Genomic DNA, 70772 nt, shown 5'->3' on the forward strand with positions numbered 1-70772 from the left:
TTCTCGCAGCCCAATCGGAAAAGGCCCCTCGGGGACGCTTGTCCCCGCCCACCCGGGACGTACCCGCCTTCCTCCCACTTTCTGTGGGGCTGACAAGCCAGCATGCGGGCGGCTCGCGCGGGGGGACCAACCCTTGCTTCCGCTGTGGAAGCCGTTGCGCCAGGCGAACCAATAGGCGGGGACGTTACTGAGGGGTGGCGCACAGGTGCGGGCGGGCGGCAACGGCCTCCCGCCCGTCACCCGAAGCTGTGGCGCTTACCAAGAGCTGGGGCGCTGTTGGTAACGCCTGAGGGGCGGCGGAGCTTGAAGCGCGCTCTTCCCCGGCAGGCAGCCCGTGCTGCTTCTGGGGAGCCCGCTGCTGTCCCGCAGCGGCAGACGGGGAACGGCGGCAGAGCGAGTGCCGTTCCGGAGGCAGCGAAACCCCCGCCTTCCCTCCCTAAGCCCCAGCAGCGAGGAGCGCCGGGGGCAGCTGCCCAAAGAGAGCCCCTTTCACCGCGCTCCCTCGAGCGGCGCTGGTTCGCCTCACCCCCACCCCTCCCCCCCGCCTGAGGCAGCGGGCTCTGGATAGGGGTAACGGCAAAGGCCCTTTCCCGCCTGAGGGGAGGTTGTTGCCGGTGCTAGCGAGCCGCGAGAGGCTTTTCCCGGGCGGCGGCGGGTGGGAAGGCCGAGCTGCTTCCCCGACGGGCAGACCAAGTCAGGCAGCGCCGGCTGAGCCGCTTCGCCTCGGTCGGGAGCATCGGAGGGTGACGGGTCCCCGCCGCGCCGCACGCCCTCGCCCCAGCCGGAAGGGGCGGTGCGGCGGCGGCGGGCCCGGGCGGCAGCTGAGTGTTGCTGCGGAGCCGGGGGGCCCCGCTGCGGAGCGGAGATGGCGGACGAGGCGCTTTTCCTCCTGCTGCACAATGAGATGGTGGCGGGGCTGTACCGTGCCGCTGAGCAGGGTGAAGGGGTGAGTGGGGCCGGGGACGCCCTTAGGGCCCCTCCGGCAACGGCCCGGGTAAAGCAGCGGCGGCGGCGCCTTGTGTCTTGCAGGAGAACGGCCGCTGCACCACCAAGCTGGAGAGCATGGGCTTCCGCGTCGGGCAGGGGCTGATCGAGAGGTGAGTCCAGCTGGCCCCTCGCAGCGCCCTCCTTCCTGCTGCCGGCACCGGTAGGAGTTGCTCGGCCTCGGGGGTTTGTCGCTGCGTCTGCCCGGCCGGGGCTGACATTCCCTCCTTCCCGGCCTGCTGGGCTGGGTGTGTTCGCCCGCTCGTTGGTGGGCAGCAGCTCGTTGTTTTGAGTGGGTAGGCAGTTGTGCTGAGGATGATGTGTTCCCTATTACACGTTCTGGCATCCTGTCTTTTGGCATCTCGTTTTTATGGGGACCTACAGTACAGTTTTGGAGCGTGGATTTTCCCAACGCTTTCTGTAGAGAAAACCGAGTGAGACCATAGTGTTCCATTTAATACTTATAATCCTTTTTAATTATACTTGTTGTAGACTAGCTTATGCATGTTTCCTACTCCTGGTATGATTTTTCATTTCTTTCTAATATCTTTCTTAAGTGTAATTTAATGATTGTTTTATCTGGGATTTTATTTTCCTAAAGCACTTTCAGTTCCTGGGACTTGGGCTCTGTGTTTCCCCAGGGGATGTACAGTGGCTTTGTGCACAACCAACCTCAGCACCCTCTTTATTGGGTCACGTAAAGACTTTTGAGTTTCTGGATTCATGTTTTTGTTGAACAGAGTGGTGCTTTAGAGCCAGATAAAGACCCTCAATGAGGATAAAGAGAATTATGAAATGAGCAAGAGAAAGAGATCCCTTTTTGGGAAACAGGTCCCTTTGGGAACAAGTTTTACGTGTTTGTTCCCACCTGTTAGTGGTTTTTTGCATGTTAGAGGGACTCCTTCCAAGCAATAGTGTAGGTGTGAGGGTTTTGTTCATCTTCTTTTTAGAGATTTAGTTGAAGACAAAACTGATGAAGTGCTTTGCATTTTTCCGTACTTCAGCTGTCTGTAATAGTCTTAAAAGTAAAACCATTCTGCTGTAGGTGTTAGGTAATGTTATACTTGATGAAAGCTGACTGATTCTAGAATGAGATTGCACAATGATGGGATAGCTAATTTCTGTAACAGAAAGTTATAGGAAAGCAACATCGTGTGGTACCATATTTTGTATTTTCTTTTTCTCTGTAAATGGTCAGGTTGCTGTGTATACCTTCACTACTGATGTGTTTCTTACTTATCTCTTAGGTTTACGAAAGATACTGCCAGGTTCAAGGATGAATTAGATATTATGAAGTTCATTTGCAAAGACTTTTGGACAACTGTATTCAAAAAACAAATAGATAACCTAAGAACTAATCATCAGGTACTAATGCAGTAGAATAAGATTTAACTTGTAAAATCAGCACCTCTGTTTTGAGTTACTAGTGCATTTTTTTTTGTTTGTCTTGGTCTGGAATTAATTATCTCATTAGAAATCCAAAATAGTCCATATTTATGTGTCTTGTTTAAAAAGCAGGGGTTTAAGTTTCATGTTAGCATGTGGCTTCAGACACATTTGACAGTTGCTTGTGATACTCTTTTTTCTATCCTGTTTGAAGAAACTAAATGCTTATGAATTTCCTGTATGCTGTTGTGGAGTTGCAAAGTGACCAGACAGTAATGGTTATAGTTCATTAAAACTTAAACAGGAACTTTGCTGAGGATATTTATGTGTGAACCAGCTGGAAAACTTCCCAAAATATCTTTGAGGTTCCTTCCAATCCAAACCATTCTCCAAATAAAATAGGTTTTATTTTTCCATAACCTGTTAATCAAAAAATTACTTTAATGAATAAGAATTCCATTAGGAATTTATTATTATTATTATTCTAATAAATTCAAACAAAGATGCAATATTGAGCTTAGTTCGGAGTTGTATATGCAGCCTTAATTTCATTTTAAGGATTATGAAGTTTCAAAGTAGCACAGTAATTATCAGGGGAATGAAAATCACTGTGTTCATACCTAATTTGTTGAAACACATATTGTGGGACAAAATTGTAATGCAGGAAACACTAGACTTTTAATTTGATCATCTGCTGGGTGTTGTTGCCTGCACCTCTATGAAAGAAGATGATTCTCACTGAATTGGAGAATAAGAATGCCAGTTAAGATTTGAATGTAGAAATAAGCACGTGTTTGATGTGTTAACAAAGACTAATGGGGAGCTGTTGTTTCAGAGTACTGGAAGAACTCTTCCATGAATAATGTAAATATGCTTTTTTTAGGATTTACTGATCTAGGTGTTGTAAATTCACAATTAATTATCCTTTCTCTCTCTATATATATATATATCAGTGCAAGCAAACAATGCAGTTTAAACTTAAATCACATATGCCTTAATCTAAATTTTCCTATTTCAACCTGAGAAAGATTTACTGTATGTACAAATCAAATAATCTTTCACATAAGTTGTTGATTACATGTTATTGGATACTCTACTAATTATTATTTTTTTTTTAAAAACAGGGTATTTATGTCCTTCAAGACAACAAATTTCGCCTTTTGACACAGATGTCTGCAGGAAAGCAGTATTTAGAACACGCACCAAAGGTACATTACAGTTTTACCCCTGGGATCTACCAGTTGGTTTTGAGTTACCTTGATCTGCCTAATAATAACTTTGAAGTTAGTTTTCAGAACCTGTTTGTTTGGTTTTTTGTTTGGCACCTTGTTTCAGATCAGTGAATTTTGACTTATTGTTGAAGAAGTGTCACAAAAGTTGTTTGAATTACTTGTCATGTTTGAGTTATGGTAGGTGGTGGGTCACTGACTGCCACTATCACACAAATTCTTTCTCATTGGAAAGCATGTGCTCTCAGGAGGCTTTTTGTTTTTTGAAAAAAAAAAAAAAACAAACCTCCACAACATATTTAGAAGATGCTATTTATTACCTAGAACAAGATTCTGAGATTCTATGAACATTAAGAAAGACGTTCCACCAATTAAAAATAGTTTTGATTGTAGATGCTGAGTTAGAGTAGTAGTTTAGGTAAGTAGAATCAGTAAAAATAAAGCACTTTGGTTCAGGTGGATTTAAGAAATGGGGCATGCAGTTCCACTTGGTTTTCTTAGTTCTTCTTAGTCATCAACAGTTGCAGGCTACTATCCTTGGGAGGGTTTTTTTTAGTGTATGGTGAGAGATTTCTTCTGGATTGCAGCATATATTCTGAATACCTGCAGGCATCTTTAGCCCTTGTATTCTAAGATGCAGCCTGTGCAAGAATGCTGCCTTGAACCGTTTCATTGACTTCAATACTGGTTGCTTGTTTCAGCCAAGTGTTGGAACAGTTTTACAGGTAACAAGTTCCTACAGGATTAATGGAAATAGACAGAAACAAGTGACTCAAGATGGTACTTCTAATGAGAAATCTCAGTTGCGAGCTCCGCTGTACCAAATATTGGAGCTTCTATTTATTAGAGACATGATGAAATCTCCAAAGATCTCACCAGCAAGAGTGGTAACAGAACCTCCATAGTTTTATATTGCCCAAGTGTCGAGTCTTGCTCCTAGGTACTTAGTTTCAGTCTCTAGCAACAAGTTTCACCTTGGCATTTTAATTAAAGTGTGGATTTCTATTTAGTATTTAGCATTTACCTGTGGACTAATCAGAGGAGGCCTATCGAATTTGGGAATAAAGAGTATTGTAACAGCTGAAGTTTCATCAATGCCTGCATGTAAGTAGTTCTCAGAGTGTTCAATTACAAGCTAGCTTGGTAACTTGCCTTACTGAGTTCATCACTGTGTATGCATTTATCAAGGTGGGATTAGTTTGAAGCTGCTAGGCCATAGGACTTAGCATGAACTTCAGGATATGGCTTGCTGGTAAATGCTTTAGTGTTTAGAAAATACTGACAGAGGGCAAAAATCCATGACGTTGTCTGTACATTTGGAAGCATCAGATGAATAAGGATGTATGTCCAGAAGGATATTTGAGGAAGTAAAGATAAAAACAACTAGATACATACTCTTTTTTTTTTTTCCCAGAAGTCATTAAGAAAGTTAGGGAGTGAAGTCCATTGTAACTACTCAAGCTGCTTGAGATTGACTAAAAAAATTCCAAAGACTTTGCACAAACTTTAAATTAAGCTGATAAAACTGTTGTGGTGGATCAACTTTAGAAAAAGGGGAAAAAAAAAAGCCATGCAGTTGGAATTAAATGCTAAATTTAAATAATATCTAGCATGTTTACAATTAAACTGTAAGATCAAAATGTTCCTTACTATTGCTTTTTAAAAAATGACTTTGAGAAAATAATTGCTTGGAGAAACAGCCAATGGTGGTACTTTGATCTGACTTTGCTTTTCTTTGCAGGTAAATTTCAGGTGATGATACAGAAGATGTAGAGCACATTCGAAATCTGGGTATCTACTGTAAAAATCCCTTGTGTATGGGTTCAGTATCTTGGTTCAGCTTTGTATGTTACTTGTAAATTACAGCAGTGTGCAGCACAATTTCACCTTATGTAATAAATGCTCATCAAAATAATTCAACACTATCCTTGTATTTTGGTAGGAAATTTATTCTATGCCAGGTTACTAACATCCACATGGTAAAGACTGCCTATTGGAAAGTTTTCAACCAAAGATTCAGGTTACCAGAACAGCCCATCTAGAAGCCAGAGGCCCTTTTTGAGAGCAGAGTATAAGCCTGAGCAAGGCTAAATTATAGTAAGTAGCTAATGTGTCTTCTGTCACCCAACATGAACACCAAAATTCTGCCTTTCCTCTGTGAGGCACCAGTTGCTTTTGTATTACTCTGAGGAAGCCATTATCTCATGAACTAAGTGTCTTCATTAAAGGTGTTAAAATTGGAGGTTTAGTCTCTTGGTAGGAATGATTTGGGTAAGTAGAAAAAAGGAACTTGTTTCTATGTAGTTAAATAGTTTCTCCTACCTCCCTATCAGTTGGGGGTTTTTGGGTCAGAATAATTTTACAGCTAAGGTAATCTACTGGCCAAAGAAGAAATTTAACCTGTTCATAAATACAATATTAATGCAATTTTTTAACTGCTAGTAAGAACTCTCATCTATGAGTACATGTGTTGGGTTTACATGGAGGGTTTGGTAGTGGGGGAGGGTGGGCTACAGTGATGGCTTCTCTGAGATGCTGCTAGAAGCATCCCCATGTCCAATAGAGCCAATGCCATCCAGCTCCAAGATGGACCTGCTGCTGACCAAAGCTGAGCCCATCAGCAGTGGTGGTAGTGCCTCTGGGTTAAGAAGGGATAAAGAATCTGTGCAACTCCAAGAACAATGATTTCCAGAGAGTGGAATGAGAATGTGTGAAAGGAACAACCCTGCAGACGCCAAGGTCAGTGAAGAAGGAGGAGCAGGAGATGCTCCATGCATCAGAGCAGAGATTCCCTTGCAGTCCCTGGAGAAGCCCATGGTGAGGCAGGCTGTCTCTCTGCAGCCCATGGAGGTTAATACTGGAGCAAATATGCACCTGCTGCCTGTGGAGGATGCCATGCTGGAGCAGAAGGAGACTGTGACCCTGTGGGAAGTCCACATTGGAGCGGTCTCCTGGCAGAACCTGTGGAGAGAGGAGCCCTGGCTGGAGCAAGTTTGTGAGCAGGACTTAATTGACCCCATGGGGGATCCGCACCGGAGCAGCCTGGTCCTGAAGGTCTGTACCTGTGGAAGGGACCCACGCTGGAGCAGTTGGTGAACTGCATCATATGGGAATTACCTACATTAGAGGAGTTGGAGGACTGTCTCCAGGTGACAGGAGATAGGACAAGGGGAAATGGCAAGAAGCTGCCCCAGAGCAGGTTTAGATTGGATATTAGGAAAAAAAAAATTTACTGGAAGAATTGTCAGGGCCTGGAACAGGCTGCCCAGGGAGGGGGTTGAGTCACCTTCCCTGGATGTGTTCAAAAAAAGGGTTGATGAGGTACTTAAGGATATGGGTTAGCATAGGATGGGGATGGTTGGACTTGATGATCTTCAAAGGTCTCTTCCAACCTTGTGATTCTGTGGGAGGGACCCCATGTTGGAGTTGGGGAAGTGCGTGAAGAGTCCTCCCTCTGAGGATGAAGGAGCAGCAGAGATGTGAGATGACCTTACCACAACCCCCATTTCCTGTCCCCCTGTGCTGCTGGAAGGGAGGAGGTGGAGAAAATTGGGGGTGAAGTTGAGCCTGGGAATAAGGGGGGAGGAGTGGGAGGAGGTGTTTTTAAGATTTGTTTTTATTTCTCATTATTTGACTCAGATTTAATTGGTAATAAACTAATTTCCCAAGTTGAGTCTGTTTTGCCATGACAGTAATTGCCAAATGAGCTCTCCTTATCTTGACCCACAAACCTTTTGTTACATTTTCTCTCCTGTCCAGCTGAAGAGGGGAATGATGAAGTGGATTTGGTGGGCATCTAGTCAGAGTCGACCCACCAGGGCATGTGCTGGAAGATGATTAGGCTTGTAAGAAGCTACAAAGACCTCACCAAGCCTCCTGAGAACATAGGGGTTTGCTAGATACTGCTTGCCACAAGATTTACATAGCAATGTGTCTTGCTATAGGTAAGCATGAAATCATCTTGTTAAAACAATGAATTTAAGGAGGTTCAAGCCTTAGACTTCTAAATGAGCACAGTAGAAACATAATGGTGTTTATTCAGAAGTTGTTATAACTACCTTCTGTGTTGGGAGAAGTGTGGAGTCTGGTTGCATGCATGGCAGAACAGTGGGAGAACAGTTCTTCCCTAGAAGTTAGTAATGGATCAAGCCTTTTCGAGGTACTGGTTACAAGCTGATGAGCTATGGATTATAAATGAGATAACCAGCGGTTTATTACACTTAAGAGGTGACCAAATTCTCATCTTTTAAGGCAGTATGCATTAGCTGTAGCTGAATAACTTGATGGGTCAAGAAGCATCTAGAGCAGAACTCGAACTAGGAGCACGCTAGCAAAGATGAAGGTAACTGCAGTAGTGTGGTGCTTGCAGGGATCAGCTGTTTGACTGATGGAAAACACCAGGCTCTCTCACTGGTAGTTTATAGGAAGGCGGCGGTTGTTGTCCACCTTTCTCTCTCAGATATGTTTGAACTGTAGGACAAGGGAATTAACTAACTTCTATTCTTGTTGAGTGCATTTCATCAGTCCTTCACTTATCAACTCATCCTGCTTTTAAAAACACTACTGAAGAGACTAGGAACAACTCACACTGTATGTCTAATAGATGGCCATTTCAGTACTACATTTTAGGCATCTGCAGTGTGGTAACCATTCAGTATCAACATAGAGAATCATTTTGTTACTTGTTCTTGTTCACTTAGATTTTTTTTTTTTAATTTGACAGATGCATAAGTGCTAGTTGTTTCAAAACACCCTAAAGGTTTATCAGTAACTGTGCTTAATTTTTTGTAATAGTTGAGGAAATTACACTGTAGAATTGAAAGAAAGCAGCTGTCAGTTAATGCTGTGTATTGGTTTGCTGCATTCATGGTTTCTTTAACGTGTATTTTTAATTTTTGAATATAATTAGAACCAGAGGAAGTATTACCAGACTTTTGGTGAAGCACTCCACAGTAAATATATGAATAAGCAAGCTAATGTATTTGCCAAGATAATTAAAAAAAAAAAGAAATCATTCAATTTAATAAATGTTTTTTATTAAAAGCATTCAATTTGGCTGTGTAATTTTCACTGGTTTCTGCAAGTTTACAAAAAAAAACCTGGATTGCTGATCAGGAAGTAGTAATATGTTTTACAAAAATAATTGGTAATCTAGTAACTTACTGGCTGTTGTTGAACTGCTTAGTAGTGCCTAAACTTATGAACCAAGTTGAAATAAACAGAGTCCTAGTTGTGTAAGTTTCTATAGTAAGGCTGCTGTTAAATACTATGAAGGATGAGAAATGCCACAAATGTTTAGGAACACTCTTTAAAATGCCCCAGTTTTTTATTTAAAAAAAAAACAAAACTAACAAACCAACACCTTCAACTGGTGTTTCTTAAAGAACAATCATTTGTAAGGTAACCTCAGACTTCACCAAATAGCAGCGTCCACAGGATTATTCAGATGGTAGAAATTCTTAACTGAGGATGTAGTCTACAGAGACAGTAGCTTGAGAGAAGATGCCAGACACTTCATGGACCATTTTATGATGATGGTGATGATGATACTGGGAACACTGATAATCTTGTGGTAAAGCTCAGCTTAAGTTACTCATAGCTGTCCAAAATGCTTCATCCTGAGGGTGTTCTGAAGGGGCTGTATAGTACTTCAGGTCTGCACAGCGCAGTGTCTGGTGCCAGCTCCTTAATGCTCTTTGTACTGTGGCAATGCAAAATACTCAATACTCTTAAAACAGCCTAAGAAGGCTCATCAGCCAAGTCACGCTGATCAAAGTACCTAGTGGAGAGAATTGGAATACGGTAAGAAACCTCTAATGCAACAAAGTCTTTACTTTGACCCCCTGGCTTTCTAGCTCTTCTTTTAGCTTTTCTATGTTTATAGCTTTGTAGTTCAGGGGGCTCATCTAAGAAAACCAGTAAGTTTACTTTATGCTTAGGTTTATCTGAAGTTCTTTTAGCTAAGTGTATTTGTTGCATAGGCCCTGGGTATGTCAATTGACTTGCACTTCAAAAAAGCTAGGTTAGGACAAGAGTAATCACACCTTTATTCTGGACATACTTTACTACAGTTTTATGTGTGTAAGTTACATTACCTGCTAACTAAGCAGATTATCAAATTCAGAGCTGATATCTGTTCCTCATTCTTGTTCTCCTGAAATAAATATTAGAACAATTCTCTTGTTACCTGTGTCCAACAGAAAAAATCACATGTAACGTTATGTGCTTGTACTCTTCCCTTCATTCTCAAGCAGACTTAGGACACGAAAGATTACTTAGCAAGACTTCAAGAGTTGAAAACTCGTCCTAATAATTTGGTAAGTTCAGCAAGTCCCTTGTTAAATTAAATCTTACCTCTAGTACTCTGACTTCTGAGCATCGTCTTGCCAGCTGTCGAATAAGGGAGTGAGCTTCAGGTAGCAAAGGTTTCTCAAGGCATGCCAACAGTGCATAAAGCCACCTACCCTGCGTGGATTCAAGTAATAAACTTAATTATGAGCTTTTCCTTGAAGTTCCCTGGAGTTCCTGTTACACAGAGCAGGCCTGGAGTCTCAAAACAAAATTGCATTTAAGTGCTATTGCTGGAACTGAAAAGTTTGAAAGCCAGATTGGATACTGCACAGTATAATTTGGTGCCTCTACAGAAGCTGCTTGTGAGCAGTACTCCTGGATTTCCTGATTTTTAATTTTATTTTTTTAAATACTGGCCAAGATATAAACCAATACAGTTTACACAAAGTGTGAGTGAAGGATTACTTTATGAATATCTAACGATTAATGCTTAGCTACTGATTTTTTAACTTTACAAGCAGTGCGGGGAAAAAACTCCATTCCTGAACAGCGAGAGTATCAAGTCAGAGCTGTGTGGAATTAACGCTGTTAGATCTGTTTTAAGATCTGCACTGCTGTGAAAACGTGTCCTTTGCATTTTACTTCACTGAATTCTACTGCATTCGTACGAACCTAATTTCTGCCTCCATGTAACTTCTTAATATCTAGTTGTTTTCATGATGGAATAAAAGAAAAGCCAACATGCACATTATCTGCAGCATGTTGGGTAAAAAGAACACAGTTTTAAGAAAAGGACAGAACGTGAGGCCTTTAAGTGACTAAAAAAATAGTGAAACTGTTTAGTATCATGGAAGTAATTTGTCATTACTGTCTTGCTTTGTGGTACTGAACAAGATGTGATGCATCTTTTGTAGATACGATGCCATTATGTGGCTAGTCAATCTACTTGCAGCCAAACTCCATGCTAACATACCCTGTCTATCAGAATGTTTAAAGTTTCATTTGTTACCACACTAATGCAGCTAAGCTTTCTGGTCTGTGCTGAGCATTAAATGTATTTTTGCAGCAGACTGTCACGTATCTCCAATCTAAAATGGAGGTGTCAGTAAATACAGCGTGCAGCACCCTGACAGCTCAGACAGGTCAGAACTAAAGCTGCTGCAGTCAGAACCTCTTGTCCCTCCAGCACTGACAGTTACCTAACTTTGTTGATTTAGTGGGGAGCGAGTTTTGGCAGTACCTCCTACATCTGTACCTGTTTTGTCATCAGACTTCCAAAAATTTCTGTGAATACTCATTTTAGTATCTAATGAAGAAAGTTTTGAAAGTAGCTGATTATGATACACGCATCCAGAGAACTCTAGAAACAAAAAGAATTTAATAGAAAGCTATGAACAATAAACCTTGTTTAATATGTTCATATGCAGATAGTTAAAATAAATTATAATTACCAGTTCTGGAGTAAATTTTTTCTCTCCAAACCAGCTTATCAGGTATTCTAGGACACTGGTTACAGTTGCCTTCAAAAGAAGAACAGAAAGAAACAATACAATACCTGCAGTGGTTTGTTCTGCAGTCTTTCTACCCAAAGGACTGTATTATATAAAAACCCCAAAAGTGGTGTCTCTTTAAATATAGAAATCATGTATTTCTACTTCACTGTGATACTATATTTATTCCAGGTTGAAGTTACGTATATAAGGGTAAAGTAAGTGCTAAAGCACTAATTCCTAGGAAGACCTTCATATAAAATGGAGTAATTTTCTCTGTGAATGAAAAATTATTGATAAATAGCTGCAGATGAGGAAAGAAGTGTTAAACTGGCTGGTTGTTTCTATATAAGTGTGACTAGTGGGAAACACAGTAGTGAAAGGAAGGTAAGTGTGACTCTTCTAGCCTTGCGATGCACGAAGAGTACACGAGTTGAAGGACTGCACTTAAAACATGAAATGAGGAACCTTAAAACATTGTCAAGTGCCTAGGGCATTCAGCAAAAACTGAAGCATTAAAATGTTCCCTAGAGAAACTAGAAGGACAAAATACTCCCAAAACCACTCATAATAAATTTTCCCTAGTAAAGTTATCTGTAGGTGAAGGTCATGTTTTCCTTGGAAGTGTACAATAACACTTGTAACAAACAGTTGCCAGCTCTAGCTTTGAAAAATAGGTAAGACTTCTGCAACAGAGAGAAAGTAAGAAATAATAATTAATGCAATGTCACTATGTGATTCTAAGAAGTAGGCTTACCTGATTCATTCTGCTTACAATACTTAGCAAAGGGGGAAAACCCACCTGAAAAAAATCAAGTTGGAAAATGCGAAGGAATTACCATAGAGCTTTCTGTTCTAATTTGGAACATACTAACATTTTAATGCAATGCTCAGACTTTTGTAGGGATTTCAAAGTCTGTTCTGAGCTTTGGAATCTATTGAAAAAAAATAAATTAAAAATTCTCCAAACAAGTTCAAGATAAGGTCCAGTCAAATTTGGTATCGAAGACCGTTGCTTTTACTGTTTCTCATTAAAGTTCTGGCTTTTTTTTTTAAATGATGTGGTGATGGGCATGTTTGTAGCATAGCAGGTATGAGGAGAGGAATGACATATCCCCATTCAACAAAACACTAAAGCAGATTAGATAGAAGTCCTAGACTCACCTTTATGTAATCAATTCCTAGATTTTCATTATCGGATAGCATATCTATTTCTGAGTGTATTCTTTCCCCCAGGCAAAACTTCTTCCAGCCTTCTTCATCCTCTGATTTTGGCTGAAGTAAATAAAAACAAATTAAAACTCTGAAATACCACTATCCTGAAGACACTGAAGAAAAAACTTGATGATACTCACAAATTGTTGTGTTAAACTGTAAAGCAAGATTAACCACTGACTTAATCACAGGAAAAAACATCACTTTTATGACTTCTACTCACCATGGTAACATTGCTGTCCAAATGTTGAGACCGCCAGTGATTTCTGTGCTTGTTCAGGCTCTGAGTAATTAAAACAAAAGCAGTTTAATTTTGAAGTTATTTCATCCCAGCCATAATTGCTCTTCATTGTTCTTAAAAAAGTATATTTTATGATGCTTTATAAATCACCAGAGGTATAACTGGGAATATTTCCCATGCCTCTTACTATAAATGTAAGTGAAGTTACTCATGCTGGAGTTTTGGAAGTATTTTTGAAGCCTGCTACATAAAGCTGTAAGTTGGAGTAGTAAGCTTTCATAGTCTTACAGAATTTTCTTGGTATAACAAGTTTTAGAAAAGAAATAATCACTGTAGTCCAAAAGCAGATGTAAAGCCAATACCCTGCTTCCAGCAGCGGTGTGTATCTGTAGCAGATGTCTACAGAGCTGTTAGAAGGCAAGTGTACCTAGTGTATCTCTTCTACCTGACAGGGATGCCATAGAAGACAAACTGGCCTGCTTGACAGTTTCCTGCAAATTTCTAACAGAAGAAATTTTTTTCCACAATCTAATTGTTAGTGTAGCAGTAAAAGTGACCAGTAAAAATGCTGTAGGTACAGGAAGCTGATGAGCAAATGTCTTCTGATACTCTTTTTTTTTTTCTCTCTCAAGTAATTTTTAGGATATTCTCTTCACAGTGTTAATTCTGTCACAGATGAAAGGACAACTAGATACAGCATACAATGTGATACATTGTAGAAACAGGGCTAGCTCAGTTAATGTTTGCAATGTAGCTGCAGTAGTACTGATCTCCACCTTCATCCATTTACTTCCCTGAAAAAAACAGGGTCAGTGAGCTCAGGCAAAGGTCAGTGCTAGAGCTGCCTCACCGCTGTTGGTTGTACTTCAGCTACTTCAGGTATTCCTACGATGGCAAATCAATGTGTTGTAAACATGCCTTCTGCAGTACTGGAGTCATAAGTGGCCTCTATCCACATCTTCATTCTGGTTTGCTCTGTTTGAACAGGGGTTCAAAGAATGTATCCCAAATGGGCAGTGTGTTCTGTGTACGTGAATCTCCTGGTGGGTTTGAATCCACTTGTTTTTCAGTTAAGGCTGAGTTCTGCAGAACATTCCTGCTAGCACTAGGTTTCAATATAACCACATAACATCATTGGGATTTTGTCCTTGCTCTCTATCATATAAATACTGATGGATATTTTTGTTGAAGTTGAAGAATTATATTCATTTTCAAAACATGACTCTTGAGTTTTATCAGAGGTTTAAAAGCCACACAGTACGTACTCAATTCTTTTTCAAGACTCCCATAAAGTTATAACATTTCTATAGTAGATAGGAGGGTGTCCCCAGTAAAGCAGAGGTGTGCTCTACACAGTGTCAGTCCCCTCCCACACCCTGTTTTCTACCTGACGAACAGCTGAGAAACTGGCCACTTGCTGCTGCTGCCACTTGAGTGTTGGAGAGTATCCTTCAGGAGCAGGCTGACAACCAGAAATCTAAGAAAACACTGGCAATAATTATAATGTAAAGAAAGTTTTATAAGAAAAATCCCTAAGAACAAAAGGATCAGTAAATGCTTATTATCAGGTAAACAACATCCTTTAAATCTTAATTTAAGAAAGGTAACTTCATGGTCACATCCAAGACTGATTTAACAGCTGGTTTAGATAAAACTTCTTATGCTTGACTCCTCTCATGTTGTCAAGAATTATTTAAGGCCAACTTTTTAGCAGTTGTCCTGCCTTAATTTCACTGTTTATAAAAAGCAGGATGCTGTTTCCTTATCTTGGACAGATTTATGAAGCCTAGGCATTCTACTTGCCAAAATAATAAGTTGAGGAAGATGGACTACCACAAAAATATCTTTTAGGAAATTAACTCTGATATCTAAGTAAATATAATCTCTTTAATGATTATCATGAAGGAGTTACTTAAAACACAACAAGCAAGTCTCTTGACCTATGTTTAAGAATGCACTACAAAGAGATGAAACAAAGAGAAGGGTCACAGAAGTTTCATGGTCATATATCATTATTAGAAAGTTTTCTTGAGGAATTTAGTAGTGAAATTTCAGAGTTTTCCCTAGAGAAAGGCACACTTGAACTATTCAAAAGTAGATCTGAGCTGGCAGGGCAATGTAACAACAGAAAAGTCAGCTTGAGGAGTAAGGAAAAATTCCAATAAAATACTCCACCAAAAAAACCCAGAAAGAAGGGGTGCTGGAATGTAATCTAACTTTGGTTAAACTTAAGTGCACTTACTGCCCTTACCCTACATAAGTATTTAAACCTAAGTATAGGAATGGAGATATCTTGGGATGTTTATTATTAAATATTTGTAAAATGCAATGCAACATTTGATTTCCTCAGACAGTGAAAGACTCTGCTGTGTATCAAACAGTATGAATATTATCAATTTAAATCCGTTTTAAAGACTGCTGCCAGCAGAGTGTTTCTTCAGACCCAGACATTTGATTCTGTAGATGCTTTTAAAATCCAGCAGTGCTATCTAGTTATTCCAGCCACTCCCCAAAATCAGTACAAATACTGTATTAACATCTTCCCCCCTACTTTCCACCCCCCTCCTCTCAAAAAAAGATGTGTAAAAGCTCTCAAACTTACTGAAACGTTCACTGTCTGCTTCTTTCTCAGCTTTCTGGGGTCTATTTGTGCCACGACCACATCTGGGCATCGAGCTGCTTCAATCCTGCAAGATACAAACAAGCGGCTAGGCTTTCTCCTTCCCGTCAGAGGGGGCGACCCGCCGGGTGCCTCCGAAATTCTGGGCCTGCGGAAATCTTCAGGAACGTCAAACACCGACTGTGCCGGGAATTCTCAGGGAAAGTTTGACTGGGGAGTTACAGCCCGAGCACCGCGGCCTCCCCTGGGAGCCTGCTCACGCCCTAACTCGCCTGAAGCGCGGCTACGCTCCCCGCAGCCGGAGCTGGGGAGGCCACCGCTGCTCCTACGGAGAGCCAGGCACCGGACCTCCCTCTTTCTGCGGAAAACGGAGCCGCGCCGGCCCCGAGCTGCGGATCGCTACGGAGTGACCGGCCTGCCGAGGCACGGGCAGCAGCGGAGCGGGACGTGAGGCGGGCGGCACGCAGCCCCCGGGCAGAAAGCCGATGGGTTTAGACCCGAAGCCGGACGGGATCTTCTGGCTGCGGCTGGCAGGTTAACGGTCGCTCTCGGCACGACCTCAAGCACCCCAGCGCCAAGCTCGGCCCGGCCAGCACCCGCGGGAGGTGACAGCGGCGGGCCCGGCCAGCCGGCCGCCCCGGCCCGCGGGAGCTCGGCCCTTCCTCCCCGCCACTCACTGGACGCGCTTCAGATACTCCTGGGGCGTCCTGGGAGGCACCGTGGGGTCGAAGTCCTCGGCCAAGTCGCAGTCATCCACAGGCAGCAGTCGCGGCATCAAGTCCTCCACGCCGGACTCCATGGTCCCGCCTGACCTGGGCACCGGCGCGGGCTGCTCTCGCGAGAGCGGCCGCGGCGAACGGGAAGGCGTCGGCCTTCGCGGGAGGCAGGGGCGGGCCCGTGGGTGCCTCTCTGAGGCACCTTCCGCCTGACCGGCAGCGGCCAGCGCGTCCCGCGGCGCTCGGGATTAGAGGCACAAGGAACGCGACCCAGGAGCGGTGCCGACACCTCAGGGCATCCCGTCTCCTCACGGCCCCTGCGCCCAGTGCGTGCCCGTTTGGGGCCGTAGCACCAGGAGACGGGCTGTCCCGAGGGGCGGCCAGCTCAGGGGGCTGTAGCTGCCCTGGGGAGAGGGATAAAAAGTGGCTGTGCCGATTTGCTGCCTGTGGAACTGGGCCTGTTTCTGTGGCGGGTCAGTCTAAACCTGCAATAATGTTTTCATTAGGCCCCCTACTGAAGTTTTTACAGGTGGTTGTTTAAAACTGGCCCGTTAGCGTTTTCTGTTCTACGTGTGGACAGTTACTTGTACCTTGCCAGAAAGGCTTTGACATCCATGATGGAAATCAGTTCCTTACCGGTTAATTGCTATAAACTTAAAACAGGGTGGTTTCTGGTTAAGGTTGTGTTTTGTAGGTAGGAGTACCCGCTTGCCAAGTCTAAAGCAAGGGGGCATTGGCATGAAGGGACGATGGTTCTCAGTTAAGATAAAAAGCGGAAGGATGATGCTCTAATCATTTACATCGTCTATTATGAAATTCCTATTATGCCAAATTCCTATTAGGTATGTTATTTTTCCTACTGGTTCTGCTGGATGCAAAGTCAGTGCTACCCACAGCCCCGCTAGTAGATCAGAATAATCCTAATTACTGCAGAAGTTCACAAAAAAGCTTGGGGTTTTTTTGTGAATAAATAAATAGACCTCATCGGTCTATTTATTTCTTTTCCTGCAAGGCTGTGTTTTAGCAGTTCTGAACAAACATCTCCCCTAACTCCTCCTCTCCCCTGCCTTTTGTTTGTTTTAAGGTGTTTCCAAAACCACCTACGTGTAACAAGGAGTTTTAATTCTCAAACCCGGATCTAAGGTCCTAGTTGAGCGTCCAACAGTTGCAGTCACTGCTAGAAACAAAACCTGGTTCGCCCAAATGACAGTGGTATCTCTGGAAAGGCTGGCCAATGGTCAAGACAAAAACTTAGGTGAGTCCAGCTGTAAAAAGTTGTCTTCTAATCCTTTGATAATATGATTTTTCCCATTTGTTCTGAAGTCAAGAACTACGAACAGAAAGAGGATCCACATACGTAAATACACTTCAATTATATTTTCTATCTTTACTTTCTCTGTAACTTTCCATTGGTACTTTTAAAATGAAGTAACATTTTTAATTATTACAGGAAGGCTTCCACAGATAAAAAAAATCTTCCTAACGAGTTATACCAACAACCTTGGTGCAGTAGTTAGCAAATACAACTCAGTGGAGGAAGAAAGAAAAGAAACTGGAAATGAATATTCCTTCTCCTCAAGTGCCTAGGCATTATGGAAGAGTACTTTTCCAAAGAATGGGTGAGTTGCCAACAGATGATGTGCACTGCTGACTAAAAAGAATAATAAGCCTAGCACATAAAGTAAAAATTCTGCATGACAAAAAATGAAATGCTTTCACCACATGTTCTAAAAAAGTATTTTGTTATTATGAGTACCCACCATGTTAGGATCCTATTTTCTATTTTGCTTTTTGCTTTTCTCTGGGGTTTGAACCATTGTAACAGCTGCAAGGTATTTCTTGATGTTTAGAACATTAGGCTGAGTCATTTTGTAATGAAATTTAATTATGCTAATGACTGATTAAAAATACTGTATGCCTTTTATTTGCAGTGAACTTTCAGATTAGTTCTTCCTTCTTCCCTTTTAAGTGTCTTTCGGTGCCAGTTGCTGCTTTTTCTCTGGTCTATGGAGTCCATCTCACTGTTTTGACTTTGGCACTTGCCCCTTTTCAGTGTAACTTTCTGAAAATGGCTCACAGCACTCTTGAAATTCTAACACTGAATTGCTTGCTGTGCATCTGTTTGAAGTTTGCCCTGTTGTGGGGTTTTTATTTTATTCTATTTTTATTCAACTGAGGAGGTTACATGTCCTTGTCAAAGTCCTGCTTAATACTCCCTCAACTGGCAGTGAGGTTTGTGGACGTGGCAGTTTAAAATCCCTCCCTGAAGTTCTGCTGTTGTTTACCTGCGATGTCTTTAGGCTGGAGGGGAGTGACAAAGAGCAGACATGGCAATGGCATAGAAAACTCTATCATAATTACATCTGATGTATAAGAAAATAAGATGGTTTAGCCATTTATGTTTGGTTGGTAGCCACAGTGTATTTTCAGAGTTGCAGGCTGTGGTAGTCAGCAGCATGGTTTCTAGTCCCATGTCTGGATTGGGAGGGACCGAAGTGAGTGTTCTAGGATTTTATTTTCTTGTGGGGAGGTTTATTTTGTTTGTTTGTTGTGTGGCAGGCTAGTTTCAAACGATTCCAAAGTGGCCTGAAACCTAAGTGTCTGGTAACTTGGGGTTGGGGTGTGTGTGTGTGGCAGATAACCATGCCAACAACAAACCTCAAAACTATCCAGTTATGGCTGTGTGAAAGTTACTGTGGGATAGTGAATAGGTTTATAAATACGAGTGTTGTCGCAGGCTAAAATAAACCAGGAATGTCATGTCAATACTTTGTTTCCCCAGGCAGCCTGCAGAATCACCCATGTAAACAATCCGCCGGCTCAAAAAGCTGCCATAAATACATGTGTATGGAAGAAGGGCAACATGCAGGGTGAATTCAAGGACTCCCGGGAGGAACCCGGCTGGCTCCATCCCCAGGATTTCCCAGCAAAAACCCCCCGGAGACAAGGGGTGAAGCTGCTGCCGGGGCAGGACGCGCACGGGCGGTGTGAGGGCGGCTCCGGTAACGGCAGAACTCCCTCCGGTGGCCGGGATGCCTCCTTCCCCGAACGCTTCTAGGAGCGGCGAGATTGAGGCATCAACCGAAGGGGGAAAACACACGCACACGGGCGACGAGGAGACCTCAGAGGCGGTGAAGCGAAGGTGAGTGGTGCGGGATGACTGGCGCCGGGCCTCGCCGCCCCGGGACGCAGAGCGACCGTGGCGATGGCTCCCCCTGCGCCGGGAGGGGCGGCGAGGGAGCTGCGGAGCTCAGCCCGCCCACGGCCCGCCGCTCTCTGCCCCTTGACGTGGCGAGGACTCTCCCATCAGCCATGTTGCCTGCGTCGGCAGCGCTGGGGCGGCTGCGTGCGCGCGGGGGAGAGCGAGAGGCGGCGGCGGCGGCCGGGACGCGGGGTGAGCGGGCAGGGCAGGGGCTGGGAGGGGTCGCGGAGGGCCGCAGGGGACCGGATGCGTGAGCTGGGGTGCCGTGGGGAGGACAGTCCTTCGTCGGCGCCGTGGCAGCAGCCCCGTTCCCCGCGCGGCTGGGGTACCGGGACAACCCCAGCCCTCGGGCCGTGTGGCCCCCGCTCGGCTGCCGCGCCGGGGGGAGCGTGGTGGGGAAACTCCCTGACTGCTCTCACAGCTTCGGCCGCCCTCCGTGGCGATGTGGGGGGGGGAAGCGCTGGGCGGCCTGAAGCTGCTCTCCAGGGCTCCGGACGGCTGTAAGGGGCCGGGGATAGCGCTGGCGGCTGGTCAGTGCTGCCCGCCGTCTCCTGATCCCCAGACTAGGGCTGCCTGAACCCCTTCTTATGAGAGGGGGAGCGCCCGCCCTTGCCGCCGCGGCGGCGGAGCTCGGCTGGGGCCGTGCGAGGAGCCGCCGAGAGCCCGGGGCTGCTGGCACTCGGGTAGGGCCGGCGGAGCACGGCCTTTGCACGGGTGTAAAGTGCGGCTCCCTCGGGCAGCGGCTGCAGCTCTGGCGGGGAGCTCTTCTGTACCCGCCTCGCTGTGCCGCTGCCAGGGGCTCTAGCCCCCTGCTAGGGGTGCCTAGCGATAGAGGTAAAGCTACGTGAAAACAGTGTTCAGGCAGGCCCTGCTGCGTTTGGACGTGTTGTCTTTTACTTCAGGTGGGCTTCTTTGGAGCCTGCTTTGGCAGGGGGGTTGGACCAGATGATCTCTTGAGGTCCCTTCCAACCCCTACAGTTCTATGATTCTACGTGTGCTGATTGTGTAGAAAAGCAAAGCCTCTGGGAGAGCAGGGTTGAAGGATGGCTCTGTTTGAGTGGTGGAAGTGGGATCTCTGTATTGTCAGTTTGACAACTTGCACTTGTTTTGGTGAAGTACTAAGTTACTCTTGTAGGTTTCAGTTCCTTGTTGGAGCTGAAATAGTAATCTATCTGAAATGCTGGCTTTGGTACAAAGAATAATTAAAGGTTTGTGATTAATATCTTTTATTTTACCAGATTGTTAATACATAATAAGATGGAAGTTTGTTATAAGTGTACAGTGAAATGTACTCATTTAGTGGTATTAAAATACGTAGTTACGTGAGGGACTCTGATCTCTCTATGCTGGAGATCTTAAAGCACTATAGAGAGAAGCATTTTGATTTTGTTTGTGCTTCCAAGGCTTAGGGGTTAGTATTTTGGTGATCTTCTCTATTGGGTCACATTTCCATGGGGTATGTAAATGTGTAAAGGTGCTGGAGGAAGTTTTAGAATAATCTGTTTTGAAAAAAACTATAGTTACTGTTTGCAGTTGCATCTAGAACCATTTTAAAATAGCATAATTTCATGATAATGTATTTCAAAACTGCTTATTCAGCTATAGGATAGCTTTCTGAATGGTATCTCAAACGTTTGATGTGTGCAAATCCTAACTGTACTCTTGCATCTAGACAGAGCAATTACACAAATACTATAGTTTACTTGAGAATCAGGTACAGTCAGCCTATGACTCTTCATGCAGTTCAGTTGTGGCTTCTTTGTGTGACACAGTAAGATTGCCACGGTGCAAGGATGTGAAGTACATTCAGCCTCAGCGTCAGGAGGAAGGAAGGAAGCAAGCCAGGAGAGAGTGCTGGTCCTTTCTGGGTGTCCTATCCTGCAGCAAAACTAAAGTAGTGACATCCCACCATGGGTGCTGTTGCTATTCAGCTGTCCTGAAAATCACTCCTCTGTGGTTTTCTGAGGTGGACAATATGTATTTTGTGGCGTTCATGTGTATGAAGTTTGGTATGCAATTTGTGGGTCAGGAGGGCTTGCTGTTCTTGTCTAATGTAATACCTCTCTGCACCTATCTCAGCAAATGTGCCTGGACAGCTAGAACAGTGCTATTGAAACTGAATGTAACTTGTTAGACTGTGAATTTCACATTTGGTATAGGATGAAATATGTGGGTGGAAGAAAAGGTGGAGCAAAACTTGATTTTTTAGCAGTTTCTGCCTTCTGAATAGGAAATACCTTACTAGAAAATAACTGTTTAACTCAATCCAACAACTCTTTGATATATACACCCATTATTTGTTGCTGAACACTGGTGTTTGTACATTGGCTTCTCTGGAGCAGTAACTGAGTGTCAGATCAGGTGTAGCTAGAGTAAAATGTGGAGGAAAGACTTTAAAGTCCAGTACTGAAAGTGGGAGTTCATGTTGCAGTGTGTGGAGATGGAGTTGGTGGACTTTACAGCAGGTGCTCATGGAATGGCAGAAGTGACTTTTAAGTTGCAATTTTTCTGTCTTTTCAGGAGATAATTTTCAAAAGAGACATTCTGTTTGTGGTTGTAACTGAGATTGTTGTGTCAATGCCCCATTTTTCGAGGACAGTATTTTTTCCCCTTTTCCATACAAAACTGATGGATTTAGATGTATTGGGAGAGAAATTACTTAAGTTCTAGGTCCCTTTCACATACCAGGCTGTTATTTTCCCTCTTAGTTGAATTACCTTCTGTGTCAGATCCCTCTGCTAATTAGGACTTCCAGATACTCTGCCTCCTTGTGTTTGCTAAGGTTTGTCCCCTGCCTGGTGGCCCCATTTAGCTTGATGGCCTTGTAGCAACTTGAATAAAAGTGATGGTGGAAGTGCTCTTTTGTAACCATAGGGCTCCCAGTGTTGCAACTGCCATGACACGTAGCTTCAGTCCTAATATCAGTAAGATAACATGCCCATTAAAATATTGGCAGGCTAAATTACCACAGTGGATTTTTTTTTACACTGTGGAGATAAGTGGAGAGCAGTTTGCAAGTACAAATGATTATTGAGTAATGAGCAGAATGAATATTTAAATGCATTAGTGAGAGGCCTTAAAAAGGGGGTGTATTTCTGTGTGTCTGTGTGTAAGGCAGCCTGGGTTTTATGGCGTGTTAGTGTGCTGCATGTTGTCTATACTGGCTAACCCTAGAATTATTGCATTTCTTGCCTGAGTTTGTTGTTTGTTCCTTGGGTCAGGAAGTGATCAGAGGAAGACTAGTGTAATACAATGTATTTCACTTGCACCATCTCAAATACTTGTTATTTTGAAGATTAGGCTTGTGTCCTAGGAGTGTTTAATTTTCTTTCTGTTTCACCTTGTAATTCTGTGTGTGCTTGGGGATTTTAGAAGCATTATTTGGTGTTTATTGATTGTAACTCAGTTACAGTATTTAAATGTGTGGCAGTTGCTAAGTACATTCAATATTTTATGGTTAAAACTGTTTGCACTTCAACATTCTGTTAATGGTTCTCTCTTAATCGTAGTGAAAAACAGAGAAGCTGACCATGACAACCTTCCTGGAATTTATCCAGCAGAATGAGGACAGAGATGGAGTTAGATTCAGCTGGAATGTTTGGCCTTCAAGTCGTCTTGAAGCCACAAGAATGGTCGTCCCGGTAGCTGCCCTCTTCACACCACTGAAAGAACGACCAGACTTGCCTCCCATTCAGTATGAGCCAGTTTTGTGCAGCAGGACCACGTGTCGAGCTGTTCTGAATCCTTTATGGTAAACCTAATACATGCATTATGCTCATGTTTTTCCTTACAGGCCATCATTAGAATAGTGCCAGTTAAGCTCTGCAAAGAAAATCTGGTGTGTGGAAGTTCAGGTATTCATATGAAGAGTGTACAGCTCAGACTTCTAGATCAGAGAAGTTTCTGCACACAGGTGTGCATATCTAACATACATACTTGAAAGACAGCTTTCATTTAACTAGCCTTTTCACCACACTTGATTGATGATCAGGTACTTTATTCTCCTGGAACCACAGATCTTGTGAGTTAGCATACTCCTGCATTTTGCTTTTAGAAAATAACTAGTGTGAAAAATTCACTATGCTGTATCTTTTTAACTATGGAGCCCTAATACATTTTAATTTTCAAGTAAAATATTGATTACTGACCTTAGTTTGTAGACCAAAAATGAAACTGAAAGATGTGACAGATTGGCAGATAGATAAATACATCAGAATTAGGCATGAGAGAGGGTGAAAGCTATTTAAACTAAAGGGTGATGTTGGTGCAAGCACAGATGATTGTGGAATAGTCATGGATATGTGTAGGCTGGAAGCAGAGGGAGTGCTTCATGTGTCATCTTGTATGGGGTGGAAAAGAAACGTAACAGTGTCTAAGGTGGAGCCAGGTAGGCATGGGAGAAGGGCTGAGTGATAGTGGGAGGTCAGACATGATTGAAAAGATCCTGTAGAACTTGCTACAGGGCTAGATATCCTGCAGCCCCTGACACTGGTATAGATTGTTTGATCTCAATAGAACCGTGTTGTGTTTACAGCTTGCTGGGATTTATCCAAAGATTTGATATTTTTAAAAGACTTGTGTCCTTGTAGGCAGGGCAACATGTGATTGCAAGAAATGTAAATTAAAAACATGTGAAGTTTACTTTCCCTTAAGTTGTGAGTAGACTTTGTAAGACATCTTTATGGCATGAAGGTACAAGCTGCGTTTTTTATTTTAACTATCTGAATAATAATGAAAACACAGATAAAAGGAGCCAGGTTTGTAAGTTGAAAAAGTATGATTTTCACTAGAGGGAGAGAGTTGTTAAGTTGGAACCAGGTTTTTTTAGGGCAGATGTATAGATTCGGTGTAGTTTCAGACACTGACACCTAAAAGGCATAGGCTGAGAAAGGAGAAGAACACAAAGGTAGAGAGAGTCAAAACACGCAGAAAGTCTCTAATATAAAGTTGTTGAGCCTGTATTCTTAAATGTATGTGGTTCTTTTCCTTGAAGACCATTCTTCCTCTCTAAAGACAATAATTAGCCTGATACATTTGCATTAAACTGCACTTATTTTGCATTTATAACATGGGTATTTAGGAGACAGCATAGTAGGAGGAAGCTTTTTTCAAAGTCAGAGTATATGAAAAAATAAACTTATTTTAGGTTCAATGGAGGAAAAAGAAATGTTTATGCTATATAAGCTTTTCTTCTTGTATTTTTGTAGCCAAGTGGATTATCGAGCAAAACTCTGGGCTTGCAACTTTTGCTATCAGAGAAATCAGGTAAGAAAATGAAACATTCAGGAGACACAAAATATTTTTTTATAAGGTAAAAGTCAATATCTTAGTTTTTCAGGTTTTAGTTGCAAACTGAAATTGATGGGGATGATACACCAGGGATCAGCTATATCTTCAGAGATTGCACTGAGATTTTTTTTCATGACAGCAATAGTCAACGTCTGTTGAAGGGGAAACTAGTCTGTACTTATATTTTTGTTTTCTGTAGAAGCTGTAATCTTTTGTTTATATTTAATTTCTGTGGGTTTATTTGCAGTTTCCTCCTACCTATGCTGGTATATCTGAAATGAATCAGCCAGCTGAACTTTTACCTCAGTTCTCCAGCATTGAATACGTAGTACAGGTAATATCATTAAGTAAAATCTCTAACATCTGTAACCTTGCAGTATACAAAAAGAATTAATTTCAATTTCATCTCTTCCCTCTGCTTTAATGATCATTAGTCTATATGTGCTTGTTAGTAGAGTGAACATATTTCCATCAATTGGAAAACATAACTCTTTGTAAAAACAGAAGGATGGCTAGTAAGACTGGTTAAAAGAAAAAGAAGAAAAAAAAAGGTGGTTTTGAAAGGCAGTAATTCTATTAAGTGTGTTTTTTTGCCAGGAATTAATTTGTGTTTGTGCTGGGAGTTCGCTTACTGCTGTTGCTTGCTCAAACAATTTCAGTTCAAATTTGGCCACCTGTTGATTCATTTCTCATTAATGAGTTTGTAATTAAATAATTACAAGTTAATTTTAGGTCTAGATCGTTTAGAGAATACAGCTAATACATATGCAGTTCAGGTGTTCAAACTTTAACAATTTTTTTTAGGATAGAAGTTACTTGAAATAAAAAATGGACCTACAACCCAAGATTGTAGATGTCTGAAATTGCAACTCTGTATCTCTGAATTCCCTTGTTGAGGATTAAGATGTGTAAGACTTCAGTGAGGCATTAAGATCCTCCAGATTGGAGCTTGAGCAGAATCTCTACTTTTTGCCAACTCTTGTAACAAAGTAGAGAGTATATTTGCTCATAGTACAGCAGAATTACTTTAGGAGTAATCAAAAAAACTGATGATATCTAGAGTAAAATTATGAGGTGAAATGCCACAGGATGTTAACACATTTGGATTATTTTATAATTATGAACAGCTTTGTTACATTTGTTTGGAACAATAAACTTCATTATGTATGAAAAGATTTATAACTGGCACATGCTTCAAAACTATCAAGCAATTCTGAAAGGATTTATTTTTTCTTTTTTCATAAGCATTTTATTTTTGTGCAGAGTTCTTTAGGGCAGAGGTTTCATTCCCCTTTAGCTCCAGGTACTGATTACTACTTGGGAGGGATGTAAGTTAGATGGAGCATTGCCATTATTCCTGTGATTGAACTGAAAACTTTTTACAAACTGTACTTTGCTTGGTTTTGGTCCTGTAAATGTTGCCAAGATTTGTTTTTCATGCCATTGTGTTTGTGTTTCTCAAAGCGTGGTCCTCAGATGCCTCTGATATTTCTGTATGTCGTGGACACATGCATGGAAGATGAAGATTTGCAGGCTCTGAAGGAATCCATGCAGATGTCTCTTAGTCTCCTGCCACCAACTGCCTTAGTAGGTCTCATTACCTTTGGCCGAATGGTGCAAGTTCACGAGCTGGGCTGTGAAGGAATTTCCAAAAGTTATGTCTTCAGAGGTACAAAGGACCTATCTGCAAAACAGCTGCAGGTAATGCACAAAAGCAGACAAAAAAAACCCCCAACCAAACCATCAAGATGATGGTGGTGAAGAAATTCACATAGTCTGTAAACAAACTCCATAATAAAATCTTGTGCATTTGACTGCAGGAAATGCTAGGGCTTACAAAAGTAGCTGTTTCACAAGTCGGTCGGGGTCCTCAAGTGCAGCAGCCACCACCTTCTAACAGGTAATGTGCTTAAAACTTCTAGACCTCATACCTTGACTACATTGATTTACTGTAAAAAATAGGGTTTGTGGCAATGAAAACAATAACTGAGAGTCGAACCTTTTGACCAGGCATGGTTTTACTGGGAGACTAATGGTTATAGCCTGTTTCTTTCCTATAGTTTGTGCTGAGAAGAAAAGACTTCATGGGTCTTTTCACTGGATGATGCTTTGGAAATGTTCTGAGATAATGCTCTCTAGGTGTATTATAGATAAATAAATAATGATGGCTGGGGTTGGTATGCTGGAAAGTGTTAACAGCTGCTTTAGTGCTGCTTTCTTATGTGGATATCCAGTTTTGCCTTCGCTATGTTCTCCTCCTCCTTCCTCTATTCCCCTCCCCTTCTGTCTCTCATTTGGAAATTGTGGGTTGGTGTTTGATTCTTCTGCGTATTCCACTGTGACACAGGAGAAATTGATGATAAAAAGAGACACTTTTGCAGTCTCTGCCTTCCCATAAGTAGCAGCATTTGTAGAGAGTCTGTAGCAGAGAGCACAAAAAATATTTATATGTTAAAAATTCTTTCTGTGTTAGTCTGATCTTTGATTTTCATTGAAGTAGTGAAATGAGTTTTGTTTTGAGATTCATAGGTCATCATCTGTTGAGTTCTTTTGACTAGATAGAGTTCTGTCTGGTTAGTGGTATAAATTAGTAAATTCTTGTTTTACAAGCACTTTGCTGAACTTACTAAGCTGAGTGTGCTGTGTGTCTAGTAATACCAAACTGTTACATTTGGTGTCCTGGTTCTGGCCAGGCCTGAGTTAACCTCCCCAAGCTGCCAGCCCAGGTGAGCAGAGTTAGCCCTCTGGTAGTTACTTAGGCTGTTTGCACACCACCTGACATCACTCCCCCATAAGAGGGGCTGGTCAGGGAGGGGTGCTCCTGGGTGCCTCCAGGACAGTCTGAGTGAGGCAGGGGAGTTGCTCGTTAAGGTTCTATGTGTGATCACTGGGTGTAAGTGAAATTTGCTGTCACTGTTCTCCTTTCATGGTGCTTTTGTCAGTAAACTGTCCTTACCCCAACCCACAGAGGTTGTATCTGTTTCTTATCTGGGAGTGAGTGGCATTTGGGGCTGAACCACAGCAGTTGGGGATGCAGGGACGTTGATCTGAATCCAGACTAGAATCTAGAATTAGACATTGCGAAGATAGGCCTGGTGTATTCATAGTGACCAACTAGTGAATGTTTTTACATAACAGTTTGAATCTAAACTAATTCCACGTTATTTGTTCACAGATTCTTGCAACCAGTGCAGAAAATTGATATGAATCTTACTGATCTTTTGGGTGAACTGCAGCGGGATCCTTGGCCTGTTCCACAAGGAAAACGGCCCTTGCGTTCTTCTGGAGTGGCGCTGTCCATAGCTGTCGGGCTCCTTGAGGTAATAGCTTTGTCTATGCTTGTGCTGATACCTAACTCATCATTTTGTTGCAAAAAAAGCTCTCACAATCAATGTGTAAATACCTTACTAATGGATGCATATTAGATTTGTATGATGATTGTGGTGAATATCATTCCTTACATACCTAGAGTAATTGTAGGTGTTTACACATTTTAATGAAGAAAAATAGAGACTTTGAATTTACAGTGGATTTAAGTTTTCAGAGGGGGGAAAAAGTATAATTGTTGTAGAATGCTATCAATGTGATAAATACCTATGTAGCTATTTCTTTTGTTCAATTTGTAGGAAACTCTGACTGTTTTCTTTGTCTTCTATTTTCCCCCAGTGCACTTTTCCTAATACTGGTGCACGCATAATGATGTTCATTGGAGGACCAGCTACACAGGGACCTGGCATGGTTGTAGGGGATGAACTGAAGTTGCCTATAAGATCCTGGCATGACATTGAAAAAGACAATGCTAAATATGTTAAAAAGGGTACTAAGGTAAGAGGTGATCGTGGTTGATATGTTAGGCATCTTACCAGCAAGTAAACATTTATACTGCCTGGCTTTGTAAAATACTGTTAGTAGTAGCAAATGTATAAAGAAGTGAGAGGTACATGGTTTTGTTTACTTGTCTCTGAATAGTGGTATGTCTTCAAGAATTTATTCAGACATTCTTGTATATTAAGTTTGTCCAGCTCACATGAATGTTCTTTGGAGGGCTTCTGGTTTGAGCCAGAAAAGATTTGTGTGGCCAAATGATATATCTAGAGTAAGGCTGTTTGCTCCTAAGACAGCTGTTCAAAAAGCTGGCTCTGTAGTTGGGGTAGAGATAGTTTATTTCATCTTAAATGCACATTTGGGTGGGTGAACTGCATCCAAAACCTGTTGAATTTATCTTAACTGATTATAATGGAAGCTTAAACAGTCAGCTGAATCATGGGGACCTGTTGTTAGAGACACTTGAGGTTAGCAAGGTAAATTCAATTCCATGTGTTGGATGTAGTACTTTATGCAAGGGTTATTAAGAAAAAAACAAGGTAGCTTTCTAGTTTAAGTGGCAACCAGTGGTCTGTCTAGTATGAGTTGGGTTTTTTTCTGACCAGCTGAGAACCTAAGTGTTGAAAATTCCAGTCTGAATTTTAACTTCAGGAAAAAAATATCTTTTAGCTTGTATTAGAAAATCATGTGAATGAAATCTGATAATGTTGGTTTAGGAGAGTTTAGAATTTAATATGAAGGTGAGGAGAGTTCACGTCCTGAATTGCTATGAACTGTATTTTCATCTTGGATTCAGCATTTTGAAGCCCTGGCTAATCGGGCTGCAACAAATGGTCATGTTATTGACATATATGCATGTGCATTGGATCAGACTGGTCTTCTGGAGATGAAGTGTTGTCCCAACTACACTGGGTATGTGCCTGTTCATTTTTAACTAGTATATGAAGATGCAGGGGTTTGTTTGTACATTTGTTTGTTTAAATTGTTTAACAGGAACCACTGAAGTACTTACCAAAACTTTCTGCTACTTTCTAAAAACAAGCCTCACACTCTGATAAACTGTGGTGGTTGGATTTGTCCTGGCATTTCTTGGCCTCTGGCAGATTTGTCACAACTGTGGGTTTAATCAGAAGGCATTTTCCTGTTTTAATATGATCTGTTTGAGGCTTAAATAACATGGATATGCTTTAAACAAGCAATTTATCCTATGCACTGTAGCTCTTTTATTTTTTCAGTGTATGTATATGTAAACTGCAGGTTTCTGTAATCTCATAGACTCACAGAATGTTAGGGGTTGGAAAGGACCTCAAAAGATCACCCAGTCCAACCACTCTGCCAGAGCAGGGGTAAAGATAAGGACCTGTCAGCCTTCTTTTTCTTGCTGTGCAGGGTGGTACTAACCCCTGTGTTATTCTTCGTCTTGTTTATGCTGTTTTTCTATATGCTGCTGTTCATAGGTTCAGTCACTGTCTTAGGTCATTATCAGGTACATCTGCTGCTCCTGATTTTTGCTCTCTCAATCTAAGACATGGTCTTGTGTTCCCTCCAGCTTGTCTTGCCATGATTTCACTTGAATATAATCAAAGCAAATTGAAGTCTTTCTCATGAAACCACTCCCCTATTTTCTGTCACTGTGGGTGACACCCCCACCCTTCTTATTGTGCAGGTCTGGGATAGCTTTTTGACTCTTGCTCATGTGTTAAGTACCTCATTAGTTTTGTAAATCCTTCCAGTTCTTCCTCCTTATTTTTTCAGAGACTGTCCTTTCTTTTTTTGAAAAGTCTTTTCCACACTCATAGTATTTCATTTCTGCTGATCTAGACACTTGCTTTACCTACTGCTTCATTTTTAGGTTAGAGTGCTGTATTGTCTGGCTCATTTTTCTTGCTTGTTACTGTTAGCTTTGACAGTACCAACTGCAGGTAAGACTAGATGAGGCATATTTGCTTATCAGTTTAATAACTGGTATATCTGTGGGTAATGGGCCTGTCAGCATGATTATATGACATAGTCTCCCAAGCACATGCTACATAGGCAAACCAAGAAGAATGAGAGATGCAGGCAAAGGCTGTGATGAGTTTCAGGCCAGCTTGCTTGTGCTAATCATAGAATCATAGAATGGCATGGGTTGGAAGGGACCCCAAGGATCATAGAGCTCCAACTCCCCTGCCACAGGCAGGGACACCAAACTCAGGCCTGGATCTACACAAGGTTGCCCAGGGCCCCATCCAACCTGGCCTTGAACACCCCCAGAGACAGGGCAGTCACTGCTGGGTTCCTGCTTTTCAGAGCTGGGTGTGTAGCATTAACTTAGGAGTTGCCACTGCTTTTCATGGAGGATCTTAATATTTAAATTTATTGCTTCACCTGTATATTTGACGTCTATTTCTTCTCTGCATCAAACCCAAGCTGTGTTTTTTTCTGTATAGTACAGTGTAATTTTGCACTTTCTGTCAGCTCATGTGACTCATCTTACTCAGTTTCTGCTCTTCCATCAAAACTAGCCTTAATTTATAGTTTGTTTAGTTTTCTCTTATGGCATTTTCTATTTCCTTTGTGGTTACTTCCTGCATATAGGGAGGAATTTCTCATTCTGTCCATATCTATTTTCTTATATTTTTGAGTGTCTTCTTGAAAGTGGATTGCACCACCTTTCAGGTGTAAAGTTTGACCTACAAACATATTTTACTAATATGATTTAATTAATCTTTTTTGAAGAATAAAAATAACATCTCACCTTACTGTCTCCTGAATGCATTGTATGTTATTTCTTGATAAGTGGCTACTGTTGCAGTTGCATCCATGGAATATTGCTATGCATAAAAGTAAATCATACTTCTTGAGCAGAGATTCAAGCCTGGAATAATGAGTGAACTACACAGAATAAATTGGTGTAGAAGTTTAGGATATTGAATATTAGAAGTAGACTGAATTGGCATGAGAAGCTTACGATGCGTTCTTAGTGTTGGAAGTCCAGTGTAGTATCTTCCCCAGTGAAAGATTTTTGTTGCATATTATAATCCAAATGAGCTTGAAATGCTGATTGGGCAAGAAAAATGTCATCCCTGACATTGTAACAAAATAATGGTTTAACAATGGACCATTTTAAGAAGGCAAAAATGTGCTTCCCAGTGAAGTGTGTTTTAGTTTGTCTTTAACAGAAGTAAACTCTGTAAATCTCATGTGCTAAATTATTGCATAATAAGTAATCTGTTTTAACTGGAGGGGTTTGTTTTGTTGTTGTTGTCTAGAGGCTACATGGTAATGGGAGACTCTTTCAATACATCTTTATTCAAACAAACCTTTCAGAGAGTATTCACGAAAGATATGCAAGGACAATTCAAAATGGGATTTGGTGGCACATTAGAAATAAAGGTAAGAATAAAGAAATACAGTGTTTTAGTTAAACACTGAAATGGCTGTGAACTGTGGAATAAACCATTTGCCCTTCAAGGAGTTTTTAGGAATATGCTACATCGTTGTGTTAGGGTAAGCTTGGAAGTAGCTGTAACTGCCCACCTATCTTTTTACAGGTCTGTGATTCTGTAAATGAGAATTCTGTATAATGTTAATTCCTTGTTACCCTGTGTTCAGTGGCTAGGAGACTAAACTAAAGGGACACTAAACTAAAATAAATGTCCCTATTAGAAGCTCAGAACGCTGCATGTGGTGTCAGTAGTGAGTGTTTCTCAGTTCTAGGTCCAGGACAGCTTTCCTTTTATTCTCCATCCTCAACAGAATCCCCTCTGGCACTTTAACAGTACTTGTTTTTACCTCCACTCTCATGAGAAGCTTAAAGCTAAATGTGCTGTAGGTTCAGGTCCTGTCTTCCATGATGTTTCCTGCAAAATATTACAATTGTGTAGAAGAATATGGGGCTATTTTCTTGTTCAGTAAAATTCTGTTTAAGACTTTACTACTAGGGCAAATAGTTAAACCTTCTTTTTTTTTTTTTTTTTTTGTATGTGTGTTCTTGTGAATTTTGCTGGAAGATCTTAGAAAATGCAAGAAGGGATGAAAGGAAAATTACTTTGGAAGGATATACATAGCCAGATTTTGCTTTTAGCCAAGTATGTTTAGGAGATAGAGTATAAATTAATTGTGGGGTATGGACAGACTTAGCTTGCCAGTCTCATCTTGTGAATATTTTTATTACTTTGTTAGAAAGTAGACATTATCCAGCGTACTTTCTAGGCTCTGAGGCTTATAAATAGCATCAGCTTTTCTCCATGTTTTGATTTATGTTCATGCTATGGTATTAGATGTCTTAATTGGTACACCAAATATACATAATTAAGTGTAGAAAGTGAGCACATGAAAAGTTTCTCTGAACATACCAAGCTTTGTTATATGTATAACCTTTCCTAAAGATATCAAGAGTCTGATATGCATTGAGATTTTAAGTAAGTAATGATAAAATAAGACTGAAGTCTTCTTAGTGTGACATATTAATGTATGTTTTTTTTTTTCTTCTAAATGTGAAGACTTCAAGAGAAGTAAAGATTTCTGGAGCGATTGGACCCTGTGTCTCTCTGAACTCTAAAGGACCTTGTGTCTCAGAAAATGTAAGTACACCTGTCTGAGAATGAAGGTAATATCCTGCTATGGAAAAATAGGATTTGGGATTTCTGGACTTGAGAAGAGGCTGGAACTTTTCCATAAATGGAACTTTTAACCAATTTTAAATTAAATACATGCAAAGGCTGTTCTAAAACGCTGTTTGTGTAAGGATGTAACTTACAACTTGTAAATCTTAAACTTGTTTATATAAGCTCCTGTTCACTACTAGGTTAGATTCAAGTTGTATTAGACCTTGTGGATCCCTTGTAACTTTTTCAGGTTTGTCCTCTGAGTACTTGAAGTTATTACAGAGAAGTTACATGCTGGCATAGCAGACACCAAGCAGAGTGAGTTAGGGTGCTTTATAGCTAAAGTCAGAGCTATGTCCTTTTATCCAGAGGGAATAATGAACAGGAGGGCACAAGTAGATGGAAATAGCCCTTTTATCTTGACCCTGGCTTCCCATTTGTGTAGCTGTTTCACCAAGTGCACGTTTAATTGATTGGCATATCAACTACTCGAGGCTCCTGAAGTAACTCCTTTGAAGACTTAAATCACTTATTTTTTTATCAGATGTTATTATATTACAGCTTAATTTTACATTTGATTACTAATCCAAAACAATTACTGCAAGTAACCAAAATGTATTACATTTGAAAAGTCTCACTGTTGTTCCTGACAATAATAGAGATATGATAATGATAATAGAGACTTTCACCAAGCATTTCTTCGTGCCTAAATTTTCCATTTATTTATCAACTAAAAATCTCAATATAATCAGCATTTTTTTCCCTTAGTGATCTGGTACAGATTTTCTTATTTCATCACCTAACAAAAAAAAAAATCCCCAACAATTAAGTGTCCATCTCTCTATTTAAGCCACATATCTAAATCCTCTGAGGTAATAAAAAATTGTGAATTCATGTCAGTTTCCTTGCAGTTACATAATGATTGATTCATATTCCAACCCCCTTTTTCTTGAAATTATCTGAATTAAAATTGAACTAAAACACTGACTAAAATGTAGATGCATGCAGCTCGTTTGAACTTTAATGGGATGTTTATTCTACCCATAATACTTTTCACAGTGAACACAAGCACAGTGACGATATTGCCAGTTTAATTCTCCCTTGGTTTTGTTTGGTTTCACCAGGTCCATTATACACAAGTAATTATTTTAATTGGTTTCTCTGGGTATTTATGTTGTTTGGATGACAAAAAGGAGTTGTTACTTGAAATACACCACTCTGTACAGCTTACTTATTAGTTATTAGAGATATTGTAACTACATGCTATATACTATGTAAACTATCTAGTTGAAGTTTTCCTGGTGTGTCTTAGAAGACTTGTAGTGCTTTTTCCCACTTCTGACTTGCTGTTTCCATTTTCTAATGCCATCTCCTTATCTTTCCAATGTTTTTAATCTCTTGCAGCTGTCTCTTCTTAAAAAAATATTAGTCCTACATTCAACACTGCACTTATTTTGCAAGAGTATTTGAGAAACTTAGAGTGAGCAGGGAGAAAACTTGTGACAGAGTAGTTGTAAACAATTACCAATAATGGCCAGATGTACTTCACAAAGTAATACTTCTGGGTTTTAAAAGTATAATAAAATCTTTCAATAGGAGATTGGAACAGGAGGTACTTGCCAGTGGAAGATTTGTGGACTTAATCCTACTACGACACTTGCACTGTACTTTGAGGTGGTCAATCAGGTAATAAATATTTGTCTATTTGTCTACTAAGCACAGTAATTTTATGTGATTACTGAAGCCTGTACTTTGTGAGCTTCCATCAAGCACAGTAGCAGGAATATGAGTGGTGTTGCTATTTTGTGTTGTCAAAGTTTACAGACTAACAGCTGAACGAGGAGCTAACTTCTTCAGTATGATGAGAACCAAAGAGCTCTACAAATTTTGTATAAAGATCATAATCCAAGGCTAATTTTTCTTTTCAGTGTTACTTAGTGAAATGTATTTTACTTGCAAGATATGAAAATACTTCAATCTGTATATTTAAAAGTGCTTTTCAATATTTCTCTGATGCTTTAGATACAAGGTAATTACTCCATAATGTTACAGTTTAATTTATGCTTTAATTGCTCAGAATTTGCAAATAAAGATTGGCTTTATTGAAATGCACTGGGGGCATGTAGTCTGGTTTCCTTTTTCCCTGTGGGGGTACTAGGAAAGTGGATGGAAACATGACAAACAGACTATTTCCTTCTTGTACTTTTCCTTCTTCCAAGTATTTGAAGCTCAGGAAACTATGTGAGCTGTCCATAGTTTCTGTATAGACTATACAAAGGTTTGAAAACTTGAAATTACCTCATTTTTAATTTTACTTTTTGCATATTTGTTCTGGTCTCATTTTATCAGTAGCTCTAAGACTGGTCATGGTGTGTAATAGTTGCTTTCAACTCTTACTCTCTTTTGGAAATACTCACTGTGCTAGCAGTGCATAAACCTGCATTTACACTAATGAGAGTTATGAATTTTCAGTTGACACTTGAATTCCAATCTTTACATTTTAATGGCACTTCCTGGGATTCATTAATGAACATTTTATAGTATCAGTTTTGTTGCTGAAACTGATACCAGAGTGATACCAGCACCGCTCTCATCCTAACTCCCAAACACTGGTGTTCCATCTGCTGCTAGAAATGAAATTAACTCCATCCCAGCCGAAACCAGGACACTTGGTTAAGGGTATCTGGTGGAGATAGCAACTGCTCCTATCACCCCTTGACCATCTCCTAGGTTTATTGGCTGTGTGTAGTAAAGGTACTCAACAAAAGCACCAGAAAATGCATTTATATAACTCGAGCTGCCTACTGCAAATAATTTTATCATTTTCTAGTAACTGGTTCATATGTTTTTGAATTATACTGTAAAATTGAGATTCCCCTCTATTTAATTTTCTTTTCCTTCTGTACTTAGCACAATGCCCCCATTCCTCAAGGAGGACGTGGTGCAATCCAGTTTGTCACTCAGTACCAGCATTCCAGCGGACAGAGACGTATCAGAGTGACCACAGTTGCCAGGAAGTATGTTTTAACTTGTGATGAATCATTTCTGAAAAAGCAGGATATACATTTGCCTTTTAACCTTTAGGTTTTTAACCAGTCTATTGTTCTGGGATATGCAGTGCCACAGGTGGTGAAGACATGATCACACCTTTGAGACAGTTGCCTCTCCTGTTCTGTGAGTGGTCTGCTCTCTTGGGAGGTTGCAGCTGTGGTATATTGATGTTGTGGGAGTGGTCTGTGGTAACCAAAGTGATTTTTAGATTAAGAAGAAGCTTTGAGTGAAATTCTGTGGCTTAAACTGAGGAGATGACCAGACTTAGGGAATGGAAAAGATCACTCCATAACTACACTTGAGTGCTAGCTGCTGTTCATGGGGCTGTAAATGACCATCCTTCTGTGCATTACCTTTACCTGCAGCTTCCCTGATTCAGTTTACTTCACAGTTTTAGAAAGCAATGTTTAATATTGTGTAGGTGTCCAATGACATTTTCTTTAATGAGGAGATTTTTGATTGGTTAATTTAATGGAAAATCCAGTTTATCAAAAAAGTATTGCTCTTGCTGTTGTTATAAATATCTTGCTAGCTTACATTAGTTATTAGATGCCAAGCTTTTACAAATGTAAAAGGACAGATTAATAGTTCACCATGTAAATTGAAAAGAAGTAGCAAAGGTGCACAAGAAGACTGCTGGTGTGTGAATGTGTGATTAGCTTCCTGGACAGTGAACTGTTTTATAAGTGATATTCTATTTTATTTCACTGGCTGCATGGCATCTGTCCAAATGAGGGACACTTCTTATAAAAGAATGGTTAACTGGGAGCTGCTCATTTATACCTAGTAGATTTTTGAAGGTCCAGCAAGAGTTTGTTAAACTGCTAACGCTGCTTTATTTGCCTTAATCTTTAACATGGCCAAGTGTAGAGTGCTGCACATGGAACATAACACCATGCAGTGCTCCAGGCTTGGGGGAGACTGGCTGGGGAGCTGTCAGGAAGAGAAGGACCTGGGGGTGTTGGCTGACTGCAGGCTGAATATGAGCCAGTAGTGTGCCCAGGCAGCCAAGAAGGCCAATGGCATCTTGGCTTGTATCAAAAATAGTGTGGCCAGTAGGTCCAGGGAGGTAATTGTGCCCCTGTACTGGGCATTGGTGAGGCGGCACCTCGAGTGCTGGGTCCAGTTCTGGGCTCCCCACCATAAGAAGGACATTGAGGTCCTGGAGCGAGTCCAGAGAAGGGCAACCAGGCTGGGGAAGGGGCTGGAGGGCAAATCCTATGAGGAACAGCTGAGGGAGCTGGGGGTGTTTAGCTTGGAGAAGAGGAGGCTGAGGGGAGACCTTATCACCACCTACAACTACTTGAAGGGAGGTTGTGGAGAGGTGGGTGATGGTCTTTTCAGCCAGGTGACAGGAGATGGGACAAGGGGAAATGGCCTCAAGCTGTGCCAGGGCAGGGACAGATTACATGTTAGGAGATGTTAGGGAATGGTTGGACTCGACAATCTTCAAAGGTCTTTTCCAGCCTTGTGATTCTGTGAAGGGATATTCTGAGGGTGGACATCATTCTGCTCATTGTGATGCAGACACTTGTATTTTTCTTTTGCAGCTGGGCAGATGCACAGACACAGATTCAAAATATAGCTGCATCTTTTGACCAGGAAGCTGCTGCGATTCTCATGGCGAGATTGGCTGTCTACAGGGCGGAGACGGAAGAGGGGCCTGATGTGCTTCGGTGGCTGGACAGGCAGCTTATACGCCTGGTAAAAAGCACTAGTTAGAAGAGTTGGATTGGTTTTCTTTTAAAAATAGACCAAACAAACATAGAAGAACTGATTGCTTCATTTCTACAAGAGAGTGGGGAGAATTGACTTAAGATTTTCTATTCTAAATGCAAAAAAAGAGTAGATATGTTTTTAATTCATTAATGCTCTCAGTCCTTGGCAGTTGGCAACTGCCAGCAATTGGAGACATTCTAGCAGGAGATTAGCAGAAATCTAAGCTTTCTCTACTTTCTCTGCCTGTAACGATATTGTAGACAAAGTATTTTTAGCAAAAAGAAGTCCAGATACCTAGAAAACCATGTGAAATGTCTTTATTTTCAAAAGTTGGCTTTTTAAAATTTCTTACTCTTAATTAAGTAGTTATTAATAATTTAATTTTAAATACGTTCTACAGAGCTGTTTAATTATACAACTCTGCTTAGCAATTTTAGAGGAAAAAATCCAACAAAAACAATTAAAGCCTTGTATGCAAGGAAATTGCTGCTTGAATTCAGGTCAGTGTTTTTGCTAGGTTTCAAAGCTGTAAGCACTTGGAATCGTGTGTCTACTAAAACCAAACAAGCTTGCTGCAATGACATGACCAAGCAAGTATGTTTCTTAATTTAGATAATTTTTTTCTTTTATTCCAGTGTCAGAAATTTGGTGAATATCACAAGGATGATCCCAGCTCTTTCAGATTTTCAGAAACCTTTTCACTCTACCCACAGGTGAGCAGAAGACAGGCATGTCTTTAAGGGGTAAGGAGAGAACACTTGGTGAAGAAAGAGGTGCTGAAGCCCAGAGTAAAATAAATCTGTATGCTGGATACCAGAATGGGAACAGCCCCCCTGTCCCCAGCTGTCTGACATGCAACATTAGGCAGATCACTCTGTTGTCTGTGTTGTGGTTGTCCCCTTTCGCTCTCTGTCCTTACAGCTAAATTTTCTCTGTGTGGTTTTTGTTTCTCCATTGATGGAATCTTTATTTTACCTGAGTTTGTAATTCAGGTAGTGACACTTTTTTTTAAGGGCAATTTTAATGATGAAATTCTGAAAACATGAGAAGAGATGTGGTCTTGCTTTGTTGTTTCTTTCCTATATGCTTTATAATACTGACCTGAAAAGAAACACTTCACTGGTGAAGTGAACTTGACTATATTAAAATTTGAATGGTTTCTTTGCAAAAATTCCATTCTGATGAATTCCTCCATGCTGACAACTCCCAATATCTTGGTTTTGGATGCTTCCTAGTCTTCCATGGTATTTCTGTTGGAGTTTTCTACCAATCTGTCTCAAGGTGTTAAGTGTTGTGGATAGATTAACTCAGTATGTGGAGGCATGGATTCAGCAAGGAAAGAACTTTTTCCCTTTTACTAATAAAGTTCAACTTTGCTGTGGTTAGTGTTATTTTTTCTGTTCACTCTTGTCTTGTGTGAGTAGCACAACAGCCTCCCTCGTAGGAACAGTAGTACTAAAAGAAACGGTTTGGCAATATTTGATCATAGTTTTTATCACTTAGCACTGGAGAAGAAGAAATCTTAAACTTTTCTCTAATTCAAAGTTCCTTTATAGGTTTATCCATTCTCCCCTCTTTGTCTCACTCTTGTGAGAGTATCTAAAAAATGGCAAAGGTGCATTTACAAGTTAAAAACGTTAGAGGGCTCGGAGTTCAGTTTTGTTGGGGCATTCTTCTCATGCAGTTAGTGGAAACATTTCTCTCCTTGTACAACTCTCCTTTTTATCTGTGAAAGTTCAAGCAAATGTTTGTGTTTTTTTTCTTTTGCAGTTTATGTTTCACTTGAGAAGATCTCCTTTCTTACAAGTTTTCAATAACAGTCCAGATGAGAGCTCGTACTATCGTCATCACTTTATGCGCCAAGATCTAACCCAGTCGCTTATCATGGTTCAGCCAATTCTCTATGCCTACTCCTTCAATGGACCTCCAGAGGTATCATTATATATAATAAAGTAATTTTAAATTGTTTTTTTATTCTTGGAATAGTTAATAGTTTTGGTGTGCCTAATAAGGTTGATCCAGTTAAGTTACATGGTACCAATTCAGTTAAATTATATAGTATAATGTCACTGCCCTTGAGAAGGGGGATTGAAACCTTGGTACACTGGATTTTGTAAATAATGAGTGTTTACTGTATACAATATTGGTGGATACATGTGTACAGTAATAACAGCTGTAAGGATAACAAAAAAAAACCCAACCCAGATAACCCTCAACCCCCAAATCTTTTACTTGAATAAATATTGAATCTTTATACATTGAAATGCAAGTAAATGGCACTGTATAGGTAAATGTGGAGGCACTTGAAAGACTAGAAAAGTGCATAATAATGAAAGAGATTTCAGTTCTGGCATACAGTTTTTATTACTTCCATGAAGTTTTACATTCAGAATCAGGCTGGATAATGTTAGAATGAGATTGTGTGGGATGCAGATGTATAACTTGAAAACCAGCAAATACGGAGCTTTAGTAAGTGATTGAAGACGTTCCTGAGATTCAGTCGACTTGGTTGAGTCAGAAAGCTGGTAATGACATCTGATGACTTAGTTCTGCATCAGTTGCTAATTTTTTATTAATTTTTAAATCTTAGCCTGTTCTTCTGGATAGCAGCAGCATTTTGCCAGATCGCATTCTCCTTATGGACACCTTTTTTCAGATCCTTATTTATCACGGAGAGGTAAGATCTGTACATACATGTTCTTTTTCTGGAGAATGTTATGCTGTGTTATGAAACACAAGCCTCAGTTCTGAAGCATTCCAGTGCTCAACGGGTTGTCTGTGTGGCTGATACCAGACCTGTAATTCATGTCTGTAGTGTGATAACCAAACATACTTGACATTACTTCATGTTGCAGCACTCGTTGTTATGACAAGTTTAAGATGAATTAGCTTCAATATGTGGATTATGTGGTTTAGACCAATATTTTTCCAACTTCTAATAATGCTTTTGCCTGCACTCCCCACCCCCAGTAATTCACTCATTTGTTTTAGACCTCTAAGTTAGTTCTTTGGGGATAGTGAGTCCCAATTTTATAATCTCTCTTCCTGGAGGAATGAAACTGTTCTTGGCAGTTGAGTAGGTAGACACTCACTAGTAATATAAACATAAATGCGTGTGACATGCTGGTGCTCTGCTGCCCTTGAGGAATTGAGCTGTAAGCGGTTCCCAGCTGAGAGTTTGAGAAATACTGTTATGGATCACATCCTTATAGCTGTACTGTTTAAAACAGCTGTTAAACCTCAGACCTTCTTGAGTAGAAAAACAGGAGCAGCAGGGGGATGAAGGAAGGGGATGAGCAGCCTGAGGGAAGGGGAATGGGGAGCCAAGCATGGTTGCAAGGCAGTCAGAGGCCTCACCAGTGAGGGCCCAGCTCCACTGTGCCAGAGCAAGGCCAGTTTGTGGGTGGTAACCAGGTTTGGCCACCAGTTCAGATCCTCACAAGTCAATGAGGATGAGGCAGATCCCAGTTACAGCCAGGTAGTCAAGCCCCTGAGTCCACATGTGTGGCCAGGTACAGGCACAGCTGCAGCAGAGCTCTGGCAGGGGCCAGCCCTCAGCTTAGAACAGCTGCCAAGCAAAGGAACAGGGAGCCCATACTGAGAGTCCCTCCAGCCTGATCAGTGAGCTGACCTTGGGCAGTCAGCTTCACTTCTAGAAGGTGGGGAGACCCTGAAAGGTAGATGTCAGTGTAAATATTTGTTTGGTGTTGTAGATATGTGTATTTAAGAATTGCAAATAGTGTCCCTTGACCTGATGAACTAAATGTTTAGCATAACAATGGGTGGCAGAAAAGGAAATACAGAAGAACCGCACATTGTTTTAAAAAAATACATCTAGTGGCATGTTTACTTTTAAAACCCAAGCTGTGGAAGTAACTTGGATATTGTAGGGCAAAAAGGGGTGAGTGATAGGAAAGAGGCCAGCCATGGCATGTTCTCCTCTGAAAAGCCCAGTGTATTGGTGAAGCAGTTCTAAATTTCTTTCTTCCCCCTATCCCCAGACCATAGCTCAGTGGCGTAAATCAGGTTACCAAGATATGCCAGAATATGAAAACTTCCATCACTTGCTACAAGCTCCAATAGATGATGCCCAAGAAATTCTCCATTCCAGATTTCCAATGCCCAGATACATTGATACAGAGCACGGGGGAAGCCAGGTATGGTAAAATACACATATATAATCTAGGAAGTGATGTGTTAGTAATTTCATGAGGTTTTTTTGGTAATAAACATGCATTTCTATTCTAAAATACATGTAAATTGCAAGTGAAGCTTTTGGTTTTTAAAGCTTTTACAGAACCAAGTATTTAATAGTAGCTTTTTCCCTAATTTGTGAACTATGTTATTTAATACTATTTTTACCATACTGACCTGGACTCTCAGATTCCCTGTGTGAGGTAAGACAAGTTAGTTCCAGGGTCTTTGGAACAGTGCCAGAAATAGTCTTTGTGTGTGGGTTGTTTTTTTTTTTAAATTTATTTAACATTTTATTTATATTTTTGCTTTGCTAGGGGTTGGAAAAAGACAAAAGCTTACTTTTTGCTGCATTGAAAAGTTGTTAGCAGTTCTGTGTTACAGCTTTAGAATCCAGGGAGTGGCTTTATAGAGGTCTAAATAGGTATATCTGCATGTAAATATCTCCAAATAATAGAAATGGTATAGTTCACACACATGTAATTTTTCTGAGTACAAGAAACTTCTCTTTGAGAAGATTTATTTTTTTTGCCTGTGTTTTGTTTTTCCAAGGCTCGTTTCCTGCTTTCAAAAGTCAATCCCTCTCAGACTCACAACAATATGTATGCATGGGGACAGGTATGTATGAACCTGCTGACGAAGCTTGAATGTGTGATTTTTATGTTCTCTTTCCCTATTTCAGAAATGAAGTGGCATGTTGCATGCATACAATTCATAATGCCAGGTTTTGAAACTGAAAAGAAATGCAGTTTTGGCCTGCTGCCACCAAAAAAGCAAAAAGTTAAGAAAAATGGGTTCCATTTCTTCAGATAAAAATGATCTGGTTTGCTCTTCTAAGCTTCTGTTAGGCTACTTTCATGTCCAGCCTTCTTTCTTGGACAGATACCTTCAGATTCCTTAGAATGAGAGTACTTAGCACTCATAAAGACTGAGGGACAATTTTTTGCAGTAGGGGAAATAAATTTTGTAGTTAGCTCTGAGCAAAGACTGAAAAGTGCACTGGTACCAGTGTGCTGATGTTTTCCAGAATTTTTGTGGTCCCAGGTGAACCAGGAATCAGTTTTTCAAGTCTTGCTTTTAGGAAGGAAGTCACCTAGGAGTTTAAACTTTCTGGAGCATCCTATGTTCTTGAGCACTACATCCCAGTTCCATGTTCTCCTTCCCCATTCAGTTTCTATAGTGGGAAGAGAAACACCCTTGTGGGTGAGTGCCAGTGCAGTGTCATTGTCTCATGACAATGTAAGGGTGTCAGACAGGTGAAGCTGCCTGTTAACTACTTTCAGAGTACTTTGCTACAGGGCATGAAGTGTTTGGGTGGTAAGTGAGGGAGCTTTATAGCAGTTCTGTGGCAGTGACTTTTTTGTCAGGTAAACTTTCTCTGGGTATGTTTTCATGAGGATGTGTTGGGTTTAATGAAACTTCTAGCAGAGAAGAGCACTGAGATCCAGAGTTAAAAATACTTGAAAACTGTACTGAGTCAGGGACAGTGTGATTTGAACCCAGCACTCCTGCCTCCAAAGTCAGTAACCTAACCAGAAATCTGTTAGTGTCCCTCATTTGATTAGGGAGCAAATGAAATACAAAACAATGAAATGCAAATACAAAACCATTCCTGAACTGGTCTCCAAGAAAATTGTCAGTGCTGTGGATGAGCAAGACTCCTTGGTCCTCCTCAGAAAAGACAAGCTTTCCCTTTTAATGCTGAAAAGGGTTCAATTCTAGGGTAACATAAGAAATGGTGGGTTAGTCTCTGCAGAGGCACTGCTCCATGTGTGCTCAGCATAATATCCTCCTGTGTTTGCAACGTTTTTTGTGAACAGAGCTGAACCAAGCACAAATTATGGAATAAGAAATGTAACTGTTGGGAGAAAAGTTTAAACTGAATTGGTTCTGCTCTTGTTTTTTCTCATGACCTTCCTGGATTGCTTCATATAATTTTATTTTGTGCCTAACTGAAAGTGTACAGAACAATTTGTTAGTCCACACTGACCTGAAGAGGGCACCCACACACCACTGAGACCATGTTTCAGGAGCTGGGGAATTGATTTTGGTATTGAAAGTAAAGGTTGTGGTGTTTTTAAACTATAGCAGGTATCTGCCTTTATGGCATAAAAAACGTTTTCAGCAAATGATGGCAAACTTTTACAGCTGTATTATGTTGGTTAGTCTTTGAAGATGCAGTTGAAACTTTCAGGTTATGGAGATGACATTTATTTTCAGCTTTATTTATTTTTGTCATGGTAAATATGGAGAATTTGCAATTTGAAGCAAAACAAGAGTTCAGTGGCACAAATCTTAACAATTCCCCAACTAGCTGTCACCAAGCCACTGTTAATTAAACTGAAGTTCTCCTTGTATGCCTTTAGATCAGAATTTTTCATGAGCAGAAAACAAAACTCAGAGTGGTCTGTGAAGAACCAGAGCTGATTCTTTTACTTTTCAGACTTGTAAATTGTGACCTCACCACTTTTCACATAATTCCCCAGCAAATAAAATACTCTGCTGTCTGCTACCTTACCTGCACAAAGGGCTCCCAGTCTTCAGAGTAGAGCTACTGCTGCTGGTGGTGGTAGTGGTGGCAGCAGCTGCCTGTGTGTGCTTGTTGGTGAGATGCCCAGCTTCAGGAACCCATCCTGTGACCGTGGGTTGCTGCTGGCAGTTATTGTGAGGGGTCTCTTAGAGGTCTTGTCTGCTCCTTGGGTGGTTTATATGCTAGAGGAAGATGTATTGTCCTTCTCTGCGTAAGACACAAGGTGGCAAATCTGCCCCAGAATTAAACTTCTTGTAATTCCCTTGTGGCCTCTTAAATACAAGGGCTCAGCTTTAATATTTGGTGTGCTTGGAACTGGAGAACATCCTTTATTCTCATCTTATCCCCATCAGCTGATAGGCAATTTAGTGGGCCTTCCCTGAGAGGGGCTGTGCATTGCATCAATTGTATTGTAGTGATCTGAGAGCTCTGAGGCACTGCTCTGGGGTTTGTCCCTTGAGCATCAACAGAGGAATGTTTCTGGCCACTTCTTGAAAAAGGGGCATGGGTTCCAAGCATCCTCATTAACACTTTCATGCCTGTGCTTTGGAAGGTTGTATAAAAAGATCAGAGAGCTCTGATTTTTGTGTAGAAATATGGGTGCTTAGTGCCTTCAGAAAGGTTGAACTGTTGAGATTTGTAGAAATTCTTCCTACATCTGTAAATGGAAGTGATGGCAGATTGGCTTCAAAGGACTTAAGAGAGTTACTGTGTGACATTTGCAGAGTTGCCAACTGCTGTTTTATTTAGACTGTAAATTCTCTTAAAGATAGTGATTGAAAGATGACTGTTTTGATCTGCTTGGACTTTTGCAAAATTACTTCTGAGGTCAAAAAGTTGCAGAAAATCCACCGAAAGGGGTGTGGGGTTTGGGTTGTTTTGGTGGGGGTTTTTTTTAATCTTTTGTGATCTGATTCCACACTTGAGATGTTGCTTTTGGTGTTTCTCTGAGGTGGCTGTAGGACAGAATGTGCCCAGCTTCCCCTGAGGAAGCTAGCTGACCTTCACTCAGTCCCAAATCAGACCCTTAGTGACTTTGTTCCCTCCTTTCACCATTTGAGAAGTCTGAGCTTAACTTGACAGACACCGATTTGCTAGCTGTGTCACTTGCCTGTTCCTGTCTCTCCCACCTTTGTCTGCTCCCCTGAGGTAGGGATGATACAGGAATTGTGGTGTGGAAGCTTTATTTACTTCCAAAAATTTGTAAGCTAGTGTTTGGCAGCTGTCAGAAACTCAGAGCTTCGTATGGTTGATGTAAATATCTCGCTGTACTGCAGCTCATTGCCATATGCATTAATATGGAAGAGAGTGTGGTTTATGCCTGAATTTATGTAAACATATGAAAATTTATGTAAATGTAGAGTCTGCTGGTTTTTCTCAGAGGATTTCAGTGCTGATACGCTTCTCAGGTCTCTCTAAATTTATAAAGTGTTTATTTAACTCATCGTATTGTGCCTTAAAATGCTTTTTCTTCACAATGAGCATAATCAATTCTTGTTTCCTTTTATTTTGTAGGAGTCTGGAGCACCCATTCTTACTGATGATGTCAGCTTGCAAGTATTTATGGATCATCTGAAGAAACTTGCTGTCTCCAGCGCTGCCTGAGGCTCTGCAGTGCATTAAAGGCACAGATAAGCTGTAGCCACATTTCAGCTTCTTCCTCCTCTCCCTTTTCCATGTCTCTTGACAGAACGCTCTGATGTGCACAAGCTGCCTGAATAGATGTAAAGCAGTGTTGTTCTCAAAGAAAGGCTTTTGTTATCCAGCATACATTTTAATGTGAACTGCAGTTTGTAAAGAAAAAGAAAAGAGGTAGTAAATTAAGTTAATTAGAGGAAAAAGAACAGTCGTTTTGATTATTGTGATACTGTAATTGCTTTGAGATCATTTATAAAAACTTTGAGGTGTGATTTCAGTTTCCTTTTTAAACACTGAGGTTGATTCTGCTCTGCAATACAAAGGCACATTGAACAACAAAGGAAATCTTTGGTGATGTCAGGCCTTCCAGACTGCCACGTGGTGACTACATTTTGCTTACTCCATTTGAGCACAGAGTGAACAAAGAAGCAACAAAAAGCATATAAATATAGTATTAACTCAGCCTTTTGACTTTAGGCTGCTGAACTTTTATTTCCTTCAGAGAGATTGTTGTTCACCCATTGTTCATTTTAGGAGTATTTAATTTCAAATATTTCTTCCCTCTTACCCTACTTGATTCTGTGGGTACAGAGATTTTCTTTATTTCCACATAAAGAATTTGAACTGAAAAAGAGAAAAACATAATCTGTTATTGCACAAAATTGAAATCCACATGTTGTATTTTTGACAGAAGTACCTATTACCAAACACAGTAGCAGATGAGTATGTTCAGTAGTTAGCACTTTTATAGCTTGAGCTAAGAAGAAATCCTATACTACCAAAATGAACTGACTGGGAGTACAGCCTTGATTATTTTCTTGTCTTGGCTAGTCTACTTTTACATAAATAAATACATTATCCTTTTTTAATTATTGCCTTACAATGTTATTACACTAATGCATGACACTGTGCATCTGCTTTGTGTTTCTGCATCCTTTTTGTTGTGAATTCAACAGGCTCCAGCTCTTGTTGAAACAGTATTATATAGAATATGATGTAATTAATTTGATATGTAGGTTGTGTTTTTTCTTTTGGTGGATAAACTAGTAGGCTTTCCCATTTACCTGCTGAAGTTTACACATAAACCAGATGTTTACATAGGTAACGTGACATTTTGACAAGCAAAGATGTGGAATGTTGGAGTGGGCAAGAAAAAATGGTGCCAAGTCTAAAGGAAAAGATAGTTTTGACACAGGAAATTCAATCACATACCGATGTGACAAGCATGAAGGTTTTTTGTTTTCTGTAAATTCTCAGAAACTTGATTAAATCAGTTGCTCTCCGTTTCTGTGATCTAAATGAGATGAGCTCCTTTTGCCTCAGTACAAATAAAACACATGTTTTTCTCTCTGTATTTATTGTGCTGGTTTCTGTTGGTGCTTGAAATGACATGTGGAAATGGAGGTGGTAATGAGAAAATTGAGAATAACTTCATCACTTTTATTCATGAAATAATTGGTATAATACTTGTTCAACTTCCAGAGATGAGACTAAACTGTTGATGCTAAGGACAGCTTAGGAGATAAAAATCCAGTAGCCCTCCTGACTTTGTTTGGTTTTAGCTAATAAACAGGTTAATTCTTTCTCATTACACTAAACATGTCCAATTTATTTGGCAGTTAAATACTGTTTGAATAATAAATCCGTTCATCCCAAGCCATGATAATGGATGAGGTTTTTTGTGCTTTCTTCCCTTCCCTTTAACCAGCTTTCACCCTCTGATAGGTTCTTTCATCCAATCTCCTGGCAATGTTAGCTTCTTTTGCAGCTTTGAGTATTTCACACTGTCAGAGACTTTTTGAAAACCCAGATGTGTCTAATGTATTACCTTTTATCCTCCTTACCTCTTCCAAAGTCTCTGTGGGGTTAGCAAGGCTGGGTTTTCCTTCACAGGGAATGTGCTGACTTACCCCAAAGCCCACAGGCTCCTAAGTCTCGTTCTTTTATTGCAGATAGTCTCTACCACCTTACCAGGGAGAGCTGTCAGATTCACCACTCAGTAACGTGCAGGACATCCTTCAGAACTCCTGGGTGAAAGCCCTCCTGTCCTGGTGACTTGCTCATACCTCATTCATTGGTTTCATCTAATACCTCTTGCACATTTATGCAGGTCAGATGAACTGTACCAGGGTAGTCAGCTGTTAGGACTGAGGATTGTTCAACATTTAAAATCAAAATAATCTGTTGTAGGGTTGTGCTACAGGAGAAAGTAGATTAGGAAAGATAAATTGCAGCTGTTTGCTGCCCTTGCTTGCATCTGCATTACTAGGTTTCTTGGTGAGGAGATGCTACGATCTGTGCAGTAATATCCATGGCTCACAGCTGTCTCACTCATCATACAGGTTGACCTATTTAATCACAATAGCAGGTTTTGTGATGATTTTTTAAAAATATTTTGTTTTGGCTGGGCACAGATTGGAAATCAGAGGAAGGTTTGGTCAGGTCTTGTGAAAAACACAAGGTCTCAGACTTGGAAGAAGTAGCTTTCTGCAAGACATGGGATTAAAAAGAAGCTGTTGAATGTTCTGTTGAGGACAGGGACATGAAAGACTGAGCATTACCCATGGGCAGTCAGAAGTAGGGGAGCGAGCAGTCAGGTGCTGCTTCCTCTGTGTTGTTAGGCAGGCTGTGGGTGTGAGAGCAGAATAGAATCTGCTCTTGGGAGAAACTTCCTCACTGGGTGCCTGAAGCGCTGCCATCTGGGTGGTATGTGTGTCTCAGAGCCACATAGGTGGCTCTGAAGTTAGTTTTGCCAGGATCTTGAAATTGGATGGAGGCTCTGAGCAATCTAACAGCTCTCCATGTTCTTAGATATTCTTGTTGCTGGTGTTTTGACGTGGTACAGAAAAGCCCCTTGTGATTGGCACTCTTTGCACAGTGCCTGGTCTATAAGGTGCTGCTTTCTAGCCAGCTGCCTTTTTCTCCAGACAGATTTTAGTCTGTATGTGCTGAATTTTTCTTCTCATTGGTTTAGGTCCTGTACTTACAGCCCATTTATTTGTCCACAGGCCATCCATGTGTTCAGATCAGCCCCCACCATGAAGCTATTACTGCTGGCCTAGTAAAGATGAGGTAAAGGTTTGCTGGACCTCGTCAGCATGAGAGCTGCTCTTCGTTCAGGGGAAGAGGTGGTGGTTAAGCTCTATTTTGGAATAAGCCAATAGGAACCATCACCATGTGGGTGATGAGTCCATGTTTCTACATACAACAACTTCAAACCTCTAAGAGTTTCTTTCTGAACTGAAAACAAGACTCCTTGGGGTTTTTTTTTAATGCCAACTGTCAATAGTTTGCTTTCTTCTTGTTTGGGAAAAGGGAATGGATTACTAACTTTAGAATTTCATCTTGTGCTTGGATGGGACAGCTCACAAGGTACCAGGCTTAGACACAGATTTAACAAGCTCAGCCAAAAGCTGAAGTTAAATTGCCTAAAGGCATGTGGATTTGCCCTGAAATACAAATACTGTCAACTTCCTAGAACCTCATGGCTTGGTCTGTGAGCCTGTGACATGGATGAGTGGTCCTGAGCCTGCCTCCAACACAATAGTACATTTGGAAAATGGTATTTCCCATTATTCCTTCTTTTCCTGAGCTGAAAATAATAGCTGATGAGCAGTGATCAGGAGCCTATCCTGTTCTACCAAATCTCAGGCAAACAGCTATATTATCCCCCCTGTCAGATTGCAAAGGGTGATAGAATTGAGCTCAGTTTAGCTTTTGGCATTTTGGGTTCATGCAAAAGTTAAATGTTACATGAAAGCCAACAAGCCTGAACAGAACAGATGGAGAAATTAATGAAGCTGTTGCTCTGCTCTGAATTTAATGTAAAGTCTTGTTTAAAATAGCAGATTGTGCCTAATAGTGTAGGCTTCTGTCTGAAGAAAGGGCTGCAATGCTAAAAGATAAACAAATCAACATCCATGACTTGATTTTTGGCAAAAACGAAGCAAAATCATCACTGCACCCATTGACAATGGAGCCCTGAAACCTGCAGATTGTCCACGGTGGTGTTGTCCTTCTTCCATGACTGCCTGGAGGTATCCCAGTGTGTTGTGCCCTTGCCAGGAACTGGGGTAGGAGTTGCCTTGGAAGCTGATGTGTGTGGAACAAGCGATTGGCCATCCTGTGCCTCTCTCAGGCAGAGGTGCATGTGTTGCCTCATGGTCTACAGTCGGCTTCCCACGTTGGAGGTGTGCACATGCAGGGGTGTTTCTCTGGCTGGAGAATGGCCAGAGACCAGCATACCTGACTAGAGAAAGAGCCTGTGTCTCCCAAAGCCTTGGCCCTGCAATTTTCTTCTCTTTCCCCAACAATAGGAACAGCCAGCCACTCAAGGGATTAGCTACAGTCAGGGTAACTTGGAACCAGGGTAACTTGGGGTCAAAATAACACTGGGATGGCCTCTGAGCTCCCTGAACATGCGCTCCCTTCTAGGTTAGGACTTGGTTCTCCAGAGCAGCCAACCTTTCAACCTCAGGAGAGATGCTAGTACCTTCTGGGCCACAGTTTGTAGTCTGCAGATATCATGTAGGACAGTGTTGCTTTCACAGGGTTATTATAAAAAATATCAGCAGGAGACCATAGCCATGTGTGAAAAATTGAGGCTAGGTGGAGAGCCAGAAAGGTTTAGGAGACACTAAATAGGTATGAAGTAGCCTGTGTAATTAATAAGGTACCAGTGAAGAGGAGATGACATTTCTGGGATCCAGCTGTGACCTCCTCCTCAGCTGCATGCTGGGGGGCCAGTACATATCTCACTCTTCTCTAGCACCACAGACATGTTTGAGCCTTGGCTCTGAATGGACGTGGACATTTTAAGACCCCAATCTTTATGATCTGGAGAGAGTGATACCAGGGGAGAGGGATTTTTATTCCTTTTTTTCCTTCCCCCCCCCCTCCCTTTTTTCTTCCTCCTAAATATGCCAACATTACAGGATGGCTTGAATTACTGATTGAAACACGTGGACAATTTAAACTGGGCTGTCCCAGTCTGCAGACATGTCACACCTGGCTGATGAAGCAGAGCTGTAAGTGGTTTGTAGCACTGCTGATCTGGAATCATCCTGGAACACAGGTATTTTTGTTAGCATTGCTTTTTAGAAGGGTTTGTATGGATTTTTTCCAGAAAGCTCAAAGGAAGTTTATAGGTGGGCAAAATAGGTGTTTCAGGTAACTCTGCCTGTCTAGTTAGGATCAAAATGTGCCCCCCTCCCTCCCAGAAGCTGCTGTGATAGATCCTCCCACTCAAGGTATTCAGGCCCTGCAGGAGGGGAAAAATAGCCCAGATGGATCTGCAGCATGAGCAGTGCTACAGCATGAGAGGATGGAGCTTCTCATTTCAGACTTTCTCCCACTCCCTGGCAGGAGGAGGAGGTAAAGGGAGATAACGCCCTTTGGATGATGGCACTGAACCAAACAATGGAACTGTACTCTGTTTTTGTCACTGTAAAAGCAGAAAATGAGAGAGCTAACCTCTTACAGAGCTTAACTGGATGTGTATTTTGTCCTTTGGAAAACAAAGATTTTATCACAGACTCTTTGAAGCTAAAACTGTTTGCAGAAGGTACAGTGTTTTTTCACTGAAGTGAAGGCAGGTCTGGAAAGAGAGATTGCTTTCAGAGTTACATACACACACCCAGCTGTACCTGTGTCATGGAGACCTTGCTCAGGCAAAGATCAAAAGTCTATGGCAATGTCTGGGGTTCTCTGCAATAGGACAGAATTGTAAGTGACATGCCCAGGTGACAGGAGGAGGTTGGTTGTGTAAAATGCAGTACCTTGGTAGCCTCTGCCTATCTAATTGGAGCAGAAAAATCCTTGCCAGCTTCCAAAGGGGAAGCTGACTCCATCCCAAATACCAGCAAGACACCTCAGAGCTCTCATTTGATGATGGGCACCAGTCTGGCATCCTAGAGCAAGTGGTGGCTAGTGGCTGTTCCCAAGGAAGGCAAAAATGCCACAGAAGCAACGAGGGGGTGGAGGAGTGGGCTACTGCAGCCTTCACAGGACACATCACCCAGCATCTTCCTGGCAACCCAGGACTTGGCTCAACTCTACACTCCCATTTTCAGCCCATCCAAGGTAAGTTGAGGCAAGCACACTGTGACTGCTGGTTTTAGAAGTTGCCTGGCTAAAATGATAAGGGTGGTTGTGCTGAAACTTTGGTGCATAAATGTTCTGCTGTGACTGCCTTTCCTTTGGGAAAGGCTGAAATGGCTTCACTTTGTACTTCCCAGATGTGTCAGTCACCTGTTGGCAGGATGCTTTTGAGCACGGATGCACAAACTGATGGCTGTGCCTTCCAGACTGAAGTGGTTGTTTAAATGACTTAATAACCCAAGGATCTCTTTCTGGTTAAGGGTTATGAATGAATTTTCCTTGAGGAGACGGGAATACAGCCCTGACAGGCAACTGCAGAAAAATGAGACAGATTTGGTAGTTGCATGTGATCTGCCAGGACTGCAGGATGGAGAGTCCCATTGCTGTGGGTGTTCCTTTCCACAGAATCACAGAAATGCAGAGGGTGGCAGGGACCTCTGGAGATCATCTTATGCAGTCACCCTGTTCAAGCAGAGCCACTGAGAGCTGGTTACCCAGGACCTTGTCTAGATGGCATGGGATTTCCTTACTTAAAAAGGAGTTGAAAATATACAGATTTAAAATAGTTCCCTGCACAGGCTACTTGTTACCCAGTGGAATTGTAGCCCAGATGGAAGTAATCCCATAAACTGCAGGAGATGGCCTGAGACCTCTCTGCTCCCCGTGTCAGTCTCTATCTTATTCCAACTGTGTAAAACTACAGGTATAAACACACAGAGAATATTTTCTGAGAGAAAATTTTGACTGAAAAGAACGTGGGCAGGGCACTTTCAAAGGCTACATCCATCTTAACCAGCAGACTGAAGGCAGATCAAACAAAACATTAAATTCTTCTCTCTAAGTATCTGAAATTCATGAAGTGACAGGTCCTCAGAGTAAGTCAGTTGTGTCTGAATGAAAAATATCCTTTGTCCTAGTTAAGTAATGTGTAGAAATAAGTCTGGATTTATTTTTTTAGGTGATATATTTGGCAATGTATGACATAATGCCACAGTAAGCAGAGCTTAAAATAACTCGGAATTAAGATGAGCAGAATAAATAGGACATCTGTTTTAGTCACATTTCTGCAACGTGTTAATCTTAGACACAACTGTCTTATTTGCTAATAGAAATACCTATTTAAAATGTGGATGATTTGAAACATACAGCACTGCATGTTGCAGTTGACAGTTCCCTTACAAGAAGGAAGGAATACCTTTATGGCTTCTGCCTCAGACCTCACAAAGCCATGGAATCATCTGCTGTTGCAAATTTCATTCCAGTGGAGTGAGTGGGTTACTTTGCTGCCGGTGGATCAAACCTGTGTGCTGATCCCCTGCAGAATCAGAGCTTTGGTTGGAGGAAGATGTTGTCTTCTGAGATGGGTAGTTGATGCTCACAGATAAGTCCTGCCACACTTTGGCTGCAGGTCCATGGTTTTTTGTAGGACTGCAGGAGCAGCCCAGCTAAGAAGAAAATAGTAACATGGATTCACAGCTTCACATCCAGTGCCAGTGTTTTACTGGCAGGTGCCAGGTGACAGGAGATAGGACAAGGGGCAATGGCATGAAGCTGCCCCAGGGCAGGGTTAGATTGGACATTAGACAAAAATTGTTTACTGAAAGAGTTGTCAGGGCCTGGAACAGGCTGCCCAGGGAGGGGGTTGAGTCACCTTCCCTGGATGTGTTCAAAAAAAGGGTAGATGAGGTACTTAGGGGTATGGTTTAGCTTAGGATGGGAATGGTTGGACTCCATGATCTTCAAAGGTCTCTTCCAACCTTGTGATTCTGTGATTCTGTGATTTTAATTGCTGGCATTACCTTTGTCAGACCCCGAGGGGGCAGTCCATGCATGAGGCTTCTGGCCTGATTCTGGTTCCAGCCATTCTGGTGTCAAGTGCCTTAGACTGTTCCTCTTTTACACCCGGCTAAGTGTGAGCCCCATAGTGTAAAATTTGAAGGTAAATTCACCTTCACTTAGACAACCACAGCCATATTTTCCTTCTATTTTTTTTCAGTTTAAACTTTTAAGATAAAAATAAGGACAGTCCTCAAAAGTAAACAACCTGTCATAAGCATTTGTGAAGTTTGAAGAAATAATCTAGAAAGAAGACCTACAAAGAACTGATTTAAAATATTTTAAGGGAATAATGTGACAAAGGATCTTTTAAAAACATGAACTTGTAAGATAAAATGTGCACAAATAAACACATTCAGCAGGGGGAATTGAGCAGAAGGATCACCTTTTGATCATCATCTTCTAGAAAGAATACAAAATAAGCAGAAACTAAATATACAGGTACTGATTTTTTTTTTTTCCCTCTATAAAAAGAGAAAAGCAGGGTGTGATGGACTAAAGGAAATGAGACGTGTCAGAGCTATGTGTCTGGACAAACACTTGCCCAAAACCTCCTCCCAACTGGCACTAATGTAAGGAGACAATTATCTTGGAGGTGTAACATGTCCAGAAGAAAGTTTGTTAAGTTAGGATTTCTAATGTTGCAAGAATGCTTCTGACAATGCCAGGCTCATTTAATTGGTAACACACACACACACACACACACACAGAGGAATATAAAAGGTATCACTAATTCAGAGAGCAAGAGGACCAACACACCTAATCACTGTCTGAGGTGTTGAACAAGGAAGTTGAGCAGCTCTGCAGAATACTCAGCCAGGAGCAATCCTGTGACAGGAAACAGCTAAAACAGGACAACCTGAGTTCCAGAGTGTTGGGAAAGAGAAGCAAATGATCCTGGATGGCTGGAGCAGATGCAGGTGTCTGCAGCTGTGGAGAGGTACTTGAGACTCGCAGGCGCTGCTGGAGAAGGTTTTACAATGATAAAACTGGTGGCTTTGATGTGTGGCCATTGAGGGCTGTGCATCATATTTACCCTTGCCCACATTGCAAGTTAGTTCACTAGAGAAAGCCATCAGATTGGTCAGAGCTGATCTGCCCTTTGCAAATCCACACTTTTCCTCATTGGCTTCTTGTCCTTCATTTGGCTGAAAAAGGATCCTAAGGAGATGTGCTGCATGGTCGTTCTAGGGACTGAGTAGCTGGCCAGCATTTAGTTCCTCAGATCTTGCTCTCCACCCTTCTTAAAGAGGACTAATACCTTTTTCCATGGACCTCTCCAGATCATAGAATTTTCTGAGGATGATGTGGCTTCACAATCACACCACCCAGATTTTTCATCATCTTTTCATGGGTCCCCTGGACTATCTCATACATTTGGGTTTCCTCCTTTCTCAGACTCTGCAGGTGTGTATTTTGGTCTGGAAACTTCTTTTAAGACTGGGGCAAAAAAGTCATTGAATAGTTCAGCTTTCACTATATTGTCCACCACCAGATCATCTCCCACATCCAGCAACAGCTTTGCTTTTCCTATGAACCTGGTTTTGCTGCTACCATGCTTAGAGGATTATTTTTCTTTTGCCCTTTATGCCCCTTCAGCAGCTTGAGCTCCAGCTGGGCTCTGTCTTTTCTGATACCTTCCCTAATTGCCTAAGCAATGCTTTCATACTCTTCCTTTGTTGCCTGTCCTTGTTTCTGCTACTTGTATGTTTTCTTTTTTGCATTTTAATTCATTAACAGCTCCTTGCTTTGCCAATTGGGCCTTCTGCCGAAGTTTCTGGTTGCATACAAAATCAGCTCAGCGTTTAATTAGAATTAGAGGGTGCTTTGTTAGTACATCTATCTTTTTATTATTTTTAGACTAAGTTCTGCCACTGGCCAACTTGCAGATCTCGTCATCCAGTTTTTATGATAATCCTGCCCTTTAGGAACCGCTTTAAATCCAAATGATTCCCTGTTGTTCCCTCTTTCAGTAATTTGGAGTTTTGCCTTATTGCAATCACAGAATTACAGAACTGTGAGGGTTGGAAGGGACCTTCAGAGATCATGGAGTCCAACCCCCCTGCTGAAGCAGGTTCCCTACGACAGGTCACACAGGTAGCTGTAGTTCAGGCAACACTCACTTGTAACCTTTGCAATAAACAAATTTAGCTCAGATCCAGCCAACCTATCTTCATTCAGATCACTAATGCATGCTTGTTGTATTCCCACAGTCTGCAATACAGCACACCAAGGAGTGTGGTTATTGTACATGCAGATTGCACAAGGGCATGCCTTTCAGTGGGCTCATCTTCTCATAAAACAACACTTTTTCTCTTTGAACTCAAGGAACACTAATTAGGAAAAGGAAGTCTATGTTCCACAATCCTCAGAGTGCCCTTTATCAGCTTGGAATGCTCAGGTCACAAGGCCTTCATTTTGGTAGGGGATTTTATATATGTAGGGATTTTATATATGTGAGGATTTTAGGCACCTTGTGAAGTTCTACCCACGTCAAACAGAGTTGAAGATTTTTTTTTGGGGGGGTGGGAAAGAGGCACTGAAGGTCAGCATGCTGAGTAGTGTGAAGGCAAGACTTGTTCCAAGCCATAAGAGTAAAGCAGAGAGTGGGCAGTGAAGAAAGATGTGGGTTAGACTGAAGGAAAAATTGTTTTGAACAAGGTGATAGTGGTAACTTGTGATCACTGAAGAATTTTTCAGATTTATTACTAGTAGTAAGAATATGATGACTTCTTTCTAGGGAGTGACAGAAAATAGACTGGAAAGTTGCCTTTTCGGTTTGTTTTTTTGTTTAAGGGATGATTCAAAACAGAGACAATGCTGCAATAAAGAAACCCTACCCCAACAAAACAAACCCAGGCAATGTAAAAATACCTTTTTATTAGGTATTTACAGATGACTTTGGTGAGGATTTGATTTCACCTCCCAAGCAGCTATTGCATGCAAAGGTTGGACAGCAGAAGCTGCTGCAGCTGTGAAGCAGCCGTTCTCACAGTGCAGTTGAATTAGCTGATTTCATGAACTGTGGCTGCAGCTGTAGAGGCTCAAGCTTGACTTCCAGCATGACACATCTGTTAGAGGGAGCGAGCTGTGAACAACCAACAGAGCTGTGGGAACAGGCAGGAAGATGGTTGCTTTGTATGATACCTCATTCCTGCTTATTGTATTGCGTCAAGGGCTCATTCACTTGTATGTTGCTGCTGCCTAGTAGAGCTTCATTAGGCAGAGAACGTGGGCCTTGTGCAAGCTTATGGTGAAAGGAAATTTCAAGACAATTGCAAGAATTTTTCTGCATCAAGTAAAGGTAAATTCAGGGTCAGACAACCAAAGATTTCCCTTGGTTTTAATAGGAAAAAAAGAGAAGATTGTGAATTTTAGAAATCCTGGCATTTGCTCCTGGCCTGCCTGCTAGCTTGAGCTGTCTTGGGCAGTGGAACCACCTGAGGATTTTGTTCATCAGCATCCAGCTGTGGGCACTGCAACAACCTTGCTGTGGTCGTGGCTGCTGCGCTTGGTCTCCCAGCTCAAGCCTTTGTGCAGCAATAGTCCCCTTCTGAGAAGCCATCCCTGCAGCTGCTGCTCTCTGGCCTTCAGCCCACCTTGCTCTGCCCCAGCCCTGTCCCTTGGGCTCCTAGGCAGGCTGGTGCTGCCTGCCCTGCCTGTGGTCTGGCTGTTTACCCCGCTGCCTGCCCTTCTCCCCCATGAGAGGGAGGCAGCAGCTTGGATGCTTCAGTTTGAGGTGGAAGGAGCATTTGTTGGGGCACCCTGGCAGAAACTGAGGTATTTGGCTTCTTCAGTCCCTCACAAAGTGCAAGAATTCCCAGTGCTGCACCACACCCCATGGTGGATACTGGATGTGTCCTGCCCCTGACATAAGGCTGAGTCCTGGTTTCCACATGAATACCAAACCCAAAACTGTCCTCCCTGTTGGCAAGGCTATTGTGGTGCCATGCAAGGGGCTAAATGCCAGGTCTCTTCTTTAGGAAGACATCTCCAGGTACAGTCCTCCATGCTACTGAGGTGCTGGCACAGTCACTTTCTCCTGAGAGTGCCACTGCCAGTCTGCCCAGCTTCAGGTGCTGCGTGTGTGGTGACATGATGAACATCAAATACATGAGGAAACACAGGATGGTTGTGCATCCCTGCTGAATCCGGACTCCCCTAAATGTACTGGCAGGACCCGAGGGAAGGTTCTATTTCAAGCTGCCTTGTGACTTTACAGTGAGGGGGAACTTAGTATGTCTAAGGTCTGCATATGGTGCTGCTCTTACGCTGATGCCACCGTTACTCACCTAAACAACAGGCTGAACCCAGCTCAGCACTTCACAGTGAATTTTTCATTATAGAGCTCAGAAAAGAGCACTCAATTTGTTATTTGCTGGAAATAAGGGCAGTGTTGAACATTATCCTATAACCTGAGAAGGAAGTAAGTAATCTGGAGGGAATTTCATGCTTTCTAAACTATCAGCATTTTAACTTCTTTGTAGTTTTTGTACTGCTTTAAAATATGTCACAACTGTGGTTTGAAGCAGCGCAGGAGACTTCCATGCAGTGCTGGATTTCCTCCAGTGAGGTTCCCTTATTCAGTATGACTGCATCCTCAAATGGAATTAGGTGACAGTTTGAAGTGAAATGCTGATTAAAACCCAAACTATCTATTTCCCTGTACATTGGTTTTGGGAACTTAGCCTGACATGACTTTTAAAAAATAAAAAATAAAAATCAGAATCATCCCATGCAGCTTTGAATTGCCATTATTTAGGGTTTTCACCAGTCATAACCAACAGGAATTAAGATGCTTTTGAAATAAATGAGACAAAGCACACAGAAGCCTAATAAAAGCATCTAGTATTACAGACCTGTTGTCTGCCTGGAGCTACTGCTCTAAGCAGGCTATAAGGTAGAAATAGAGGTGGTTTAAAAAAAAAGTTAGAAGTAAATGATGTTATGTTGCCTCTACACTCTTTCAGGATAGAAGATAGAAGTAAGTGAGCACCTGTGAGGTCTCATATACAGATGGGTCAGGGCAGCTGGTAGACACCTCCTTGATTACTGTTATTCCTTCAAGCAGTTCAACTAATTGGTGCCACATGGTCCATTGAGTGATGTGTTATTCCCTTTGCTGTTCCAGGTGTGTGAGGATCAGAGGCAGTTGTGGCTGGAGAGCTCTTAGATGTGTTGCTGGCTTTGTTGGGGAGCACTGTGCAGGTAAGTTTTCATCAGAATTCTGCAAATTTGGGTTAGATAAAGCAAACAGTGGACTTGCTTTTCTGATTTGACAAGGTGTGGAATTGTTTTGTTCCAGGAAGAGCTGGAAAAAGTTTGTCTGAGTTGAAGTTCTTGTTTCCTAACAGGACAAAGCTTGTTATCTTGAGAGCTCTGGTTTGTAGAGGCTGGAGGTTTTAGTAGGTTGGCATTGTAGTCTCTGGACCTAATCTGGATGTTTGTTATAGTGGTGCAGTACTTGGTCAAAGGATTACAGCCCTGTGGTACAGGATTGGTTTGCTAGTTGTGTAGTGATGAGTTGGTCAGAAATATTCTGGGAGGAAGAGGTAGTGAATGCTCTTTGCTGAAGGAGAAACTTTGAATAGAGTTGCTAATTTAGGGGGCCACACTATTCTATCAATTAAGACTAACTGAATAATCAAGGGTACTATATCGTCATTGAGGATCTGTTAATGGTTTAGTGACCTGGTTTTTGCTTTGGTAAGAGGTAAGTACTAACTTCAAGACTGGAGTCCTTGTTCTGATTTTCTTTCTTTCTTTTTTTTTATTTTAATGAAATGGGTTTTTCTCTCCAGATTTCAGCTGTGGAATGTTGTACAGATTTAAACTGTAGAATGTTGTAAAGCACTTTCACACTGGAATAACTGCTGAAGGGATGGATTTTTTTTGTTTTGTTTTCTTTAGTTTTACCATTGTCTGTTGAAACAGTCTAAATCATTAAAATGTGTGTGACACTTATTAAACTTATTGAACCAATTCCTTTGCCTGCTTTTGGGTAGAAGTATTTTACATGCTTAGGCAATGTTGCTTGCTATGTCACATCAGTTCTCTATTTTTCCCCCCAGTAAGTACATGTGCTAAAACCTATGACAAACCCTTGTTAAATGTGTTAGTGTTATTGTACTGCTATTTTATGTAATAAAAGCTGCTGCAGAAGAAAAAACATAAACACATAAATTTGATTAGGACAGGAGCTGATTATATAAAGGCTTAATTTACATTTCATTTTATGCAGTAGGTTGTGCAAAATGGCTGTAGCCCAGTCTTTTTTGTAATATAGAAATCCTGTGCTTGGGCAGCAAAAGCAATGAGCCTATGGAAAGCTAAATAAAATCACAGAAGGCTGGAGATTCTGGTGATAAAACTATAGGTGTTTTCTGAGTAGTTTCTACTGCTTTCTGCCTGAGTGCTTAGAGCAACAACTTCTGGTAAGAGACCCAGCGCTGGGTTGGTTGTGCTGTCACCATTTTCACCCGAGCAATCCTTCAGTTAAATGAAGTTACAGGGTAGCAAGATTAGCACAATGACAGGAGAATAGATGCCTAAAATAGTAGATTAGGTGCTGTTCTGGCTCAGTACTTCTGTATGAGCTCTTCTGTTTTCACTCGCAAATGTTACCTAGAAATTCTCCAGGCAGTGTAACTATCTTGGGTGCCAAATGACACTGGAAAGACAAAGAGAAACTCCTGAGCTGTCTCACTGGTTCAACACCTAGCTGAAAGAAGTAGTGAGACCACAGCTTCCAGTTATGACCTCGGTGGTGAGTGAACAGAGAATAAAGAGTATGTCAACATCTGAAGGTATTACAAACGTTGATTGATGTGTTGCAACTTCATCCTGATTCTAATAAGGGTTATTCTTCTTTCATGGAAAGTGATACTGAAAGCTTAACAGGAGTCTGTGCTACCCTGAGGTGAACAGTCACATGGCAAACTTGGATAAAAATATAGGTGGATAATTGAGATTCTTACTCTGAAATAATATAGATAGATCTCTTCATAGTTTTTTAAGAAACACTACCTCACTTCTAAACATAAGATAGATGTGATTTGTCTCATTCACATTACACATTTTTCATGCTGAATCCTCAGGTTGAATCTTTATTAACTGTTTATTAGGCAACTTAAGAACCACCTTGAATCTCCTCTGTTAGCAATTATTTGTGCCTAATTTAGTCAGAGACAATTGACTGCATATACCAAGCTGGAAGAATCTGTCACAGGTGGTTTTCCATTAAGTCATGAAATAAATTGTGCAAGCTAGTGTAAATGGAATGTAAAAAAGTGAGGTGCTAGCTGTATAGCTAGATTCTGTTTCACTGCATTTTGTAAATGATAATAAATTACTTGCATGGATAGAAAAATAGTTTCCACTATAATTTTCAATAGGTGTGTATAAAGCAAACAGTGATAGTTTTATTTTGGATGATGTGATAACTTAGTTACTGTATTACTGTTAGCAAATCCAATGATCTTCATACTAGAAGAAAGGAACAAGCTCAAATAAATGCCTGTTCATATAAACTAGCTAAGGGGGTTTGTAATCTGTTTGCATAAGGAGAGAGGGGTTTTTTTTAAAGCTTTTTGGAAAAATGTATTGTTGATAATAGGTGTGATGCTAAAACAGCCAACATAAAGACAGTGATGTAAAGTGCAAAATCTTGGACCTTGTGACACCTAGCAGGAGGTGTACTGACCCCAAATCCTCTTACATTAATGGGAGGTTCAAGAGTGAAGTTGACTTTGGCTTTCTTGACTAGCTGACCACTTCAGTGATGTAAGAGAACTGACTGCAGTGGCTTCTCCTTACACCTTTGGACAATGAGTCCAAAGAATGGAGTAGCTGCTTGTGGTGTTAAGAGTCTGTTTTCAACTGCTGTAGTCTGCAGTCTTGCTGTATGTCTGCTCAGACCATGGCTGGCAGTTCAGGAGCATTTATCCTCTTTCAAAAATCCATGTTTTAGACTCCCTGAGGGCATCCAATTAACTGCAAAGGATAAGAGACAGCACCTCATTCACCTTCTATCCATTTTAAATGCATGGAGGGGCCTTTAGCAAATAGCAAAATGTGGTAAGATGCTTCAAACAATCAGCTTGTGTGGAGGAAATGGGAAGGAGAAGTTGCCTGTGGCATAAAGAGAGCTTGAATAATAATAATAGCGATGGGGATGTATAGCAGGTTTCTCTGGGCTTTTTTTTGGAACCCCCCATAACAGCTATTTAGAGAAGTAGTGAAGTGTGATCAGTCCTACTGGATTTGGGAGGTGGAGGGTTTGTTGACAGCCAAGCACAACGTGCTCCAGGTGAAAAGATATTGGTACATCAAGTCATGTGTCTCAAATGAGGAAGCTTGAGGATACAAAATCAGTAGATGTAGGTTCTACTTTCAACTAGTTGTTCTCTTGTTTCTTTTTGGATGCAATTACTGATGTTTGTCAATTGATGTGTTGTCATCTTCTTGTACCTTTTAAAAACCAAATCTTTAGATGCATACTGCATCTTCACACTGATGTGATCTTATGTTGGATCTAAACATTTCATGTGTCACTAAAGAACACAGCTGGCAAAATGTATTCTGAGCCTTTAGCTCTGCGGTGGCTACAACGTGCATCAGAGCTGTGCTTGAAGTATCGCTGCTCCTAAAACAGTTTATCTGGAATTACAGCTGACCAAGTGTACTTGAAACCTTACCCTACTGTGGATGTTAGTGATCTATAACACCATTGAAAGTCTTTTGTAAAGCTGCAGCCCAGATTACTATAAACTTGGCTCTCCTGTACTATATCTGTTGCTATACATCAAGCCCTTTCATTTTACTTCTTTTGCTGTGAAGAATTCCAGTAATTTATTGAACCAAGTAGGGCCAGTGCAGAATCTTCTGGCTATTGTTGCTGAAGAGGAGTCTCAGTAATGGTTTTATCTTTACACAGTTAGTGGCCTATATCAACAAAGTGTGAATCCTGATTGTAGCTACGTGCCATGGCTAAGAGCTAATGGCAAGTACTGACACTGCTGTGGTTGAGCAATGCCTTTTTTGAAGCCCTGTCTTTTGAAGTTGGACAGTATTAAGCAGCAACTGCCCCTTTCCTTGGTAAAATCAGAATATATTGTCATTTATCCCCGAGTTTTTTATTGAAGACTTACCTGAGAGTCTGTGGAAGAATCCTGTAATTTGCCAAGACTGGCTTTTCCACTTGGTGGAGTTGGTATTTATCACGTGAAGAGAGGGTTTTGGTGAACCACGGACATTGGTAAAATGAGAGAGCTGGTAAGAATTTAATCTAAGAATTTAGTCAAATGGGAATCAAATGGGAATCTGTGCACTGACAAAAGCAATGTCAGCCCTCTTCTGACAATAGCATAGATAGATATGCAGTTTTGAGAGGCAGGTACTCTCGGTGTGTATCTTGAACTTGATAATTTTTGAAAGATCTTTGATTATTCAGCAGCTTTATCAACCTTATCTTCTACTGAGAGCTCATTAACAATATCCCCTAAGTCCTTTAATTGCATTATTCTGGTTTTCAGATAAACCAGGCATTATCTGTGTTTTAGGCCTAACCTCCTAAAAAGCAGGAACACTGACAGAGCTGCAAGTGTTTCCTTGTCCTCAGTAAGAATATCTTTCTTCTGGGTCCTCTTTGACTAATCTGATTTATGCAGTCAACCAAAAATTAAATAAGGAATATGGAAACTTGTTCCTATACCTATGCTGTTACTTTCTGCTGGCTTCTCTGGGAGACTCATAAAGGTCTTGCAGAATTAAAGACTATGAGCACAGTTACTCAGAACTCATCCCGTTCTGTGAGACCTGGCACTCTTGATACAGATGAGTGTTCAGTACATCATGGAATGAGTTCCAGGGCTGAGACTGGTGTGGCAAAGTCCTTGTGGTGCATGTGTGGTCACTGGCTGTGTATATTACAGTGTAGAAAAAGGTTTTTCTTCAGGCTGTCAGAACACACAGGTAGCTGAAGACATATGTATGTCTGAGTTCTGAGTGTCAAGTTGCATCCTTGTTTCTACTCCATAGGCCTTAACATTTGGTATTCCTTTTATCCTCTGCATAGTAATCAGCTTTCATAATACTTTACCCAGTAGAAGTGGAGACAGGAGTCCCAATCTACAAAGACTTTTGATACCTCTTTTTTTTTCCCCTGAGCTGCAAATCAACCAAAGTTTGGGGTATTTTTTTTAGCATCAATGGAAGAAAGCAAACCTGTTTTCCTTTTATCTACTTCAAATACTACCTAGAAGTTTCAGAGATCCCAGGACTATTGGTCCAGTACATATGTCATAGACATTCAGGAAGGTGGAAAAAAATCAAAAGGCTCTGCATAATTTGAGTACAATGGATTTTTTTCCCCCTCCAGCATCAAAGAGGACAAAAAAAGCTACTGGTTCACAACAGAAGCACTGCAACAACAAGGAATGGGGCCGAGAGAACTAAGGAACAAAGGAGTCTGTGAACTTGGGGAAGTATGAATGAATGAATATATGAATCAAATAGCCTCACCTATAGAGGCAGGCTTGCCAGTTTAAACAGCCCCAGTGTTCAGAATGCTGTCTGTTTTCATGTTAGCAACTGATTGTCTTAGATGTCATGTTGTTTAATAACTTTCTGATTGCAGGTTACCTCAAAAGCGGCTGCGATGAGTCACTTTTGAGAGGGAATAAACTGTGATATGGGGTGTATTGGGGTAGTTATCTCCAAATGGGACACTGATGGAGGCACAGAAGGTTCTTTGGACACTGAAACTTCTCCAGCTTGTGCTTCCTTTGCTCATGCCAGTGCACAGCCTGCAGTTAGCATTGGTGAACTTTCTCAGTCTTACGGAACTTAGAGCAAAACTGCCAGGGAACAGGCTGAGATGTCATGGTCAGCCCCCAGTGCTCCAACTGCAAATCTGGACTTTGGTGGTTAAAGATGTTCTTGTCTTTCCTGCGCTCCCCCCTTCCTCCCCTTTTCTGTTTCAGAGGTTTTGGGGAGTTTTATCCTAGATTAAATCTTTTATCCTAGGTGAAATCATCTTCAAGCCAGATTTAAACAGTTCTTGCCTCTCAAATTGTCAGCTGTACTGACTTCTTTTAACTCATCTCATGTATCTTTGTGACAATTCAACGTTCTGGCCTGATTGTATGGCAATATAGTAATGATCTTCAATCCCCAAACCCAAATCTGGATGTAATCTTCTGCAGAGCTTCCTTTTCAAATGTGCTCTCATAAGATTATTACTGACATATTCTATGTTACCCTCCTCAGACCCACAGGAACTAAGGTGGTCTTCTGATGGGGTGAATGTTTTTCTTTGTTTTGAGGATGGGCTAAATTCCACCACTGCCTGAAATGGTACAGTCCTAGAGTATGCCCACTGCAGTCAGGGTGTAGCTCTGATTAGATTAGATTAGATATTAGGGGGAAGTTTTTTACAGAAAGAGTGGTGAGGTGCTGGAACAGGCTGCCCAGATTGGTGGTGGATTCCCCGTCCCTGGAGGTGTTCAAGGCCAGGTTGGATGGGGCCCTGGGCAGCCTTGTGTAGCTCCAGGCCTGGAGGTTGGTGTCCCTGCCTGTGGCAGGGGGGTTGGAGCTCTGTGATCCTTGGGGTCCCTTCCAACTCAGACTATGATTCTATGATTCAACTGGTGTCACTGTAATAACTGAAACCTGACTGAGTAAGGTATAGCGTTGGCTTGTCTGTTGTCAAAATGGGTCTGTAGTGGCACCTAGGCTGTAAATAGTGCCATGGCCCAGGCAATTTAGCTTTACCAGGTGCTAGTAGGAGTACATTTTGTGATATATTTTAGCCAGGCCTCAAGCTTTAAACTTATTTTAGGGTTTTTTTTTTTGGGGGGGGGGGGGGGAAGGTTTGGGGTTTTTTTTAGACATACCAGCAAAATTGCTTTAAGAAACTTTTGTTCTCCCTGCAAATTGGCTTGTTATTAAGTGACCACTGTCCTGACTGCAGAAGCAAAATCACCCAGCATGGGTGTTGCCTCCCCCTTATTTTTGTCCTTGTTTCAGTGAACTTTCTCACTCCCTCTTGTTTCTTAACTGTTTAGTTATGTAGTTATTCTTTAAATTCAGTAGCTCTTCTCCACGTTATAAGATGATGTTTTAAACTGTCTCGTATGTGGAACCTTCAGACTCCTCTTAGACCTTGATAATATCGTGTCATGCCTGTATAGGCATCTGCTAAAATTAAAAACATTATAGTTCCAAATAACTCAGTAGTTCTGGAGGGACTGTTGTATGCTTGGAGAGTCATAAGGCCTTCACAGAATTGCAGAACATTGGGAGTTGGAAGGGATCTCAAAAGATCATCTAGTCCAAACCCCTCTGCCAGAGCAGGATCACCTAGACTAAATCACACAGGAATGCATCCAGGTGGGTTTTGAATGTCTCCAGAGAAAGAGACTTCAACAGAAAAATGGGTAAAATAAAAAAGTTGACTTCCAGAACACACCAACATAAAAACACTTAGTTTCTTTAAGAAGCCTTTTTACAAATACAGCTGTACAACTTGGTGGATGTAAAACAGTTTTTCAAACATAGAGGGGTTTAAGTTGCACCTAAGGGTACAGGTTTTCTATCCAAATATATTCTGATCTTCAGCACACTAATCTTTCCAGAGAAACTTTCCAGTTTGGGTGAGAGCCCAGGTTTGTTATTGCACACTATGGGTAAGGATCCTGAGCTGGAACACCATCCTCCAGTCTAAGTGAAAATAATCCTAAAATTACTTCAACTTGTGCTTGGATTCAGCCTGTCTCTCCCTTTCACTAGCTGTCAGAGTTGAGATAAGGGCAGATAAAATGTGTGTTATTGTTCATACCAACAAATCCTCTAGGACCACTTTATGTTGCTGCCACATTCCTGAAGATCTGCTCTCCATCCATTAATGCAAGAATTTCCCTAATGCTGATAAAATTAAGAGCTGCTGTTACTGTGCTCAAATACAGCCCACTTTTCCTAAGCTCACCAGCCTCAGATCTTTTCCTACCTAGGCTTAGTTCATTTGAGATTTAACATTTTTATTACTCCTCAGTAACCACAAAGGGGTTTAGGTGACATGACCTATGAATAGATACCTGTGCATGACTCCCCAGATCTTATGCCAAACTTCAGGCTATGACTTAAAATATTCAGATAAGTTCTGAAATTGCTTATAACAGCAACAGTAACTAATTCATGACCACAGCTCTGTTATATAAGCTGCTCTGTGAAGTTTTCAGGCTAAAGGTTTAGTGAGTGAGGCAGACCTGATTATTAGCTAATCCCATGACAAACTGCAACAAAGGTAAGAAATATGAGACAGTAAAATTTACATTTAAGGGCAGTATTATAAAACCTCCATTTTAAAAATGCATCTAGATCTAGGACAGTCTTGCAAAAGTAAATAGCAGTAAATAATTTTTGCCCTTGTAGGTCTTTCAGCCAAGTCCCTGTAAAAGTGGCTGTTTGTTTTTTCCTTTTAGCTGGCTTATGCTGGACAGATTTCTGACCATCTTGGTAGCCTGAACTGATCCCCTCGTGTGGGGAATATGGGAAAAATCTCTTGGTTTTTTAGAAGATGGCAATAAAATAACATTACCAGGCAAGATCTCTCTTCTACAGTAGTTGGCCATGTGTAAATTCCCACAGGAAAAAAAGGTGGCAATCTTGCCTATGTGCTGATCAGACTGAGATCTAATAGATTAGGTGTTAAGTTTACTATATTGACTGAACTGCTTTAATAATGTTCTTTTCACTCTTTCTCCTCTTCTTATCAGCTCTTCTTTGTATCCTTAGAAATGGAAGCATAATTCTAGGCACAAAGTACACAGAGTCAGAGATTTCTAAAGTATGCTGTTGAATGGGAGCTGGTATGTTTGACTGGGAGTTAATTACTATGGTTGGGAGATGGCTCAGTGACAGGCCCTGTGCTAGCGAAGTTATTTTGCCAAGCAGATTGGTGTTGTAAGTGATGGCATATCTCTGTTAATTAATTTACAAATGATGTATGTTAGAATGAATTGTGTTCAAGTAACAGGAAGGATTTTAATTCTCCAATTAATTTCCTTTTGGCTAACACAATGGCATGTTTTGTCTGGCACTGGTTAAGAACATATTCACAAGGAATTAGATAAAACTGCTGGTTTTGTTCTCAGAAGGGTTCTGTGATGCTTATAAATATTTCCTGAGCTTTTATTTTAATAAATTGATTCACCACTCTGTTATATCTGAAATCAAGTCAAATAATCAGAAAAGGTAACCTGTTCTTCCATCACTTTTCAATGAGTTCACACGTAAAGTATTATGCAGCTTCCTAAAGGACAAGACTTGCAGCTATGGGATCCTTGATATAACTGGTATGTGTGTGTTTTGATGGCTGAATGCTCTTTGGGAGGTTTCTGGACAGACCTCTGCGGACTGATTCAGAAGCTGGAAGACTTCCAGGTGGTGAAGTCAGACTTGGCACTTCTAGCACCTTCAATTTATTTGTAGATTTTTTTGTTGTTAACCTTTGTTTCTTAAACTAGCACTTTCTCATCCACCTGGGCAAAGGAGGCCAGTTGTCCCTGCTTATCTGCATGACTGGTTTCTCCCTGTATGCTGCCTCCTTCCTTCCACCCCCAACCCAGTCCCAGTACTTCCAGTTAAGAAAGTGACTTTTTACTCTCACTCTCTCTTTTTCTATTAGAATTATTCCTCTCAACATCTTTGACATGTGGCTACAGTAAATACGTTTACAAAGCAATAAAAATAATCATGGTTTTCATGGTGACTTGGGATCAGCCACTTGAAACGCGCCTCTACCCCTGAGTATGCGTTTACCACTGTACAGTCTCACTTAAGAGCAGTGAAAATGTGGCAGCACTAATTCCATCCATGTCTTTTTTGACATTTTGAGATGGAAAACAGAATTCTGTGTTTATTTCGCTCACATAAATAATTTACACTTTGCATGGTTATTTCTAGCTTAGTAACCTTCAGGATGGCTATAGATTCTGCTTCCTGCCAGGGTGGGAGATGTTGGCACCTATCTATACAAAGTGACATTAATGGTTTTGGGTGCAGTGAGTAGTGAGGGGGAAATAGAAAGGGAGTGGAAATAATCTCTGTCTGTAGGTCAAAATAGCCTTAAATGTGGCTGGCACAAGAAGAAACAAACTTCTTCAATGAAAGGAAGATGGAAATGTTTAATCTTTCTGTCTGTTCATATAGAACTAAATTGCCTATATTTTAATTATTTTTTAATTTACTTTTTAGAATAACTTGTCTTTAAGGGTGATTTTTCAAGGTAGCTGCAAAATAGTGATGCAATATATCAATATTTTATTGGGTTTGTTGGGATTTTTTTTTTTTTGTGGGGAGGGAAGTGCCAATATAGGATTTGATAGCAGAAGAGTCTCCATGGTAAGAGATTTCCTCTAATTGACAGGTAACACCAGGCAAAGTGGCAAGCAGAAGAACAGTGGGGTAGAGCGCTTAAATTTGGGAGCCATGTAAGGAAAATTTAATAGGAAACACTAAGAGAGCTGATGAAAGAATGTGGGTTGTTGTATGTCTAATAAACTACTTATCCCATCTTGATACAGGTGGTTTTAGGATGGAAAAGCATTTGGGGAGTGTTGTAAGGCTTACTTGTGGAATGGGTGTATCCTCTGCTTGCTAGCAAGTTCTTAATCCAATCTAAATGGGGACCCACTTATTGCTGAGCTAATACATCCCTCAAAAGCAGAGATTATCTGATAAAACTGTTTAAGCAAACTACTCAAGGATGTAGTGAGGTTCTTGGCTTCATAGTAACATAGTTTTGCTTACAAGCTTTACTCATTGTTTATTATAATTTACAATTTTTATCTGCATATGTCACCACCAGAATTCATGACTTCAGTAGAATCCCATGTTGATCTGTATTTTAGGTACCATTGTAGATTAGTAAGAAAGGTAATGCTGAAAGCTGCAGCCTCCCAAATAACATATTCACTCTGTGCTCCATGACGTCCACTGGCAATCTGGGAATTTCTAAATGAAGTGCAGGGAGGAGTTGTAAAGGAATTTTGCTTCATTGCCACTTTCATTGAAATATTTAGGTTTCTCTCTAGAAAGCCTGAATTTAAAAGTATTTAATTGAATCACTAACCTCAGGCAGATGCAACGTAGTATTTTAATGACACAGAGTTCCAGTTTATCCAGGGAGTTATAACTTGTGTCCCTATGCTCTTTTATTGTCTAAAGCCTCATGCACTCCCTTGGACTGATGAGCTTTGGGCTTTGTCCCCCCTGTAAAGCCACGTGTTGTGGTGCATTACAAGAGACTGGACCTATTTGAAAGGTTTGACCTGTAGAAACAACTGAGGGTATGAAGTACCTGAGAGACAAGTATTATCAGATGTTATGAGCCACACATGAGAGAGAGACCTTTTGAGTGCTCATCCATTTATTATGATGTTCTCTTGAACAAACATACCTACCTTAATTCCTTGAGACTTTGTGGAGTCTGACACCTGAGCAGAGCTAGGCAATTGATGAACCCTTCCCATCTGAGACTTTTTGACTAGAGCAATTATGGCAGAACCCTTCATGGAAAGGGAAGAGGCAAATCCCTGAAAAGCTAATTCCTCAGGGCTGTGCACACC

The 70772-nt window shown here is 41.2% G+C and overlaps 3 protein-coding genes across 4 annotated transcripts; 2 read left to right on the plus strand and 1 right to left on the minus strand.

The window, feature by feature from the left end:
• The first annotated feature begins 817 nt into the window (after nucleotides 1-817).
• On the plus strand, nucleotides 818-5516 carry TRAPPC6B (trafficking protein particle complex subunit 6B). The gene is made up of 6 exons (XM_084263556.1): nucleotides 818-946; nucleotides 1030-1097; nucleotides 2232-2349; nucleotides 3495-3578; nucleotides 4610-4703; nucleotides 5341-5516. The coding sequence occupies exons 1-6, from the start codon at nucleotides 866-868 to the stop codon at nucleotides 5370-5372; spliced, it is 477 nt and encodes a 158-aa protein (XP_084119682.1). The 5' UTR covers nucleotides 818-865; the 3' UTR covers nucleotides 5373-5516.
• Nucleotides 5517-8710: 3194 nt separating this feature from the next.
• Nucleotides 8711-16255, minus strand: GEMIN2 (gem nuclear organelle associated protein 2; the record flags this gene model as incomplete). Of its 2 annotated transcripts, none has more annotated exons than XR_014617253.1 (10): nucleotides 8711-9378; nucleotides 9695-9786; nucleotides 9954-10064; nucleotides 11342-11410; nucleotides 12138-12182; nucleotides 12545-12655; nucleotides 12819-12878; nucleotides 14224-14313; nucleotides 15439-15523; nucleotides 16134-16255. XR_014617253.1 is itself a non-coding variant. In XM_084262955.1 (10 exons), the coding sequence occupies 10 exons, from the start codon at nucleotides 16253-16255 to the stop codon at nucleotides 9339-9341; spliced, it is 792 nt and encodes a 263-aa protein (XP_084119081.1). In that variant the 3' UTR covers nucleotides 8711-9338. The 2 variants fall into 2 exon arrangements, 1 of the variants encoding a protein (XP_084119081.1); XM_084262955.1 differs by having other exon boundaries at nucleotides 9695-9753.
• Nucleotides 16256-19506: 3251 nt separating this feature from the next.
• On the plus strand, nucleotides 19507-47563 carry SEC23A (SEC23 homolog A, COPII coat complex component). Its single transcript, XM_084263376.1, has 20 exons — nucleotides 19507-19566; nucleotides 22884-23125; nucleotides 24582-24639; nucleotides 24911-24997; nucleotides 26128-26364; nucleotides 26484-26563; nucleotides 27839-27983; nucleotides 28330-28488; nucleotides 29285-29400; nucleotides 31740-31863; nucleotides 32973-33053; nucleotides 34674-34763; nucleotides 35988-36094; nucleotides 37679-37832; nucleotides 38483-38560; nucleotides 39618-39779; nucleotides 40438-40524; nucleotides 41849-42004; nucleotides 42594-42659; nucleotides 46087-47563. The coding sequence occupies exons 2-20, from the start codon at nucleotides 22905-22907 to the stop codon at nucleotides 46174-46176; spliced, it is 2298 nt and encodes a 765-aa protein (XP_084119502.1). The 5' UTR covers nucleotides 19507-19566; nucleotides 22884-22904; the 3' UTR covers nucleotides 46177-47563.
• Nucleotides 47564-70772: the final 23209 nt, after the last annotated feature.

Source organism: Gallinula chloropus (assembly GCF_964237585.1).
Source record: "Gallinula chloropus genome assembly, chromosome: 4".
NCBI lineage: Eukaryota > Metazoa > Chordata > Aves > Gruiformes > Rallidae > Gallinula > Gallinula chloropus.

Excerpts from the sequence above, each read along its gene's own strand:
- TRAPPC6B (XM_084263556.1), top strand. The coding sequence starts at position 866 with ATGGCGGACGAGGCGCTTTTCCTCCTGCTGCACAATGAGATGGTGGCG. Across the intron at positions 2,350-3,494 it reads ACCTAAGAACTAATCATCAG|GGTATTTATGTCCTTCAAGA; the intron begins GTACTAATGCAG and ends TTTTAAAAACAG. Across the intron at positions 4,704-5,340 it reads AGTTTCATCAATGCCTGCAT|GTAAATTTCAGGTGATGATA; the intron begins GTAAGTAGTTCT and ends TTTTCTTTGCAG.
- SEC23A (XM_084263376.1), top strand. The coding sequence starts at position 22,905 with ATGACAACCTTCCTGGAATTTATCCAGCAGAATGAGGACAGAGATGGA. Across the intron at positions 36,095-37,678 it reads GTGACCACAGTTGCCAGGAA|CTGGGCAGATGCACAGACAC; the intron begins GTATGTTTTAAC and ends TTTCTTTTGCAG. Across the intron at positions 42,005-42,593 it reads CAGAGCACGGGGGAAGCCAG|GCTCGTTTCCTGCTTTCAAA; the intron begins GTATGGTAAAAT and ends TGTTTTTCCAAG.